This window comes from Diabrotica undecimpunctata, chromosome 6, assembly GCF_040954645.1.
Source record: "Diabrotica undecimpunctata isolate CICGRU chromosome 6, icDiaUnde3, whole genome shotgun sequence".
In the NCBI taxonomy this organism is placed as follows: Eukaryota; Metazoa; Arthropoda; class Insecta; order Coleoptera; family Chrysomelidae; genus Diabrotica; species Diabrotica undecimpunctata.
The window spans coordinates 24,108,049-24,180,137 of NC_092808.1; the positions used below are offsets into that span (position 1 = coordinate 24,108,049).

The 72,089-nt window shown below is 32.7% G+C and overlaps 1 protein-coding gene across 3 annotated transcripts; it reads left to right on the plus strand.

The window, feature by feature from the left end:
• The first annotated feature begins 13,898 nt into the window (after positions 1 to 13,898).
• On the plus strand, positions 13,899 to 48,854 carry LOC140443299 (uncharacterized). Of its 3 annotated transcripts, none has more exons than XM_072534481.1 (2): positions 13,899 to 26,804; positions 43,526 to 48,854. In XM_072534481.1, exon 2 carries the CDS (start codon positions 43,529 to 43,531, stop codon positions 47,984 to 47,986), a length of 4,458 nt encoding a protein of 1,485 aa, XP_072390582.1. In that variant the 5' UTR covers positions 13,899 to 26,804; positions 43,526 to 43,528; the 3' UTR covers positions 47,987 to 48,854. The 3 variants fall into 3 exon arrangements, with proteins under 3 accessions (XP_072390582.1, XP_072390583.1, XP_072390581.1); XM_072534482.1 differs by lacking the exon at positions 13,899 to 26,804 and adding an exon at positions 30,523 to 30,632; XM_072534480.1 differs by lacking the exon at positions 13,899 to 26,804 and adding an exon at positions 32,132 to 32,278.
• Positions 48,855 to 72,089: the final 23,235 nt, after the last annotated feature.

A 72,089-nucleotide genomic window follows, 5' to 3' on the forward strand; every position in this document is an offset into this window, starting at 1 on the left:
CTTCTGGTCACTTGGAATTTTGTCCAATAAGGCGTCAACCTCGTTTTGAAACATATTTTCCAATTGCTTAAAACTCCACTTTTGATTTTGCATATTGGCAGAATTTATATAGGAAGTGCCCTGTGGTCGTGCCAGAATACCACATAAAAGACAGTGATCTACAAAAAAAAATTGAAATGTGTTCATGCAAATAACAGTACTTAGTGTGACACAGACTTCAAGAATATCACTTACTCGTAATTTTTGTAATTAATAATAATTGAAAAAAACAAGAAAACAATTAAAATATTTTGCTCTGTCAACACCGAACGTCCGCTTCAAATGTGTGCTTCACTAATTATGTTATTCAGTCAATGTGATTTATTCAAATCGGTTCTAAACTGGTTAGACAATTATAAGATAATATAGGCAACCCATTTTACACACTGGTATGACTGTAAAACCGCTGGGAAGTTTAAAAGAAATGTTTGTTAAGGTAGTCATCTCAGCATACCGACAGTCGTCAAAGGATTAATCTAATCTGATTAATAACGCACTAATTTTAACATGCACCACGCGCACAAGCATCATGCTCTGCTTTTTCACTGTCACTTAAATTAATTCAAAGGGCTTTGTCCTCTTCAATTATCTAGTTGACCATGTGTTGTCAAGGAGCTTGATTGCTTCAACATTCACATGGCTATAGAGTTGTTTTTCATGATTTTCAGCCGTCCTCTTGATAATAAATTGTAGCCACAGTTTCCATATCCAGGTCCTTATGGATGTCGCTATTCCTCACGTACCAAACAGCATCCACAATGTTTCTTAATGCTTTATTTTGAAATTTCTGGGTTATTTCTATATAACTTTTCTTGGCACACCCCCAAAGTTAGCTATCATAAGTCCAAAAAGGTCGTAGTATTTGTTTATAAAGCAAAAGAGATAGAGAGGACTTCAAGTTTTTCCTTTTTTTTTTTCTTAACATTAACTTTCCAGCGTAGTTGTAGGTATTTTGCCGTATTTGCATATGAAGGGTACAGGGAAAAGGGAGGTATGTCAAATGACGGGCAAAAGTGAGATAATTAGACCATATAGTGGCACAAATGGGTACTATTTCCTGTGAAAAATTTACATTGATGAAAGAGGTTAGTCAGGATGTAACACATATTTTTATATTTGTTATACAGAGTAAAAAAGGAGGCATGTCCGAGCGCTACAGGGAAAAAAGGAGGGATGTCAATGTGACAGACGCGACTTCGAGAAGCGGTTAATACATTTAGTTTTGTACGTCAGAAGTGTTTAGACGTTATGTAGGTTTGTTTACTGAACCTGAAAGTGGAGTTATCAAGTTGAAAATATGTCTAGTAAGAGTAACGAATTTATGAAATGTGATGTTATGGACACAAAGTCCAAGTATGCAAAGAAACGTGGAAAATATGGACGAATTCATGAAGTAAATAGAAAATTAAATAGACAAAGCCGTGTAATAGGACCAGATTGTAAGTGCGTTAGGTTTAAGTGTTTTCTACAAATACCGGAACAAACAAGAATTCAAATTATTAGAAAGTTCAACTTCATGGAGTCGACAGATGCCCAAAATATATACTTATGCGAATTAATTATTGTACAAATTGTACAGCAACGAACACCACGAGTATCAGAGGATTTTGCACGTCTTCATGATGCCGACTTTAGTTAAAGAATCCGTTATAATGTAAATGATGAAACACAAGAAGTTCCAGTATGTCAGAAGACCTTTTTGCCATTCCATGGAATTGGGAAAAAAAGTTAGAAGTTCTGTTCTTAGGTTTATTCATAACATAGTTCATCATGAGAAAAGACTGGACTCCATCCAAATAACTTTTCCTCTTAGGGGACGTTCCTACCTGGAATGTGACAAAGATTTTGGACTTCAAAATCAAAAATTAAAAGCCGAACTTTTTCAAGACTGGACAGAAGTGTACAAAACTGGAAGACGGAAACCATCACCGTTTCATGTTGAAGAATATCCTCAAGAGTATTTTCAAAAGTGGACTCAATATTTACGCAAGCATTATAAACATAAATGCCCTTTTCTAACTCGACCCATCCGCTAGGTAAAAGCTGTTAGGGATCATCCTTGTCATTTGTACTATAGATAGAACAAGATTCAATGGAACTTGGGAGACTACAATAATAACACAACAGAGATTAACTACCCTCAAATTGCCAGAAATGGAATTTGAGCTACCTCCATATGCTTATACAGGTTACCCCAATTAATTAGTTTTATAAAGCTTACTTTTGTTATTGTTTTAGCACTTCTGTCGATCAGTCAAGCGAAATATGCAGACCTACAGCATCTAAAAAAAATTTGTGGTTCAGACGCTCAACGTTATTTTGATAAACTACCGCATCAATAATTTAGAGATCCATTATACCTAAATCTCGTGTAGACACTATAAAATTATTGGAAAAAAACTATTTTTAAGTTCTTTTCCATAAACATTATTTTTATACCTAATAATCGTTCTTTGTTTTCTGAAATAAAATGTATTTTTGTATCAACGTTGTTACTACTTTTCTTGACATACCTCCTTTTTTATGTTAATATTTTGAATTAATGTGTAAAATTTCTGAATGTTTGGTAAAATAAAAAAGTAGAATAATTTATGTTTGTGCAATTCAACTGAAACCTTATATTTAACTTCTGGTAATACCTTGATCAATGTAAATGACAAGATTATAATCTTTGTGCTGTGTTGAAGTATTAAAATCGCCTTATTTCAGAATGTGTTATTTCTGACATACCTCCTTTTGCATAATACTATTCGACTTTCAAATCGTGGTCCACTGGCCCAAATTTGGAGAAAGAAGAGGAAGATGTGAGATGTGCAGTGCATGTGGTATACAATCCAAGTTCGTTCTATATTCCCTATGTGTGTTCTTGTGTATTAATGAGAAAAAAACTGTTTTATTTCATATCACGAAGTTTAAAATTATAAACCAATCAAATACATATTATTTCGATAGCTAAATATGTTTTGTTACAACATTTTGTTGACATTTTGTGCCAAAGGTACTTAGGAGTATCGTCTCTGAAAAACGAAGAAGAAATAGAGAAATTTTAAAATAAAGGATGTTTTTATGTAACGGATGAAATAGAAATCAATTTCTATGAATTATTTTCATATTCTTTCAATAAATTAGGGGTTTGGCTTTCTAGGGGGTATGTATATGAACTTTAAAGTACCGATTGCTGTCAAAGGGTTAAAAGATACCAATTTACAATTCAATTTGCAATTCCTTAAGTGGCCAGTCACTGTACCTGTTACCCTATTTGAACATTATTTACCAACGCCCAAGATGATAATTGTTTAATGACTGCATAGGATATTTTGTTGTGTGAAATTCAAAACAAAAAAAATTACAGCGCGAATATTTCTAACCTCCAGTAGGGTAATTTAGTTCTTAAAATACTCGCTACTGTCCTACTGTCCACCAACTGGTTGAACCTCAATCGAATACCGTTACCGTACGCCGTACACACACAATACACAATATCAGAATATTATTAAATTATTATTGAGTTACGTTTTGTGGTGAAATCAACAAGCTACAACAAAGTGAATAGGGTTATGAACATTACCATTTTATAAGTAGGATGGAATTGTGTCTTTTATAAAAAGTGCATAAGAATTCTGTGATAAGTATTAGTACGAAAATAATCTAACAGCTGTAAATATTGGTAATTTTATGTAGGTCGCGAACAAATTAAAATATACCAGAAAATTCTGGATGTTATGAGTCGCCGAGACTTTCACTTTCAGATTCGTAGAAAAAACCTCCATCAAAATTCAAAATTGACTGTTCCGTGGCTTTATAAAAATCAAAGTAAGTATTTTTTTATTTATATATTTTTTGTTGTCTGCTTTTTACTCTTTTACACATATTTATTATACATAGTCTCAATAAATAATTCCTAAAGTTTCCTTTCTTAGAATATAAATAAATATAATTGCTACTCATTTTATCAATTTTTTTCAACATAATATTTCTGTTTGTAGTTGCTTTTCACATATACATATATATTTAAACTCAATTTATTGATAGTCTCATATATTTTCTTGCTCATTGTTCTTATCAAAAAAATATTACTCTGGTATTTTTAATTCTTTTTCATAAATAATTATTCGTCAAAGAATCAATTTTATTGCTTTTAAAAATAACGAATATCTATAACATTATAAGCTTGATGTATACTTTTTATTTAACTATGTAACTACTATATAATGTAATGTAAGAGTTTGTTACGTCATTCTCTTCGTCGAGCTTGTACTGTTTTCTTATTAGGCTTCTGACTTATTGTATATTAGTAAGGGAAGCTTGGAGCATGGATCACAGAAGATACTGATCAGACAAAAGAAATAAGACGCCGCATTGAAATTGCACGGTCAATTTTTAATAGAATGAGAAAACTTTTTTGTAATCGCGATATCAATATATCGCTCCGAATAAAAATTCTTCAATGTTATATTTTCTACACCCTTTTGTATGGGGTTGAAGCTTGGACACTTAAAAAATCCAACATTAAAAACCTAGAAGCATTCGAAATGTGGTGTTACCGACGTATTTTGAAAATATCATGGATGGATCGTAAAACAAACGAACAAGTTCTCGAACAACTAGGAAAACAATGCGAAGTTTTAAATTTCATAAAAATCAGGAAATTGGAATACTTGGGGCACATCATGAGAGGTGAAAAATACGAACTACTAAGGAATATAATGCAGGGTAAAATCAAAGGCAGAAGAAGCGTAGGAAGACGTAAAATCTCGTGGCTACGCAATCTCCGTGAATGGTTTGGATGCAGTTCAATTGAACTATTCAGGCGCGTAACCAACAAAATTATAATTTCCAGAATGATTGTTTCCAATCACTTCTTCACTGTTTCCACTGTTTCCAGTTCGAAGATGTTGGTTTGGCCCTTCTACTAGAACGTAATTGATAAACTTATATTGAAAACTTTAACTATTACGTTTTGCGTTGGTTTGCTGGTCATAGTATAGAATCAAAGAATATAGATAGATGTAGGTTTAGGACGCATATAAAAGGAAATTTCAAATGAGCAATTTGGTCACAGTTATTATACCTACTTAAAAACACTCCTGAAGTCCTGAAGAGGGGGACTGCATTATAAATGGTGTATTCTGTGCATAAACTTAAACTGTGGTCGTCAGCTTAAAACCATTAATGAAAGATATATTAGCAGTTAGGAGAAAGTGGGAACGGGGTACGAACGAAGCTATTATACCCTTAATAACATTTCGATGCCATTGATTTGCAAACTTGGTTTTTTACAATAAAATCTTTATTTTTAATATATTAATTGTCAAATTTTTACTTTTAAACCCTAAAAAGGTATAACTTTTTCAATATTAAAAGTATTTATTTTTTTTTTATTACATGTAAATAAAAATTTATAACTTTGAATTAAAAATAGGTTTGTTACAACACAGCCAAAACCCGTAACGTAACTTTTTATTATATTGTTTTCGTTTCCAAAAATATACGAAACTATTTAAAAACATTTCAAAATATATTTAACCAAAAATTTCACATTTCTCCAGACTTTTCGTGAAACTTTTTAGAGTATTTTCGAAATTATTTCATTCAACGATTGTCCTGTTCAAAAAGTATTCAGTGAAACTTTTTATTGAATTTTGAAATTTTCTACTTCGCCGAAACTTCTCTTTAGACGGGCCCTGAAGGTTTCTTCACCAACCACTTTCTCGGGGTTGAGTGGAGAACCATGGGAGCTTGGGCAAATTATTTGGATAAACTATATTTAACTTTGCTTTCTCCCACAGGCCCTCCATAGTCTTCCACCACTTTAGTCGTCCATTTTTTACCACACAGGGTCTCTTCGCTAAACGATATTTTATGGAACTGCAGAAATTCATTCTGACCTCCGATAGGAGCCTCATCAACTGCTTGTTCCAGTTTGTTAATAATCAAATCTGCTTGAGACCAATCTAGTTGAGTATCAGAATGCTGTCTGTGTGCTACCACCATTCTGAATACTCTTGTTATGGTGCTTTATGACAAAGTCTCCTCGTTAGAGCAGCGTGGTTTCTTAGCAACTCTGTTGCGAGGGAGGATGATGGTATTTTTCCGAGGTCTCTTTTTTCCTCGGGAGTTACCGATTTGGTTTTCTTGGGATTTGCTATGGTCCATGTCCCAGCAGCCATATTTGCCATTTTCCTTATCTTCCTTTAATGAGCTCTAGAGAGGCGTTTTTTAAGACTTACTTATTTTTTTTTTAAATTTAAAAATCCGAAATTTTACTTTACAATTTCGAATTTTTAAATTGTAAAAAACAATTCTTTGGTGTATGTGCTAAAAAACAATTATATCGTATTAACGAGATCAGGAATTGTTTTTTGATCGAAACACATTAGAATTTTTTGGGCTTTCTCTCCTAGTGATTTACTTTTAATTTATTTTATTGATCTTTTATAAGAAGAGATTTTTAATTATATTGTTTGTAGACTTGTACATATTCATTTAAAAAATTTTCACTAGCCACACCTTTAAATATTAGACGTAATAATGAAGTTAAAAGATATTAAGGCAACGTCACAATTTAAGTGAAAGTTAATGACCTAATTTCCGGAAATTTACAATAAAACCATTTTTGGGTATTTGCTTAATGACAATAATACAAAATTGTTTGTGATTTTATTGTTTAAATATATTTCTAACGTTTGTTATTGAATATAAGTAGTGAAAAATTAGTAGAAAGCAAAACTACAGAAAGTACATACAGGGTGAACCATTGAAAACTTGTCGCCGTTAATATTTTCGTTCCCCTAAATAACACTAAAAATCGGAAAGACAGGTCAATTTTTTTGTAGCGGGGGATTTTCAATGAATATTTTAAGTCCTGAAGGTTTCTTACTTCTTCTTCTTTTCTGTATATTCTACTGATCAAGTTTCACGCCAATGTCTCTTTAATTGTTACATTCATCCCTTCTGCCTTTTTTGTGTATAGTGAGATATGAATGATGTCTTCCTCTCCTCTGGGTTTGTCATTCCATTAATGCAGTTTTGGAACAGTTTGGCTACACTTATATATAGTTTGGCTGTACCGTGTTTAATTAACTCTGCAGGGATGTTACCTGGACCCGGTGCTTTGTTCTTTTTTAGAGATCTACATACATCTTCCACTTCTTTCGTTTTTATTCGTATGGGCGAAGTTAAAATATTTATATTTTGTGTTTTGTTGCTGTCTTTAAATTGTGGTCTTTCTTCCCTTAGGAGTTTCTCAAAATATTGGTCCCAGTCATCCATTGTTATTGTTGACACTATGAACCTCTTCTTATCTTGTCGTATAGATTTTAAGACTCCCCAACTTTCTGTGCTTCTTCGTCCTTCTACATGTGAATTTATCATGTTAGACTTTTGTTGCCATGCTTCATTTTTCTTCCGACATATCATTTTTCGTACTTTAGTTTGAGACTCCTTGTAGATTATTTTATCCGTTATATTCTTTTTATTTAAGAATTTTTCATATTGGTCTCTTTTCTTCTTTATTTCTTGTTCTATTTCTTCGTCAAATCAATATGAAAGTTTTCTTTGATTCTGGTTTTGGTATAAATTGGCTACTTTTGCTGCCTCCTCGCGACACCTTGTTATGTGAGTGTAATGTTCTTCATTATTATTAAATTGTTTATTTTTCAACTTTTGATTTATTCTATCTCTGTATAATTTTCCCACGCTTTCTTGTTCTAAGCTGATTAGGTTATACCTCTTCTGTATTTCTTTCTCCCTTTCATTTCCTTCGTTTTACGTCACTACAAATAATGGCGAATGCAGGCGAGAGTTTTTATGTAAAATTCAATTTTTGATTTTATACTTGCCATCCGAACATTTTTCAATTTTTGGAGGTTTTGAAAAATATATTTCATATGTTCAAATATATTTCAAGGGGTTCAATCATATTAAAGTAAAAAGTATTCGTATCCCTGTCAGATAGTTCACATAGTACTATCCAAAAAATGGAAAGCAATAATGCACGATGTCAGATCATATAGAGAAACAAACACGGACAGAGACCATTTTCTAGTAATGGGAGAAATGAAAATGAAGATAATTAAAGCAGAGAGAACAAGACAAAATAAAAGAAGATGGAATCTGGAGAAGTTAAAAGTACAGGAACTAAGAGAACAATATGAGACAACTCTAAAGGAAAATCTAATAGAAGCAAATAACACAGAGAACATATGGAAAAATATAAAAGAATCCATTTTGAATTCAGCTGAAGAGGTGCTGGGACAGAGGGAAATAAAAAGAAGGAAAGAGTGGTTTGATGTAGAATGCGAAATCAAAATCAAACAGAAAAACCAAGCATGAGATAAATGGATATCAACTAAACAAGAACATGATCGAAACGAATATAAAGAAAAAAAGAAAGCAGCAGATAATTGTTTGAAGAACAAAAATAACTGTGGATGGAAGAGCTGCTAAAGGACCTAGAAAAGAATAGTAAAGACAGCGCCAAACTATTTGGATACCTAAAAGCTCAACAAAAAAAAGGCAGACCAATAGTTAAAATTGACAATAAATCATGGGAAACGTACCTCACAGAACAATATAGATGCAAAGAAAGCCCGGAAGAGAAAGTAGACGCAATGGAAGACATTAGAGATAATGAAATAGGGATACCAATATTTGATGAATATTTAGACATCATTCAAAAAATGAAACAGAAAAGAACACCGGCCCAGATGAAATTCCCAATGAGCTGATTAAAAACGGAGGGGGAAAGTTATTAACAAGCATCTATAACCTAATAGGTAAAATATAGAAAGCAGAAGAAATGCCCGAGGATTGGAAAGATGGCAGAATTATACCAATATTTAAGAAAGGAGAAGCAACAAACTGTAACAACTATAGAGCATCTCTACTGAGCACAACATATAAAATTCTAACAGCCCTCATCAAGCAAAAACGCACTCAATTCACAGAGAAAAAAATTGTGGACTACTAGCAAGGATTCAGAGAAGGCAGATCCACTACAGATGCGATCCACATAGTTACACAAACAATCGAAAAATGCCACGAACACAACATAGAACTCCAGATCCTCTTCGTAGACTTCAGACAAGCCTTTGACTTTATTAGAACAAATAAATTATTTAATGAAATGAAAAATCAAGATATACCAGCAAAATTAATCAGATTAACAAAATGACCATGGATGGAGCTCGAGCTAACAACAGTAGCACAAAATCAATTGCAATAGAAACAGGAGTGCGGCAAGGCGATTCCCTGTCAACCACATTATTCAACATAACAGTAGAAGGAACAGTTAAGGCCAGCAAAATTAAAGGAACTACAGCCCACTCTTCAACACAAATAGTTGCATATGCAGATGATTTAGTTCTTATGGGAAGAGACAAGCAAAGATTAAAAGAAGCAGTAACAATCCTGGCAAAAGAAGCACGGAAAAGAGGTCTAGAAATTAACGAAGGAAAAACAAAATATCTACTCTACTCTAGAAGAGAAGATAACAGGACGAGAGAAATCAAAATAGATAACCACACTTTTAGAGTCCAACAAATTAAATATTTGGGAGTAATAGTGAATGCCCAAAACAAGAGAAGTGAAGAAGTAACGGAACGAATACTAGCAGACATACTGGAGGTATCATAGGCTCATGAAGAACTAGAACTTATCCAGAAATATAAATACTGAGTTGCAATCAGACCAGTAGTTACATACGCACCTGAGAGAATGTGCCTGACGGAAAAAAAAGAAGAAAAATTGAGAATTTTCGAAAGGAAAATCCTCAGACGGATTATGGGCCCGATAAGATTGAACAACGGAGAAATGAGAAGAAGAATGAACCATGAACTAAGAGACATAACAAAGGGAGAAGATACAGTTAGATTTATTAAAGCACAGAGGCTTAGATGGCTGGGACACATAGAGAGAAGGAAAAACGACCTACTGATTAAAAAGATATCACCAGATGGAAACCAGCAACTGACAGACCAAGGGAAAGACCCAGAGAGAGATGGGAGGATCAGGTCATGGGAGATATCAAAATCCTGGAAGTGAGAAACTGGAGGGAACTATGAATTATGAAAATTGTAAAGAAAGCCAAGTCATACAACAAACTTTGACAACATACAAGTGGAATGCGGAGTGATTCACCGTAATAAGCGAATCAGAGAGCTCTAAGTAAGAGCGACAAACATTCCACCCGGAATGAAAATCCCTGTTGATGATGATTAGTATCCCTAAAAAAGTATATCGAAAATCAATACGTCTTAAAAGAAATTTCATTGAACATCAAGTACGTCTTTTACAGGAAAAACGTATGACTTCTTTTGAGTTTGTAAAGAATATGTCAAAAAGGCATCAACCTGTATAATGTGTAAGTTGCAGTTTCTTTAATAAATAAATTTTTTACGACTACATTTTTAATTTCTGGTGTATATTATGTATACATCTTTTCCTCAAAATCCAAGTTTCAGAAAGACATTAATTTTCTGGAAATTTCGTAATTGATGGGCCGGAGCCAGTTCATGTATGGGTTTGTGAGCCAATTCGTGTAGGATTAAAGTGGTTAAATTAAAGAACTTTTTATGACCTACTAACTTTTATTTGAACCGTTTTTCTCTAAAATGTATAATAAACGTTTTATAAGCAAAATTGATTTTTGTTTTACTTTTTACGATTGTTTAATAAAAAAAAGCAAAATTAGCTGTATATCTTCACGGAAATTGTCATCAGCTAACTGTCATATACCTTTTAGATCCTTAGTATACCAGTATAAGATTTTTTTAGCTTTTTTTTAGTTGGTTGGGGTAAAATGTCTGCTTTTAAAACGTGTGAGGTTTACTTAACCACGTTTGAATTTATTTTTTTTTTTGTAAAATGTCAAATGGTATTTTTGCCTCGATACAATTTTTATTTCTATCAATCAAATATTATTTTCAATAATATATTTTTGTTTTTAGGTGATGGATCATCCGAAAAAAGCTAGAAGACCAGAAGAAGGCATAGCTTATCAGATGCTTTTACAGGCACTATTTGCTTTATCTGGAATCAAAAACTTCACCAACTGGACGATATCGAACGAAGTTACATCCGCGGGAAAATTCGATGATCTCGTATTTGAATCAGATGAAAAGTGTATGTTGTTACAAGCAAAAGTTAAAAGTGGTATGAGGTATACTAAAGATTTTATGACTGTAAGTCCAATTAAGAAAATATGTGAATTTAGTATAGCGATGTATTTATTATCGTATATAACTTTTAAGAAATCCTTTAAAATAACACGTAATTCCTTAATATTATGTACTGCTGCCACGCTGAAAGTTGCTGATATTATGGATGAATTACCTGCTAACGAATATTTGCAGCAAATATTTGGCAACAAGATATTGACGTATAAAATTAAAAATGAAGAAGAAATGGTTGAGAAGCTTTTAGACACAGTAGAACAGTTTAAGAATAACATTGATGATAAAGATAGCAACGAAGAAAAGAAACAATGGAAACGTTTGGTTATCGACAGGGAGGACATTAAATCATTCATGTCTTCTTTTGTTGTTGTTAACATTAAACTCAAGAAAATCAAATCGTTAATTAAAAGCAAATTAAGTGAGCTCAAGTATGAGTTTCCAGTATCATCATACGAATATGTTAAAGATCATGTAGAAGAATGGTCTAATTTATCACTTAACAACTTTGTGCCTATGACAAAAGACTATTTAATGTTTATTTTGTGTGGGGAACACAACCGAAATTTTCTTCAAAAGTTGGTCAATACTAAAATTTATTTTAAAGAAAGTTATCAGTTTAATTCAGATAATATTATATGTGTTCAAGTACACGATAATATTGCTATGCATCTAGTAAAAATTTTAAGAAGCATTCAAAAATCGGGAACGTCTTCCTTACCTCTAGAAGAAAACACATTATGTTTGATTCAAAAAATGGAAAATACATTTCATGAAATGAAATATACAATGGAATATAATGTTATATGTAATATGATAAACACATTTAGATGTGACAAAATTAAATACTTAATTGTTTCGTTTTTATCACTTAACGAAGATCAAACGTTAGAATTGTATAATAAGCTAGATGTGATTACTAAGGAAGACCCAAATAAAAAAGTATTTATAATCATTAAAGAACATTATTTGCAAAACAGTGAAATACTAGTCAAAACAATTAATGATAAAATATACTTTAATTCACTAGAAACTGATACACAACAATACATTTTAGGCAAAACAATTTCGTTTCAAGGAGAATTGGTAACATTCATGGATTTAATTAATAACACCAAAAGTATTAACTCTGAACTTAATGAAATTAAGATTGATGAATGTCTTAAAAAGATAATATTTAACGAAGAAAATTACTCGATAGGTTCTAATTTACAAACTCCATCAAAACCTGAGGAATTCTATGTTGAAAGAAGCCTAATAGCTAACTCGGAAATATTTCCGGAGACAAAGTTTTTCGAAAAAATAGACAAAAATATAGTTGTTGTTACAGGTCCACCTGGTGCAGGCAAAACAACTTTATTGAAACAAATTGTGTCACTCAAAAAACTTAAAGACAAATCAGATTCCAAATTGACGTGGATAATTAATATTGACTTAAAAAAGTCTAAAAAGTTTTTCCGAAATGCTATTGGGAAAACCTTGAGTGATCTATTGTGTTATAATGAAAATATAACTCCTAATAGCTCGCATTTAGCTCATTTCGAAAGAAAACTTATTGAGTCTATGAATAAAGTTTTGATTATAGACGGTCTTGACGAGAACTGCCCCGAAGATATCGAAAAAATACGAAACTTATTAGCAGATCATAATTCACTACAGGCTTTGAATATTTCTTTGGTTCTTATGGGTGCCAGAGATTACGATTTTATCTTAAAAAAACTAAGGAATTTGAATGATTGTGAATTAGTTAGACTATTACCATTTTCACCTAGAGATCAGTCTTCTTTTCTCAAAGGATATCTTAACAAACTAATACCTGCAAATAGTGAACATGATATATTTGAGAAGTTAACCAATTTTGCTCCTGCTTTTAAAGATATTTGTTCCACGCCACTATCGTTAAAAATGGTTTCTAAAATTATAAAAAATAAAATATCTAACGGTCGTTCTATCGGATCCTTATCAAAGGTTTTTTGTAATATTTCAAACGTATATGATTTCTATAATTGTTATTTAGAAGTAAGGAAAGACGAATTTGCACAAGATGACGATATATACCGTCAGGCGTTTGACAGGTATATATACTCGTTAAGAAAGTTAGCGGCCAACAATTTGTTTTCCCATAATCTTTTAAATTTACTTAATGTTGATGCTAGTTTTGAGATTGGTAAAGATGCTTTAAACGTTGGGGTATTAAGGGAATCACATGAAGGATATGAATTTGTGCATAAAACTTTTGAGGAATATTTTGCAGCAGAATTGCTATGGGATTGCCTTTATAAAAAGAAACTTAGTTCTGATGCATTGCTGGAAATTCTGAATACAGTATTTTTAAACTATCAGTATGTAGGTGTTTCTGATTTTTTTGAAAAAATTTTGGAAATTAATCAGAACAAAGATATTAAATCTCGGTTATCTGTGGAATACAACTTAGCACTTACTAAGGTAAAGTGGAGAAGAGATATATCACTGTTATGTGTTCGGAGATATCTCTGTATCGTTAAGTTAGTTTTTAGTAATTATACATTTTTTTCCGATGTTTTGAATATTGAAAGTATGTCTGAGGAAGCACCTTTACATATTTCGTGTCCTTTCCCATCTTTATACAACTACATCGTAAAAGAAGGGGTAGACGTTAATAAGGCTGACAAAAATAGTTTTACTTACATTACCTGTTTATAATATTGTAAGGTTTTATTGTATTCTTCACGTGCCGTATCATAATTATCCGGCGTTGGCGATCACCATTGTAAAGGCTTCTCGATCTTCTGCCACATGGAATAATTGTCCAGCATTTGATATCCGAGTCAATTCACGAATCTTTTTTAACCAATGAACCTATATTAGTCCTTCAACTCTACGGCCTTTTATTTTACCTTTAAGAATCAGTTGCAGTATTTTATATCGATTATCGCCCACTATATGTCCCAGATAAGACATTTTCCTGTGTTTAACAATCTTTAGCAATTCTCTATCTTTATTGACCCTCGCTAGTACTTTCTAATTAGTTTTTCTTGCTTTCCAAGGTATCTTCAGCATCCGTTTATGAATCCGTATTTGTGATGCTTCAATTCTGTTCATACTTAACACTTTTTCGTGTTCACACTTGTGTTGCATACAAAAGTACAGTCCAAATATAGCACTTAACCATTATTTGTCTTAGTTCTAAACTGAGATGATTATTGCAAAGAAATGTCTTCATTTTCATAAAAGTAGTTTTAGTTATAGTTGGTCGGTTGTTCCCAAATATGTAATTTTGTGAACGTTTTCAATTTAGACTCCATTTAATTGAAGCTCGGCATCTGGATGTGAGTTATGATTAAAAACTAAAAGTTTGGTTTTGTTTGCTGTTTATTTTAATGCCCATTTCCTCTCCTACTTCGTGAATACCATTAAGTAGAATTTGGATACCTTCAATAATTTCTGACAGAACTACTATATCGTCCGCTTATCTAATTACATTAAATAGTTCTCCGTTAATTTTGATTTATTTGACTGTCTCACAAGTGCATTCTTAAATAGCTGGTCCGAGTAAACATTGATCAATGTTGGGGACAAAATGCAACCTTGTTTGACACCTCGTTGTATGGATATTTATGGAGAAAATTACGTTTTTTTTACGTTTTAAAATTTTATTTTCATAACAAATGCAATCCTATGATCTAAAAACACCGACATAATAAATAAATAATCAAAACCGTTATCGACTTTATCGTGACAAATGAAAAGTATTCTTCATTTCGTATCGTATTATTTACATAGAAAGTATTGAAAAGTCGAAAAATTTTGCTAAAATAACAATTCAGCCAGTGACGTAGAATTTGGGAGGAGTCAACGATTCAAATGTCTTAGGCCTCTGGTAGTAGCCAGAAACGTTTCTTCTTCTTCAAGTGCCCTGTCCGTTGCGAACGTTGGCTATTAACATGGCAATTCTGATCTTATTTGCGGCGCTTCTGAATAGTTCGACCGATGTGAGCCCGAACCACTTCCTCAGATTTTGGAGCCACGAGTGTCTTCTCCTGCCTGGCCCTCGCTTACTGTCTATTTTTCCCTGGACAATCAATTGCAGTAGACGGTACTTATCGTGTCTCAATATGTGGCCTAGATATTCAAGCTTTCTTTGTTTAATTGTATTCACGATTTCTTTCTCCTTTCCGATTCTTTGGATTACCTCTGTGTTGGTGACATGTTCGGTCCAGGATATACGAAGAATGCGTCGGTACACCCACATTTCGAATGCTTCTAGTTTTCTCGTGAGCGTCTCCGTCAGCGTCCAGAACCAGCGTCCAGCGTCCAGCGTCCAAAACCGTTATCGACTTTATCGTGACAAATGAAAAGTATTCTTCATTTCGTATCGTATTATTTACATAGAAAGTATTGAAAAGTCGAAAAATTTTGCTAAAATAACAATTCAGCCAGTGACGTAGAATTTGGGAGGAGTCAACGATTCAAATGTCTTAGGCCTCTGGTAGTAGCCAGAAACGTTTGGTTAACATAATTTAGTAGGATGTACAGTATCTACACTTCCTGATAAGTATATATATATATATATATATATATATATATATATATATATATATATATATATATATATATATATATATATATATATATTGAAAGGAGTACGATCGTTTAAATTTAAATACACAATGTTAGTGAGTTCAAAATCTCACTGTAAATGAAAATATCGGTCAAGGAGAAAAAAACTATTTCAATCTTTTAATAAAAAACTATTCGTGCAGTAATTTCTGCACTTCTTCAGTTCTAATGATTGTAAAGTCATATAAAGATGTCAAACAATGTCAAATGCATAGGTTTTGGTGTTAAAAAATACATTTAGTAACTACAATAAAATTACAGTAAAAACACATTAAAATTTTTTATAGATTTTATACAAACTTAAAAAAGTGCCAAAAATGTCACAGTATGTTATATTATATTATATTATATTGTTTTCCTGTAACATACAGGAAGGTTATATGATAGATATGAAGGTTTTTTTTATTATACACCATATTTATAATTGATTGAAAAACTATTTAATATTTAAGTAGTTACAGTTTAGTTAACACACAAGTTAACAGAACAAAATTCATGCAGAGTGAAGTTTACCCCCCTTTGTCCCGTACAGGGGGTAACATACCATGCAGCGTTTACTATAGACCTTAACACTTTATACTGGAAGCGTTGGAGGATTGCAAGGTTAGAATTACTAATTGGTGCCCCATGCTGAATACGATATATCCATATGAGCTTGAGGATCGCCTTGTATATAAGCAGTTTGTTCATCATTTAATCTTCGCTTATCCACTGCTGGACATAGATCTCCCTCATAATTTTCCATCTATTTCGATCTTGTGCCTCTTGCATCCAATTCCTATGACAACGTTTTAGATCGTCAGTCCAACGTGTTGGTGGACGACCTCTGCTTCGGTAGGCATCATCTCTTGGTCTCCATTCCAGTATCCGTTTTGTCCATCTATTATCTGTCATTCGAGCCACGTGACCTGCCCAGTTCCATTTCAGTGTTGCTACTCTCTCTACTGCATCAGCCACTCCTGTTCTTTGTCGTAGCTGGCGATTTGGGATCTTGTCTCGTAGTGAAACGCCTAACATAGCACGCTCCATCGCCCTTTGACACACACGGATCTTTTGAACTGTTCTCCTTGTCATGGTCAACGTTTCCGCAACGTAAGTTAACACTGGCAAAACACACTGATTAAACGTTTTGCTTTTAAGGCATATTGGTATATCAGACGATTTGAAAATATGGTTCAGCTTGCCGAAGGCTGCCCAAGTCAGTCTTATACGACGGAGAAGCTCAACGGTTTGGTTATCTTTTCCTTTAGATATATTTATTTTCAATTCCCCTTCTAGCGAGGAAAGGTAGAGCTGATTTAAAAGTTCTTTGGCCTCATCTATCCTATCAGCTATTAGTACAATATCATCTGAAAACCTTAGATGGCTAAGCTTTTCTCCATTTATGTTTATGCCCTTGTCGGCCAGTTTTGCCCTTTTACATATATATTCCAAAAGCGTAGTGAACAGTTTCGGTGATATGGTGCCCCCCTGGCGTACTCCACGTTGTATCGGGAATTTCTGGGTTTGACGATCACCCACTCTAACACTGGCTGTTGCGTTTTGGTATATGTGTTTAATTATATTTATATAGCAGTTTGTTATCCAATGTTAATTTAGAGTTTCGGCCAATTAACCAGTATATATGTCTAAATTTAATGTCCAGTTTGTTTTCTTTTGGTGAAGATGTACTTCTGCCAGGTTAGTCGTTTGTCAAGATGGATATCTAAGTATTTTGGGTCGTTCGCCTTACTTAATTGCTTGCCATTGAGTGTGAACGGAGGGCATCCACCTCGTTTTATTGTGAAGGTTACATGGGTTGACTTGGTCTCATGTACTCCAATTCGCCATTTTTTTAGTTAAATTTCAATTTTATTTAGGTTTTCTTGTAAATTTTTTGATGCTTTTGTGCCCTGGCTTATAGTGTCGTCTGCAAAAGTAGCAATGTTTGTGTTACTGCTGGATGGGAGGTCTGCAGTAAACATCAGAAATAAAATAGGTCCCAGTATGCTTCCTTGTGGAACACCTGTTTTGATAGAGTGGAGCTGAGTGTATTCATCGTGCTGCTTTACCAGGAGGTATCTATCTAATAGGTAGGATTTTAGGAGTGGAAAGAAAGGATATGGTAATTGTTTATTTATCTTATAAAGTAGGCCTTCATGCTAAACCTTATCGAAGGTTTGACTGACGTCTAGGGAGGCTGCTGAGAGATATTTTCCAGCGCGTAGGAATTTTTTTTATGATTCTGTGCACCTGCTCGATTGTCCCATGCTTTAGCCTGAAGCCGAGTTGGTAGTCCGGAATAAGTTTAGTTTCTTCTAAATTTGGAATCAATCTTATTAATAGAAGGTTTTCGCATACCTTTGATAGAATCGGAAGCAAACTAATAGGTCTCTAGGATTTTAGGTCTTCCGGTTTTTTCCAAGTTTTGGTGTTTCATAGATTCATAGTTTCATAGATTATCCTAATCTATGAAATTTTCCATTAACTCGGAAAGTAGCCTGTTTTGATGATGGCGTTGAAAATGCGTTGCAGATATTTGTAATCTTTTGTTATACATTCTTGCAATAACTTGCCACTTTTTTGGTTTTATATTTTTCATAATCATATTTCTTATTTCTGCCAGCGTGAAGTCAAATGCACACAAGTAAGAGAGGGTGGTTTTAGTTGGTAGGCAGGATAAAAGATACCTGAATCTTTGGTACTGCTATCTTTAGTACTTTAAATAAAACTAAAACCCAAATTTTAGGGACTCAAAATGGAGGTAACATAAAAAAATTTCCCCTCAGACAAATTCTGGGTACGCCACTGGTTATGCAAGGAACACTAATGTTTATAAATACTAAAATAATTAACTAAAAACGCCTAAATAGGTTTTTAAAACTAAATAGGTTTTTTATAGATATATTACTTACTAGAGTGTAAATTTTATGATATCGTACTTTCAAAATAAAAGTTGCAGTATGTACTATTCTGTAACTCTATAAGTTTCAGCATGACCGGTTCAAAGTTCAAACCGATAACATTCCTATTAAATTTTGTTGTAATCTGCCAAAGTGTTGTACAAAGTAATTGATATGGCAACCCTGTTAGTATAACGTTTCGTTTGAAGCGTTTCGAAGCCGAACGTAAAGCTATCTATTGATGATAAATACTACCATTGCTTCAGATGGAGCCATCTCCCTACATTACAATTTGAAGGCGGCAGTTCAAGACATAATTCTTGTTTAACGAGATTTTTCATATGTTTAGGAAAAAATATTTAACGTTTTATTGCAAATATTTTCCACTTTTACAGTTTTATATATGTTGTTATTAAAAAAATTTTCGGTTTCTTACCGGTAACTTTATTATAAGCCGAAAAATATTATTTTTTCCTATTGGGGCAAAACTGTAAATTCAAAAATTTTCAAAAAATTCATAAGTATTTCTTATAATCATATCTTGATGCTGTAAAAAAAATTAACAAAATCCTATGTTTGGTTTTCCCGCTTTATACTTGGAAAAAAGTAGTTTTTTTGAGTTTTTTCAAAAACGAAAACATGAAGTCTGTTTAAAAGTTGTCAAAATACTTCTAGTCATCACAAATACCTTCTCAAATTTTTTCAAATTTTTTGAATTTGGGGTTTGTCTTTTGGGGGGTGCAGATCAACCTTAATAAGTAAGTCCAGTTGAAGCGGGGCTTCTAAGAAGTTATGAATCTTGCTAAAACTCGGGATCAGGTAGTTAAAGGAACGCATTAATGTTTCTGTTTTATTATTTGATTTAGTTTTTAGTTCTAAATATAAAACTGGAAGCACTGTTTTCGATTCACCATTGGATATATATTAGCTATGTTGGTTACTTCGTGTCCCATTTTTTTTAAGGTTTTCTTTTAAAGCATCTTTATTTGTTGACTGATTGATATTATGAAGCACAACTCGAAATGTTCTTTCTTTCTTTGTTGAGTAGTTATAGTAGTGAGTTTTTTCTCATTGAATGCGTTGGTTGTATTTTGGTAATTGTTAAAGGTTGTGGACTAGATTTTTGCTTGGTCATCATAAAGGTTAGGTGTCCCAATAGAGATACATTATCACAATGGGGCTATTGCTTCTAATAAATGTCTAAGAGGTTATACTAACTTTGAGTCAGTAGCCACTTAATTGTTTGTTTTAATTATTTAACGTCTTCAGAACAGTTTCCCATTTTTTCTCCTGATTTCTATGGCTTTTTTTGAAATAATTTTATATTAATATGACGCGTGTAAAAAAGAGATCATCATCATCATTGGCTTTTACAACTCTTCGTGAGTTTTTGCCGCGTTTACTATTGCCTTCCATTGATTCCGATCCTGTGCTATTATTTCCCATGGCCTTACTTCCATCTTCTCCAGGTCTTCCCTGACTGCGTCTTTCCACCTTTTTCTAGGCCTTCCTGTCGATATTCTACCATCTGGTCTTTCCCAAAACACATTGCTAATCAGTCTGTCGTCATCACTCCGTACCACGTGGCCTGCCCATCTTAATCTATTGGCTTTTATGTATCTTACGATGTTTCCTTTCCCGAAGAGAGTCTCTATTTTATTGTTGTATCTGCTCCTCCATTCATTTGTCACGCTGTCCCTGCAAGGACCATATATAATTCGCAGGATTTTGCGTTCCCATACTGATAGCTTATTGATTTCTTTCTTTCTCAATGTCCATGTTTCACTTCCATATGTCACTGCTGATCGTATTATGGTTTTGTACATTTGGATTTTGGCACGCCTTGAGAGAAGCTTTGACCTCATTAGATGTTGAATGGCAAAAAATGATTTATTCCCCGCCTGTATTTGTATTTCAACCTCCCGTTCTCCTGTGTTTTCACTGGTAATTGTTGCTCCTAGGTATTTGAATTCTTTGACCACCTCAAAATTATGATCGTTTATGGTAATGTTTTGTCTTATTCGCTGTCGTTCCTTTTTTGATACGACCATGTATTTAGTTTTTTCTTCGTTTATTTTCAGGCCTACGCTTAGTGTTGCTTCTTCAAAGTTCGATACTATATCCTTAACTTCCAGTGTTGTCTGTGCTACTGCATCTACATCATCTGCAAATGCGAGAATAATCTTTGCTCCTCTGGCAGTTATGTCTGGTTTGACTCTGGTATAGATTTTTCGCATTGCATATTCCAATGCTAGGTTAAATAGTAATGGGGACAGCGGGTCTCCCTGTCTGAGTCAGGTGCTTATGCCGAAAGCCTTTGAAGTTTTGCCTCCTATTCTAATTTGTGCAAAGGAATTGTTGACACACATTCGCGCAATCATGGTCAGCTTCTTTGGTACGCCTAACTCCATCATTGCACTCCACAGTTTTAAGCGATCTATGGAATCATATGCTTGTTTGAAATCTATGAAGATCTGGTGTACTTCTTTATTATATTCCCAATACTTTTCTAGCATTTGTCTGATAGTAAATATTTGGTCGATTGTTGATCTTCCAGGCCTAAAGCCGCATTGGTAATCGCCAATAATTTCCTCTGTATATGGCAGTAATCGTTTTAGTACAACTAAAGCTAATATCTTATATGTAGTACCGATTAGTGAGATTCCCCTGTAGTTGCCATATGTATCCTTTCTGCCTTTTTTATGTATTGGCACGATAATACAGCCACTCCATTCTTTTGGCATTATTTCTTGTTCCCAGGCTTCTTTCATTAATTGGTGTATTTTAGTTCTAAGTTCATGCCCTCCTTTTTTAATCAGTTCTGCATCAATATTGTCTAGTCCCGGGGATTTGTCATTTTTTAGGGTTTCTATCGCCGTGATAATTTCTTCCAGGCTTGGCGGGGGTACTTCTATCTCGGCCGTTTGGTAGGTACTCACAATTTGCTTTATTTTCATCCGCGTCTACCTGGACATTTAGAAGACTTTCAAAGTATTCAGCCCATCTTTCGATTATTTTATTTTCAGCTGTAATCATTTGTTCATTTTTATCTCTCACAAAGTTCGGTGTTCTTATATATGCACCTTTCTTATGTTGTCTTACTTCTTTGTAGAATTTTTTATTTTGCTTGCTTCTGTGTTCACGTTCTACTTTTTCAATTTGTTGTTGTAAATGTTGTCTCTTTTTTCTCCTTACTGTTCTTCTGGCTAAGGCTCTCTCTCTATTGTATTGTTTACGCTTTTCATCCGTCGGGTTTGCTAGGTAGTGGATTCTTCTTTTGTTTGCTTCTTTTAAGGTATCCTCGCATTCTTCATCAAACCAATTATTTTTTTTGCTTTTCTCTTCCGACCTATACACTTCTCTGCTGTTTCTGTAATGATCGTTTTAATGGAGTGCCATTTCTGGTCTATATTTTCTCTTTCATTTTCTTTCGTTTCCAACACCTGGAATCTGTTTCTCAATTCTAGTTGGTATTGTCTCTTTCCCTCTTCTTCTTCCAATTTAGACACATTCCATCTTTCGATCTTCATCTGTTTGTCTGTTGTTTGTGTTGAGATTCTAGTTCTGAGCTTGGCCTTTACTAGGAAATGGTCTGTATCACTATCTGGTCCCCGTCTAGTTCTTACGTCTATTATACTACTGGAATGCCTCCCATCAATTAATACGTGATCAATTTGGTTCCTCGCTCTTCCATCATTTGATCTCCATGTTACCTTATATATGTTTTTCCTGGCAAATTGGGTGCTTTTGATAATCATGTTGCACCCTGCTGCAAACTCAATTGGTAATGTCATGTAGACTCTGATTTCCAGCTACCGGCCTTATGTGTTCTTCTTTGCCTATTTTTGCGTTTAAGTCCCCTAATATTATTTTGATGTCATGTTTTGGGGCTTCCGTGTATAATCGGGTTAGGGAGTCATAGAATTCTTCCTTCTCTTCCTCTGCTGCTTCTTCGGTTGGTGCATACACTGAGAATATCGATAGATTGAACCATTTGCCTTTTATTCTTATGCTACAGACTCTATCATTAATTGCTTTGAAATCTAGTATAGCAGATTTAATCCTTTCGCTTATTACAAAACCACACCCTCTTTCATGACGTGTTTCATGTCCAGACCATAACACTATTGACTTCTCCATTTGGATTGTCCCAGACCCAGTCCATCTGACTTCTTGGATTGCAGTCACATCGTATTGTAGTTCTTCCAGCTGTTTTATTGCTCTTGTGGAAATTCCAGGTCGATACCAACTTAGTACGTTCCATGTCCCTAATAGAGTGTCCTTTATTCGTAGCTTACGTCGTTTGTCCTGATAATCTATCCTATTCCGAGGCAATAGTATTCGTTTCGTAGCAGTGTATTTTTCCGCGTATGGATCGCTGGTCCATAGCACAACCCCCAACTTGGAGGACCAGAACTTTCTGTCTGGGTTTATTCCCATAGCCGATATGTTCCAGTTTTAAGGCGACAGAAACTCGCCTTTCACCCTCTCTCGTCAGCTACATGACGCACACCCATTGTGCGCCATGTACCCAGTGGTTACGCGGCATATTGCCTTCGAGGACGTGAGAGTAGGATTTGTTGGCAGAGCTGAGTTCTATTCCTAGAACTTCCGACTTTTTCGTCAGAAAACAGTGGACGTTTCTCAGAGTTTTATTGCAGTGTGAGCATCGACAACTCGTACTGCCTCCGAGGTCCTTTACCAACCTTTAACCACCGTAAAAACGAGATGCATGACTAGAAATAAGAGATTTACCTTCGTGTTAATAATTGTCAGTTGACTCTGTCTCTTGAGGCAGTATAATGTTTATTTTAAAAGTTTTACTGTGTAGTAAATCGGTAGACTATGGTTTATTTCTTAATGGTTGTTGCATAGTACTTATTTTCAAGTTAACGGTATTTCTTTTCTAAAACTTTTGTTTTCGTCGGAGATCTGATCACTTTATTTGATGTTAGAAACGGATTGTCTATATCCTTCATGATTTGCATATTTTAGTTCGTCCCGTATTACAATACGTATCACAATTTTTTTGTTTTTTTTTAACCATTTTACGAAATATTTAAATTAACATTGTTTTTTATTCCTTGTGCTTTGTAAATCTGGGCTATTAGACCAGGGAAATAATCAAAAAAAGTACCCTGTTTGTGACACTCGTTCAACCAGGTAACCGACAGTTGTTTTGAGTAGTATGCACCTCTATATGCATAGCAATTTTTTTTTTAATAATTTGGGAGTTATTTCAAGACGAAAATGATTCTTATGATGTTTATGTAAAACGCTTATTTTAAACGTAAAGGGCAAATAAACTCTAAAATAACAGATCTAAACATCAGATGTAAAAAAAAATACAAGATGAAAGCTTAAGTCAATTCGTTTAAAAATTCTCAATTTCGTTTTGATGTTATATTACAGAAGTCAGTTTAAAATATACATAAACAACCTTTGCGTTTCAGAATATATAGACTTGATGAACGTCCAAACTTAACGTTTGAAACACATTGTTTATTTCTTACCACAATCTTAATCTTATTTTAATCGGAAGAATAATATCATGGTGCGAAATTACAGTAAAAGTATAATACGGGCACTTGCTTAATATATAAAAAAGAATAAATAGTTCCAACACAAATGAAATTTTTTATTTGTTGAAAAATTGTTATAAATAAACAGCTTCCCAGGTACACTGTGGGTAAACTTTTTACTGTAATTTATTAGTTACAAGTTAAAACCTTAAAATATGTTCTTTCAGATGACCCTAATTAATTTAATTTAAAGTACTAATTGGATTTCTTAATTGTTATAAACAAAGCTGCTATCAATTTATAAAAAAAAGGTACTTACTTCATCCCAAAGTGTCCTAGGACAATTTTTTTCCTTTTTAATTTGTAGAAAATTCAGGCTGTCAAAATATGAAAAAATCAGTTTTTGTAGTAAATGGTTAAAAAATTATTCTAATTGTTTATAAGCAAAAACTGACATGTTTTTCCGAAATTATTTTGCAATATTTAAAATTATTTTTTCTCATTTTTTTTTAAATAATAATAATAGAATAAATCTTCTTCTTTTAGAATCTATCCGTATATTCAATATACCTATTTAATTTTCTGACTTATTCGCTCCGTGCGTGACTGACGCAACACCTACCGCCTTCATCTGACTATTTTGGACCTACCAATTATCAGGTTAAACATATGACATATGTTTGACATTGTTAAATACAGGCGAAATTGACAATTATTAATAATTAACTTTTTAATTATATTTTTTCAGTTTATGTACAAAATAAATGTAGTTTTAAAAACTGGGTTTCTCAAAATTCATCATAATATATCTTTTTAACCCCAAACGGAAAAGAAAGGGAAAAATCTAGTACTGGCAAATCAAGTTTTTCACGTGAAAGAGCATATAATTAAAAACAGTAATAGTAAAAGGTATGATATAAAAGCTAAAGTCATCGGGCACTCTGCAGTTAGCTTGAAGCCTTATAAAATATCATTTAAGGTAAATTATTTAAATATTTTCTATTTCAATTGCATAAAAATGAGATTATGTGATATTTACTTTTTCATATTAATAGCACGGATCCATCTTTTTCTTTTCTCTAATTTATATGCAATCTTTGGGAACCTATAAAAACTACACTTCCTATTTTTGCTATTATTACAATTAAATACGCAACATGTATTTGCACACATTTTTGATAAAATTTATGCGTAAAAAGATTCCATGATTCCAATTTTGTCATATTTCGCCGCTACGCACGCTGGCATCGTTTCAAGGTACCCCTACCATGGTCACGCACGGAGCGAATATTGTTGCAAAAAAAATTAACTTTGGATAAACAAATTAAATAACTTTTAAATTCTTTAATCGATCAACTTAAAATTTTGATCTTATTTTAAAAACCACAGAACCCAATATTGTGTGTTATATAAAGGTTATAAGTTTATTTTAAAAAAAGTTATTAACATTTATAAAAAACCGAAATTTTTGACTTATTTTGCAACTTTCTAAGCAACAAATAAGGATAGGAACGTTTCGAAAACGCCATTTTTAAGGGTTTTATACGTCTTATAAGTTTATTTTCTTTTCAAATTTGTTTCAAACGCTTTATTTTTTGCAGATAGACAAAAAAAGCGAATATTTACGGTTTTTTGACCTTAATTTGTTAATAATTAATTAAGTCCAAATAATCAACTGCAGGAAACATATATGTCCTTGTTATAGAGGTCCATACTACTCAAAACATCTACCGTTTGCTTGGCCGGACGAGTGTCACGAAAAAAAGCTTATTTCCCTGGGCTATATCTCCTCTGGTTATCTTCATGCGGCATATTGAGATTGCGTGTATATCTATTGATTCGAAATAATAAAAAAATATGTAAGGGCTTTAAAATTTCTTTATAGATCTTTAAAAATATAAACATAATAAAATTAGCAATACATTTTATAATAATTATCTTATCTTCAACTTAAACTGAGGCGCAGTGTATTACAATCAAAATAAATATTACACCTATTCTTATTTAAGCTTTATTAGTGTATCTCAGTCTTTTTTTACTGTTGTATTTTTACTTTGTATATAAAATTATCTTAATATTATCAAATACTTCGAATAAAATTATTTATGTTAGGTTAAGGAATCACTTTTGGCGGTTTGTATTTTACCACCCAATCAAATAATTTTAGTGATAATCTTGTGATAATGAAAAATATAATGTTTCTGTATAATTTGAAGTTATTCGAACTAATATTAATAATTATCTCATATCCTCGTATTGTTTGATTTTAGAATAAAACTATGTTATCAAACGTTCTTGCGTTTTATTTATTTTGTTTTAGAAAAAAATGCAATCGAATAGTTCAGCGAATTATGAATAATATATATTAAATTCGACGAATTTTTATCATCGATCTTGGACTTCAAACTCATTCGTGTTTGGTGGCAACATTCTAGTTTGTTATGTGTTGTATTCAAGTCCGTATTTACATGCTTTAAATAATTGTTGAAACAACCGTTGAATTTAATTCGTGAGAGTTAATTTATCTATTATCGACGTACGTAGCTGCACTGGTTACTAGAAAATGTTGACGCCTTCTTTTTAATAGAGTAAGTAAATTGTGGATTAAAAATATACTTGTAGTAAGTCTAGAACTTAAGTAATCTGTATGGTCACTCCAATCTAAATTACCTTCTAGAAAGATTCCTAATAGTTTAACACTATTACTTGAGATATACTTTCAATCGGAACTAAAAATCAAATTCTGATTTTTCTCTTCATTTAGCTTCAACCCATTATGTACAAACCAGTTTTTTGCTTTCTAAGTATCACTATCTATTTTAATTTTTAAATTTTGTTGATGAATATCAGTAATAATGGGAGTTGTATCAATTGCGAAGCAAACACATTTTATAGCAAAAGTATAGTGAAATAAATCGTTCAAATAAATAAGAAACAAAGTGGGTCCTAATATCGAACCTTGAGATACCCCATATTCGACAGTGTTAAACTCAGAATAGCTGTTACTAAGAAAAACTTCCTGTTTTCTATTTGTTAGGTATGATTTATAGATTAAGAGCGTTTCCCCTAATACCGCATTTACGCATTTTTTCCAACAGCAATTTTTGCGAAACACAGTCAAAAGCTTGACACAAAATGACCTACCTTTAAGCCATCAACTAATCTCTCACAATTTTCTGTTTAGCTAGTGTAGTGCTACACTTTTTTCTAAAATCATATTGATTACAGTGAAGTATTTTGTGTTTTTCTAGATCTTCTATCAAACGAACATTTAGAATACTCTAAAAAAAATTTGCCGAAAATGGGAATGATTGAGATGGACGATAATTTGAAATTTCATCTAACGCTCCCTTTTTGAATACTGGTAGCACTTTTGTTACTTTTAATACATCTGGGAAAATCCCTTTAGTAAGGCAATTATTATAAAGTATAATTAATTTGTCAATAATTATAACGATTGTTTCCATAATAATTTTTTTGTTTAAGAAATAAAAATCCGTGCAATGTAAATTTTTCAATCTATGCAAAAAATTTCTGATTTCAGTATCACTAACAGGTAATAAAAATAAAGAGTCGCTAGGAGAGTGTACCTTTATCTTTCAAAAAATCTATGGCTACGCTTTCATTTGTAGAATTAAAAGAACTTCTAATATGTTTAGCTACTGAAGTAAAGTAATTATTGAAATCGTTTGATGTAATCACGCTTGGACAGACTTTTTTATTTTGAAATTTATTTCTGTGATAATTTATAACTCTCCAACTGTCACGAGATATATTTTTCGAATTGGACAAGAAATTCTCATAAGCCAGTTATTTATTTAATGATATTGTTGATTTATAGTGCTTCTTAAACTTTTTATACTCACTATATTCCTTTGTAACATCAGCAATTATCTTGTCCGTGAAAAAATTTTCTCGCATTACTCTTAGTTCATCATCAAACCAAGAAATTGGAGCTTTACTATGAGTTCGTGATTATTTTTTTGGAAAATTATTTTCAGTTAACTTTACATCCATTTCGGTAATAAATTGAGCTAATTCTGTTGCTGTTTTAAGAGAAACAACTGAAGCCCAGTCAACGTTATTTAACGACTGTTTTAACATCAGGATGCCATTACATGTTATATGTCTTCTGTATGTATTCGCACTATGACTTTTTTCAGATTTTATTTTTAAGTAGAGAAATTGAGCAAGATGATCAGAAATACATGGGTCCACAATTCCACAACCAACTATCTCACTAGATTCTCAACTAGACTAACCTCGTCAGAGTTTGCTAAAGATTTTTGTTTAATATTGTAGCATTTGCAAATCCCCTCATATATATTTAAAATATCAAAGAATAATCTTAGTGTATTTCTGTTTCCTTTCGTACAAGTTAAAACACCGAATCTTTCAATTTCCTTTTATTAGAGTTAATGTACTTAAACCATTTAATAGTTTGTTTATATTTCACAGATGTGTTTTTTCTCGGCATTTCTTTCAATCGAAACCGCCTTGGGATTTTTGTGCGTCAAGAAATAGAAATTTAACCGTATATGTTTTGTTTACACTAAGTTGGGAAGCGAATGATTTTTAAGAATCACTTTACTCTCGCTGAGGCGTTGTCATCGTTGACAGCTGCTTTCAGCGTTATATCCAAATTTTTTATGGAATTTGAAATATTTTGTTATTTTGTGTCCCTTTTGATGGAAAATAAGTAGCAGTAGAGTTAATAGAACCAGTTTAATCAGTTCAATAAGTAGTTGCAGTTAAAGTAAAATTTGAAATATTGCCATTGTGTCCAGCTGTACCTATTCCTGTTTTTTAAGAAGCCTAGTTTCCAAAGTTTGTGTTCGAGTGCCCCAACTTCCAACCTCAATAATTCGCAGTGTGATATGCAGTTTTTTTGTTCGTGTGTCGAGAGATTCCCAGTCCAGTTCTCCCAGAAATTTTCAAGTCCAGTATGCCCAGTTTTCGACCTCAGAAATGTAAAGTAGAGAAATTTAGTGAAAATCGAGGTAACTTATTGTTTTAAATTTCAAAGTAACGATAGACAGTTTTTTCTAACTATAATAATTGCTTTCATCATTTAAAAAAATGGTTCTTTACTTGTAATAATTTTTTATTTGCCACAGTTTATAGCCCAGTAACATTTGTAAGTTTTGGAGCAACAGAGTTTTTAAATGAATAGGACATTATGTAAGTTTTTTCTTCTTTATTATTTTGGTATAAATCTCTGTAACTATTAATATAGTATTTTTTTGTGCCATCTGTATTTTTGTAACTGTTTGTGGTGACACAACAATAAATGTTTGATTTATTTCTCTAAACCATTTTTAATTATTAAAAAAAAAGTTTATAACCCCTTTTTTGAGTTTCATTTAAAAAGATATATTTTTCATTTCGAATAATTATTTAAATAGTTACAAGTAGTTGTTGTAATCGTTATAATTTGACACTTCGAAGCGGCGTGGATTTTAAATTGCTAGAGGTCCTTCCTGTTGTTTGTTTTGTTTGTCCATTTGTTCCAGGAGATTCATGTCAGTACCCCTTTGTTTCTTTTTTGTAGTTGCCCCAATCCAACCCCATTGCCATTCAACTTATCCACGACCCAGCTCTCCAAACAAACCCTGAGTGCCGTTCGCACAAGTATCGTTTATTTTTCTTGCCCTATCTCTACCCCAGTAGTTTCTGTCCCCAATTTTCAACCCCCCATAATAATACCCTATGTGGTAGTAGGGTATTATTGGCAAAAAATATTACGTTACAATATAAAATGGTATCGACAGAATTGTTTTTTAAGAGGATCCTATTTACAAAAAACTTAGATACCACTGCGCTCTTTGGCCAAACATCCTTGTTCCAAGCTCTCTTTAGATCTTCTTGATCAATGGTGACCTTCATGGAATTATATGGACTTCAGGAAATGATACAGCTCACATTTTATGTAAGTCATCAGGGGTTGTTTGCGGTTTAAGACGAGTAACATGCAGGGACACAAATTTTGGAACGGACCCCACCCATTTTTCCATCTCATTTCCACCAATTAAATATTGACGGCTACGTTTCCGACGATTCTGAGTAAACCACTCATCTCTCTTAATTTAACCATCACCATATATAACCTGTGTCCCTCTTGTAAAAGGTTTCTGAGATGATCGCTAAGGATTTATGCTGAAGTTGTCATAAGAGCAGATTGGACATTCCACTAGTGGTATCATGTTTTAATGATTTTTTAAGCTCTTTGGATTTAGTAGTTTTAGTTTAATTCTTTCGTCCCCATTCTAATATCAATATTTTTATTGATTTCTTAAATTTTTTTTCCTCGAGTCGAAAAATCAGCAAAACTGAAATGGACCTTAGCGTATTCATATGGGAATTTACATAAGAAAATGTAACGTCCTACAGCACGTTTTCTAATAAACTTACACAAAGTAATTAAACTAAGTAGTTAATTAAGTTTCAATTTTTTCATTGTCTAGGCACTTTTGGAAATACATTTTCATTATGCAAAAAATGGAATTTTCATCACCCGGGCATTAATTTTTGATGCTCCAATAGGGACGTCCTGTTTTTGAAATGTCATAGCGGCCATTTTGAAAATGGTAGAATGGTCCCTTGTTGACGTTTGTATTTGATTTGGAAGTTATCCTAAAATTTTATGTTAATAATTGTTCTTTTGTGAATACCTATCGTGCATTACGTGAAAGTTATGGACCAAATCATCGTCCTGATGTGCGTGTAATTCGTCGAATCGTGGAAAAGTTTAAACGTGAATTTACTCTGCACAATACGGAACCACCAACTAGACGCCAAAATGCAAGAACTCAGGAAAATATTGCTGCTGTAAGAGCCAGTGTAGCGGAGAATGCAAATGTGTCCATAAATCGTCGTTCTCAAGAACTTGGACTCACCAGAATGACAACTTGGCGAATTCTGAGAAAAGATTTAGGCCTACACACTTACAAGATCGTTCTGACTCAAGAACTGAAGCCACTTGACAATCATAAGCGTCGTTTGTTCGCTGATTGGGCTCTAGACAAACTCGAAAATGATGGCGATTTTTTTTTTAAATAATCTTTTCCGATGAAGCTCATTTTTGGTTAAACGGCTTTGTGAACAAGCAAAATTTTCGTTTTTGGAGTAAAAATAATCTACATGAGATTCTTGAGAAGACTTTGGTACGGTTTATGGTATGATGGGATCATCGAACCTTATTTTTTCTAACATGGTGTAACAGTTAACGGTGAAAGGTATCGAACGATGATAACGGATTTTTTGTGGCCTCAGTTGGATGAAATGGATTTGGATGGCATGTTTTCCAAAAGGACGGTACCCAATGTCACACTACTGCCCCAACCATTGATTTATTAAAGGGAAAGTTCCCGGAAACATTGATTTGTCTTGATGCCAGAGATCCAAGAATTCAGCAACTTCGACCAGATGCTGCAACAAACCATAATCTATTGAAGACTTAAAGAGGAACATAGAGCACACCATTCGTGAGATTAATGTGGATATTTTGCATAAAGTGGCCGAAAGTTGGGTTCATCGGATTCGCTCCTGCAAACGTAGTCGCGGTGGACATTTGAATAATGTGTTATTCGGAACATAATTGTTATCTATTATATTTTGCAATATTTTTTTTTATTTACAGCAATTTTGACCGTTTTCGTTTAAAAAAAAAAACATCAGGACATTCTTATTGGGAGACCACTTATATTGATTCACCTGCAATTTGTATGTTCAGTGCTTTTTAGTGTTTCGTTGGCTCGAATGTTATAAATGTTTAATTGTCGAACGTGATAATGTTCGAGAATGTAGAACGTGTTTTGTAGAGGTAATGATTTGTAAGTATTTCAAAAATAAAGTTTATAAAGAATATCATTATTAATATGATACAATTTATTTATCAATTGATAACAATGTGATACTATTTTATCGGCACGTTATCATTACTTAAAACATTATCAATTTAATTTTTCTGACTTTCACACGTAACATGGTTTAGTTCTTACAAGCAATTATAGCTGAGTGTGCTAGAAAATGAAATAAAATTAGAAAAATTTACTATTAAACGGTAAGAAACAAACTTTTAAAAACACAGAGGGAGTATTTAACTTTTTTTTTATCACCAACGTCATGATCACTATATTTTTCTGAGTATACTCTATTCTAATTCTTATTTTGTTTATATTAGCAATAAATAGCTGTTTAGATTATCTAAAAAAAGTGATACTTTTAAAACAATGAATTATATTTCAGGAAAATTTTTCACACCTCAGTTCATGGTGCCTATGTACTTTACAGCCTTTTCTCAATAGTCTCAGATTGTTACGTTATTATATATATATATATATATATATATATATATATATATATATATATATATATATATATATTAGTTTCGAGTTTCTTGAACCGTACTATATTTAATATAAAATTATTATTTCTTGGGTTTAGGTTCAATAAAATATATATTACATGTGGAACTAGCTTTATTTTCCATAGCAATCAACGTTTCGGCAGGAAACCCTTGCCTTTGTCAACATTCTAAAATGTACATGTATAAGAACAAACAGTTATTGTAAAATATTTATATATTGACTTACCAAAACGTAAAACGGGACACAGACATTAATGAACTGACAAATAAAAGTTGATATCTGATATCTCATGGTTTACTGTCATTAGTATATAATTATTTTTATATGAGCGTATCATTGATGTTTTCGAAAAAGGTAAAGTGGAGATATGTTATGACTTTAAGAGTTTTTCTTCTTCTTCTTCAAGTGCCCTGTCCGTTGCGAACGTTGGCTATTAACATGGCAATTCTGATCTTGTTTGCGGCGCTTCTGAATAGTTCGACCGATGTGAGCCCGAACCACTTCCTCAGATTTTGGAGCCACAAGTGTCTTCTCCTGCCTGGCCCTCACTTACTGTCTATTTTTCCCTGGACAATCAATTGCAGTAGACGGTACTTATCGTGTCTCAATATGTGGCCTAGATATTCAAGCTTTCTTTGTTTAATTGTAATCACGATTTCTTTCTCCTTTCCGATTCTTTGGATTACCTCTATGTTGGTGACATGTTCGGTCCAGGATATACGAAGAAAGCGTCGGTACACCCACATTTCGAATGCTTCTAGTTTTCTCGTGAGCGTCTCCGTCAGCGTCCAGGCCTCCACACCTTACAGTAAGATCGGAAAAATGTAGCATTTAACTAGACGTAGTTTTAGGGGAAGAGACAAATCCCTGCTTATGAGGAGCTTTTTCATATTGCTAAATGCTGCTCTAGCTCATTCTATTCTCGCCTTAATTTCTGTGGCCTGTTTCCATTTTGCATTTACGTTGGTGCCAAGGTACACATAAGATTCTACATGGTCAATTAGTATGTTACTTATCCGTAACTGTCGAGCAGGCTGTTGCTTCCTGCTTATCAGCATCCACTTTGTCTTCTTGAAGTTGAGGCTCAGGCCGTATTCCTCACTAACTGAATAAACTCTTTCCATTACCTGCTGTAATTCGTCTATGGTACTGGCAAGGATCACCGTGTCGTCGGCATATCTTATATTGTTCGTTAACTCGCCGTTTATTTTTATGCCCTCATTTGCATTTTCCATACATTTATTAAATATTTCTTCGGAATAAATATTGAATAGGAGTGGGGATAATATACAACCCTGACGGACACCTCTTGTGATCTGCACACTTTTAGTGAGTTCGTTGCCAATTTTTGCTCTTGCTGTTTGACCCCAGTATAGGTTTGCCACAATTCGAATGTCCTTGTCGTCAATACCTGTCTTTCGCAGAATATCTATCAATTGTTCATGATTGACATTGTCAAATGTTTTTTCTAAAATCCACAAAGCACAAATACACGTCCTTATCAACGTCTCTACACCGCTGTATAAGCACCTGGAGAGCGAAAATTGCTTCTCTAGTTCCAAGTGCTTTCCGAAAGTCAAACTGCGATCTATCAATATTTGACTCACATTTATCATATATTCTTCTATGAATGATCTTAGTGAACGCTTTAGTGACATGATTAATCAAGCTTATAAGCCGGTAGTCATCACAGATCTGGGCATTTGGTTTCTTCGGGATTGTAATAAATGTTGACTGCAGCCAGTTCTCCGGGATTTTACCGCTATTATATATGTTGTTAAAAAGTTCAACTAGATTATCAAGGAACCGTTTGTCTGATTTACATAGGATCTTTAATATTTCGCAGAGTACATTGTCCGGACCTGCTGACTTATTGTTTTTTAGTGCTGCAATGGCATCTTCTATTTCCGATTTAAGGATTGAAGGTCCTGTTTCTCCTTCTCCATATAGGTGATCATCAGTCCTGTTAGATGCAAATAATTTTTCTATGTATGATTTCCATGTTTCTAAGATCGTTGATGGCTCCGAGATAAGATTTCCATCGCCATCTTTTATGCTGTTGGGTGACTTATTGAATTTCCTCTTAAGAGTTTTTATGGTGTTATATTTATTATTATTTAAATCAAATTGAAATATATTTTATTTAGGTTTTGTGTATCTTTTTTGTCATTTATTGCATTGGTATTTCTTTTTATTTCTATTGATTCGTATATCTCCCTCTTTTTCTTGTTTTGTTCTCTTTTTAAAATTTTGATGTTTTCAAAATCAAATTTATGCTTCTGTTCACTTTCATGTTTTGTGAGCGCAGTGACGTTGTTCTTGTCATATTAATTTGTGAGAACGAATTCTGGATTGAAGCAGTTGACTAGTTTGACCGATATAGACACCTTCACAGTTAATACATGGTATCTCGTAAACAACATGTGATTTTTTAAGTTTTGTGAAATATTTATTTAAAAGGTTGTTGCTTTTGTGGGCCACTGTTATATTATGTTTGGCTAACAAAATTTGTTAATTGTTCGGATAAACCTTATATATATATATATATATATATATATATATATATATATATATATATATATATATATATATATATATATATATATATATATATATATATGGAAGAGTTGTGTAATTAGTTTTGATACTGTTGGATTTGTTGTTATTTGTGTTGTTATAAAATGTATTAAGTCTTGATTTGAAAATAGTTTCGATTAGATGTTCGGGTTATGCATTCTTTAGAAGGGCATTTTTTGCTTTTCTTTATTGCAGTTGGTCTGTTGGGATTTTTTTCTATTTCTATTGATTCCCAGATTTCCTGTTTTCTTTTAATTTCAATGTTAGCTAGCATCATAGTTTGTTTCAGGTTTATTGTATGTCCTGTGTTTGAGACATGTTGGGCAAGGGACGACGTTTTTCTCTCCTTTAAATGGCATTTCGATGTTGTTCTCGTCTAACATTGATTCTTCGGTTGGTCTGTTTGATGTACGATTTGTCACAGTCTCCACATGGTATCTCGTATACTCTTTGATTTTCTAACGATATTTTTGTTTTGGCGGATGGTAAAATGGTTGTGATATTTCTGTCGGTATTAAATATCGTTTTTATTTTGTGTTTTCTTAGCACTTTCCCTATTTTCTCTGTTGTACCCTTTACATATAGAAAAGCCTATAATAATCTCATTGAGGGATAAAGATGGAAAAGAAATAAGAGAAAAGAACGAAATCCTAAAAGTTACTCAAACATTTTACCGTGACTTATATTCCTGAAACAAGAACCCAGATAACACTGCAAAGGAAGATCTTAAGAGAAAGATAACGAATGTCAAGTTAGAAATACTCCCTAACATAGAATCCTTCGAAATTAAACAAGCTATGGCACAAATAAAGAACAATAAGGCTCCGGGTCCAGATGGAATACTTGTGGAAATGTTGAAGGAGGGGAGTGAAATTATTCTCAAAGAATTGAAAACATTTTTCAACGAATGTCTTCACAGGGGAGAAGTCTTAGATGATTGGAATGAAAGTTTGAAAATACTTCTCTTCAAAAATGGAGACAGGGGATATCTGAATAACTATAGGCCAATCTCTTTGCTATCTCAAATGTACAAACTGTTTATGAGAGTAATAACTAACAGGTTAACGTCGAAACTCGATATCTATCAACCGGTAGAGCAGGCAGGATTCCGAAAGGGTTACAGTACAGCGGATCATCTTCTTATAGTCAGAACGCTAATAGAGAAAGCCAATGAATATCCCTTGAACTTATATATTGGCTTCGTTGATTATGAAAAGGCATTCGACTCCATAGAACTTTGGGCAATAAAGAGAGCTATGAACAACTGCAGGATAGACTCCCGATACAGAATACTCATACATAATATTTAAAAGAAAGCTACACTGAAAATACAAATAGATGCGAAAACCAAAGCTATACCAATCAACAAAGGAGTTCGCCAGGGAGATGTTATCTCACCAAAGCTATTTACACTTGGACTGGACGACGTGTTCAAAGACATTAACTGGGTAGATAAAGGAGTACATGTTAATGGAAGAAAACTTTGAGATACGCTGATGACATTGTAATATTTGCTACAAGTTTTAAAGAACTACAGACCATGATGACGCAACTATTTCAAGCTTCGGAAAAAGTAGGCTTTAAGATGAATTTGGAATATATATATATATATATATATATATATATATATATATATATATATATATACATATATGTGTGTGTGTGTGTGTGTGTGTGTGATAAAGACTTTTTTGGGAAAACAGCTGAAAGAGTGTAGGCTATGTGTACTTCTTATTATTTAATTCCAATATTTCGTTGGTGGACATCAATATCATCAGGGACTAAGAAATCACAGTCTTTTAATATGATATATATGAGGATAATGCCATATCGATAGCTGGTCATCATTTAAAAAAAAAATACAAATGTATAAAACATTGAAAAATGGTACAAAAGCAAACATAACTGTTTGGCATAATAACATAACATAAGGACTAACTGCAAAAAAAAATCAAAAAAATACTTACAGAGATGTTCTGGACAATACTACACAAGAATATTCCTAAACTATTTAAAATAGAACGTCGTTTTAAAAAAAATCCTCTTGTTGTTTGGAAAAAAGGGCTTTTCTTTTCTAAAAAATTTCAGGGGTGAATATTTTAAAAGAATTTTTAAAAGAAATAATTTTAAACTCCTGGTTTAAAGAGACACATTACATATTTATTTTAATTTCACATAAACAGTTATTACAAATAAAAATATCCAAATTTATTAACAAAGCTTACATTGAGTTTAACCTTCTAATAATTAATTTAAACTATGTTTATCAACAAATGTTACATTGGACCTTCTAACAAAACAAACTTTAAATTTTTTTATTTATGTACCAAATGACAGAAAAGAATATACTGGCTGTCATAAATGTCGAAATGAAATACCAAACTTTTCTGAAAGAATAATTAATTATCAAGGTTAACTTTATGTAAAAGAAAAACTAAAATATAACAATTAGCTTATCCATGCAACTTATATTTCTTTAAAAACTTTTAAACTGAAATGAGAGCAAAACTACTTTGCTTTACTTATTAAGAAAGTTTGTTACCTTAGATTTAAATAAAAACGTTGTCGCACACAAACTTCAAACGATCTAGATCCGACCCATGGGAGACACAAAATGGAAGCTGGACAAATTTTGGGAGAGGTCAAACATCAAACTAGGCTTCAGGTTATCCTGGATCAATATTATGTATTCTTCAAAACTCGGATTTCTTTTTAACTACGCTTTTGATTCGATAATGGACCTTGAAGTGCTGTTTCTGAAGCTGATCTATTATAATTTAGTGCCTTATATACCATCATTAATGGCTAAATTAATACAAATATAAAAGGTTATTGAGAATATAAAAGTAGCAGCAAAAGACAACAACACTATTTCATCTTTGTATTCAAAAACTAAATAACTAAACGTATATAAATTGGATAAAACAAATGATGTATATACCATAATTATTGTACTCAGTGTGAAGCTGTGTATGTTGGTGAAACCGGGAGAAATCTATCAAACCGTATTATTTCGCACGAGTGATTGTAGAATAAAAAAAAACCTTCTTGTGCTTTGGCAGATAGGCACATATAATTAACAAAGATCATACTATTGATTTTAATAACATTAAAAGTTTGTGTAATGAAGGTTATTTACTTATTTATCGTATGGCACTTGACACATTTACATTTAAATTTACATATATTTTGTGTAAAACAAAATACATATATATTTACAAACGAATATCTAACTTATTTATATAGTCTATCGACTCTGGAGTCGCCATTAGGAAATCCTCTGACCTAGCTTGATAGGATCTTGTGAGACACTGTTCTGCAATGTGACAGATGATTTGTGGTTACCCGCAGTCACAGAGTGGGGATGGTCGTTTACCCTATTTGTGCATCATGTAACCGCATCAGCCGTATTGGGTTCTGATTCGGTTCAGCATAGTCAAAACCTGGTGGTTTTTGTGTGATGCAGGGTAAGCTGCTATTTTGTTGTTCCATGTCGTTAAGTTGAACTCATTTTCCACAGCAATCTGTGCTGTTTTTATTGGCGGTCGTCTGGAGTGTAGACAGTTACCGTTGGCAGCATCTATATCTTGATGGCTTGGCAGGATCTCGTTAGTAATTATCTTTCTGTACTCACTATGGAGGGAGTGTATGCGCCGTAGTTTGGGTGGTGGAATGTGGCTCAGTACTGGGAGCCATTGCGTGGGGGTGGATTTGATAATCATTCTCATTGTATTGTTCAATTGGGCATCTACTTTGTGTACATGTGGGGTCAGTTCTAGAAGGACAGATCATCCTCGTTCCGACCTGCAACCGCTATATGGGCTACGTAAGATCTTGGGCAACACAGTGGGCTAGAGAGACGTTATGCGGAACACTAAAAAGATCCTGCTGAACTTCTGTGGTCACTCCGAATCTAACACTCTTTCTCTTTGCGTAATTTGACATAAATTCGTTAAAGTTTGGTCGCCGATCATCTTTGATCTCATGTTGAAGGGTTTGGGCTTCTTCTGTTTCATTTGAGCCAGCATAAGGTGCAAGACGATTTATGTGAACTACTTTTGGTTTACCTTTCGGCAACTTCTTAATTCGGTATATTACGTCATTTATTCTCTTTTTAATTTCATACGGACCCTCCCATTATCTTTGCAGTTTAGGGGACAAGCCACGATGACGTTGTGGATTATAAAGCCAAACAAGATCACCTTTACCTACTTCATAGCTTTCATTCTTGCATCGATAATCATATTGATCTTGCATTCTGTCACTGGCTAACTGGATGTGTTGTCGGGCAAGTTCATGAATGTTGTTCATTCTTAACTTCAGGCGGACGACATAATCTTCTCTTGCAACATGTTGTTCGGAAGAACTGGTTGCGCACAGTTCACCATTTTCTTACATCATTTCCGGCACCATCTTCTTACAGCATCTTTACAGTTTATCCAATAGAACCGTTCTCGAACCTTTTGCAAAGTCTTCGTAATACCAAATTGTCCATCTGATGCACCGTCATGCAACTGACGCAATACTTCTGACACTTTACTTTTAGGTACAATCAACTGAAGCTTAGTTTCTGTACCATCATCGTTCTCAAAAGTTCTATACAGAAGATCATCTTTTAGCACTACGCAATTCCATTGGCTCCAGTAACACTTGACTTCGGGACTACTTGCACTAATGTCTTGCCAAGAAGGTCTTTCACTTCGACGCATACAATTCAATATTCTTTTTATACATGGATCATCTGCTTGAACGTCTTGTACCTGTTGAGGCTGCCATTGATCATTAATGACGGTGGTTCGTTTCACGGGGCAAAGTCGTTCTTTTAATTCAAGACAATGATTACGATTTGCACTGTATGGCCGTCTTGACTGAGCATCAGCATTTGAATGAGTTTTTCCAGCCCAGTGTTCGATCTGTTTTAGTTTTCTTACTGTTGTATTATTTTCTTGAAATTTACGGCGAATGTGACCTACGTTGCCACCATTCTAACAACTGGTTTCGCGTCTCTTCGGCATCGTGTTACGAACTGCTTTCCGTACGATTTCCTCCAGACGTTTATATTTTGTTCGTTGCTCTCTTCAGAGGTTTGTACTCGATAGCTCCGTGAAGCTCGACTAGCTCGTGTTCCAAGGCAATGGCGAGTGCTTCATCTAAAACTTTTGGTCTTGCTAGTCGAAAAGCTTTCTGTAGTTCACTGTCTCTCAACCCATTGACGAATATATCTACAGCAGTTTCTTTCAAAATGTTGTCTAGTGCCTCTGGATAAGCCAACCGCACTATACGAGCAATATCTGCTTCAAACTCTTGCAAATTTTCACTTGCTCGTTGAATTCTACTTCTTAGTTGCGCCTTGTAGAGTTGTTGTTGATGGGCATCTCCATAACGTTTGTCTAGTCGGGTGAACAAGGTCTGGTAACATTTTTCTTGACCCTTAGGAATCAATCTTAGAATATCCACAGCATCAAGTCGTAAAGCTGCAGTCAAGGAAACAGCTTTTTCTTGGTCTTTTCAATGATTGGCTGTCGCAATAGCTTCAAATTGTCTAAGGTATATGGACCAAGAAGACTTTCCATCAAATGGTGGCAATTTGAATCTCATATGATGTGTCGTTTTATGTCTAAGTGATTCTTCTTTCACTACTGGATCTAAAGCTACTATATTAACTGATGGTAGCACTTTCATGTTAGTTATCATGGTCTCTAATTGTTTGATCTTCTCTTCTACTACTTCTATGTTGTCGTTTACATTTTCCTGTATGTTATTAAATGTTTTTGAAACTTTTTCAAATTTCTCATTGTTCTGAATACATACTTCGTCGAATCTTCTAGAAACATTTTCGAGTTTCTCGTCGTTTTGTGTAGCTACTTCTTTTCAAAAACAGCTAACAATACTTTTCAAAAGTTCAAAAGTCTTTTGCTGAATTTATTTTTTAAATAAATTAATCATCCTCACACCGGACACCAACTGTAGCGAGATTAAATAAAACGAGCGGTTCTAATTTATATAAATATATTTATTTATAAGTTTACAGCACGAAAATATCTTAACTAAACTTAACTCATATAGAAGGTATGCTTATATATAAAAGTTATTATATCCTAGAATATTCTGGCGTAGTCCACCTCTAATTCATTTGCTTGTAACTCTCCAACGGTCGACAGTTCCCGTCGCTTCTAGAAGGACAGATCATCCTCGCCCTGGCATGCAACCGTTATATGGGCTACGTAGAATGCATGTTCGTAACAGTATCGTGTTCGCCACATAATAAGAAATAGACCTAATAGTCGTCATCGTTTACGTCTATAATAACTTTAGAAAGTTTTAAAAAAATGTTATTTATTTATAAAATTTTAAAAAATTAATAATTTAAAAAATAAATGCTATTGTTAATTTTGAATAAAAATAGTCTCAAACAACAAACAAAAAGTCAGGTCAATCCCGAGAAAAAGTACAAAGAAATTAACAGCATCCACTCGGTCCATGACCCCTTTAGTGATTTTATAAAAATTATATATATATATATATATATATATATATATATATATATATATATATATATATATATTGTTATGGATCAGTTTATCGATCAGAAATAGAATAAAGAGTTTTTTTTATTATTTTAATATACCGCGGGCATATAAGTTAAAATACAACCCTGTACTTATTTGTAATCGTTAGAATAAGAAAAGACATTGTTTCCGTGACGGACTAGTTTTTCCTTGAAGGACTAAGTGAATAGTGAAAGGACAATGGAATTCGTGTAATTATATATTTAAGGAATAAACTTTGTAATTGTATTTTGCGGTGGACATTTTTCGAAAGTAAATAAGAATTAGATTTAGATATGAGATAACAAGAATTTGGAAGCTTATTTCGGTTGAAAAAGGCAAAATTGTTAATGGTTTCTGAAAAGTAATTTGAGTGAAATTAGTTTATTTGTTTTAAATATTATGTTGGAAATTTTCTGAATCGAAAATTAGTGGGAAAGATGAATGCTTATGATTGGTTAAAAAGGAATGATGGGGGATGAGAGAGTTTGAGAAGGTTGTCTGGGGAGATTGAAAAGATTATTATGTTACCGGCAGACCAGAAGAGAAGACGTGTTTTTTCGTGTAGTCAATCGGAGTAGGAGTGTTTTTCGTTTGTTAGTGAAAAAGGTGGAAGCTGAGAGCAGATCAAAAACGAGAAGATTAATACCTCTTTTGAGTCTGCATAGTCCACGAGATCTAATTGAGAAAGAAAGGAGAATTTGTGAATAAAGAGTACCGGTCAAAAGAGGCTTGGGCTTGTGTTTTCGGAGGAGTAGTTTGCTGTTATGCGGTTTTGGAGCGATGCTGAGAACGGGAAAGATTTGATGGTAGCCGGACATAATCAATCAAGGAAAGAACTGTGGTTTGATCGAGAGGAGACATCATTGGTGTAAAAAATAAAGGTCAGTCAAATAATTTGAATGAAAGAAAACTTTAAGACATTCTAAAGATAAAATCAACTATAAGCATACGAACTAAGATTCCAAGTTTTAAAGAGTTATTTTTTTGTGAATAAATTATATTTTATATGGTCAATTTTTTTGTAGATATTATTATAAAACAGATCAATAGATAGTTTGTTAATTAAAGTTAAATTTAGAGTATAGGAGTTTGTTGGGAAAGATAATTGCCCACAAAAATTTATTTATTAACATACACCGTATTGCTTATTGAAAATAAATAATAATTTGTGTGCATATTTATGTTGTTTTAATGTTAGTTCCGTTTCCTGTTCTATCCCGATTATGAGCAACTAGGAGATACTGAACCCACTAGAAGAGATATATAAAGTAAATTGATTAAAGTAAAATTAAAAAGGCACCCTGAGAATTTTTAATAGTAATTGAATTGTATGACTCTGCATAAATTAGTGAACTAATTAATTAAATAATTGGATTAATTAAATTAGTCTTAATCAATAATAAAACATCATAAAGCAGATCACAACAATATATATATATATATACATATATATATATATATATATATATATATATATATATATATATATATATATATATATATATATATATATATATTACTCTAGATTTAAATACAGCTACTGTACTGATGATCTTACTTACAGACGCCAAGCTGCAAGTCAGATGTTCAAACTTAATCTCAAGGTTCTTTTGTGAGTTTCGGACAGATCTGGTCCTCCGTACCTTAGGAATTTATTCGGTATTTTCTCCTTTCCTGGTGATTTTCTATTTTTTAATTTCCTAAATGCCTCTTCCTCCACAATATTTTTTTGTAAAATATTAAATGTCTTGTTTTGGAATTACACACTTCTTATTCATATCTCTACTTTTTGTAAAATAGTTATGTTTTCAGGTGATGGATTCGAGAAAAGCACAAGTTCCCAGCCAAGGCTTAACTTATGAGAGAGCTTTACATACAATATTTGCTTTATCCGCAATCAACAACTACACAAATTGGAAAATATTAAATGAAGATAAATACGCGGGAAAATTTGATGATCTCGTATTTCAATCAGACGAAAAGTGTATGTTGTTACAAGCAAAAAGTCACAAGGGTCAGAAGGGTACTAAGGATTTTATGACAGAAAGTTCTACTAAAAAAGCATGTGAATTTAGTATCGCAAATTATTTATTATCGTACATAACTTTTAAGGATTTCTTCAAAATAACACTTAATTCCTTAATACTATGTACTTCTGCTTATCTGAACGTTGCTGATATTATGGATGAATTACCTGCGGATGAAAACTTGGAGAAGATATTTGGTCCATTGACAAAAAAGTATAAAATTAAAAATGAAGAAAAAATGGTTAAGGAGCTTTTAAAAATAGTAGATCGATTTAAAGATAACATTGATGATAAAAATAACAACAAAGAACAAAAACAATGGAAGGATTTAATTATCGATAGAGAAGACATCAAATCATTTATGTCTTCTTTTGTTATTGTTAAAGTTAGTCCAGAGGAAATCAAACGGTTAATTAAAAGCAAATTAAGTGACCTTGAGTATGAGTTTTCAGTATCATCATACGAATATGTAAAAGATCGTGTAGAAGAGTGGTCTAATTTATCACGTAAGCACTTTGTGCCTATGACAAAAGACTATTTAATGTTTATTTTGTGTGGGGAACAAAATCGAATTTTTCTTCATAAGTTTCTTAATACTAAAATTTATTTCAAAGAAACAAATCTATGTCAGTTTGATTCAAATATTATTTGTATTCGAGCGCATGATAATATCGCTATACATTTATTAAACATTTTCCGAAGTATTCAAAATGCAGAAGGGTCATATTTACATTTAGAAGAAAACACATTATGTTTGATGCAAAAAATGGAAAATACATTTCATGAAATGAAATATACAATGAAATATAAAGTTATATGTGATATGATAAACACATTCAGATGTAAGCAAATTAAATATTTGGTTGTTTCGTTTTTATCACTTAACGAAGATCAAATGTTAGAATTGTATAATAAGCTAGATATGATTACTAAGGAAGACCCAAAGAAAAAAGTTTTTATAATCATTAAAGATAATCATTTGCAAAAGAGTAAAACATCAGTTAAGATAATTAAGGATAAAATATACTTTAATTCATTAAAAAAAGAAACACAAGATCACATATTTGGCAAAGAAATTCAGTTTCAAGGCGAAATTGTCACATTGAAGAATTTAATTAATAACACCAAAAATATTGGCCCTGAACTTGAAGACATTGACATAGATGAAAGTATTAAAGAAATAATATTTAACGAAGATAATTATTACTCGATAGGTTCTAATTTACAAGTCAAATCAAAGGAGGAGAAGGAATTCTATGTTGAAAGAAGCCTAATAGCTAACTCGGAACTATTTCCGGAAACTAAGTTTTTCGAAAAAATAGACAAAAGTATAGTTGTTCTAACAGGTCCACCTGGTGCAGGCAAAACAACTTTATTGAAACAAATAGTATCACTCAAGAAGACAAAAGATCAAGCAGATTCCAAATTAACATGGATAATTAATGTTGATTTAAAAAAGTCTAAAACATTTTTCCAGAATGCTACCGGGAAAACCTTGAGTGATTTATTGTGCCACAATGAAAATATTCCTGATTTAGCTCATTTCAAAAGAAAACTTATTAAATCTATGGATAAAATGTTGATTATAGATGGTCTTGACGAGAACTGTCCGGAAGATATCAAAAAACTACAAAACCTATTAGCAGATCCAAATTCCCTTCAGGCTTCGAATATTTCTTTGGTTATTATGGGTGCAAGAGATTACGATTTTATCTTAAAAAAATTAAGACTTTTACATAGTTGTGAGTTAGTTAGACTATCTCCGTTTTCACCTAGAAATCGGTCTTCTTTTCTCAAAAAAGAAATTAAACAAATAATACCTACTGCAAAGATTGAAAATGATGTATTTGACGAGGTAACAAATATTGCTCCTGCATTTAAAGATATTTGTTCAACACCATTATCGCTAAAAATGGTGTCTAAAATAATAGCAAATAAAATATCTACCAGTGGCTCTATCGGATCCTTATCGGAGGCTTTTAATAATGTTACAAACGTATATAATTTTTATAACTGCTATTTAAAAGTGAGGAAAGACGAATTTGTAGAAGGTGATAGTATAAAATGTGATGCGTTTGACGGATATATAGACTTGTTAAGAAAGTTTGCGGCTAAGAATTTGTTTTCTGATAATATTTTAAGTTTGCTTAATATTGATGCTAGTTTTAACGTTGAACATCTTAAACGTGCTTTAAACGTTGGGGTATTAGAGAAATCATATGAAGAGTATAAATTTGTTCATAAAACTTTTGAGGAATACTTTGCAGCAGAATTACTATGGACTTTCCTTTATGAAAAGAGACATAGTCATAATTTATTGCTTGAAGTTCTTAATGCAGTGTTTTTAAACGTTCAATATGCGGGTGTTTCGGATTTTTTTGAAAAAATTCTGGAAATTAGTCAAACTGAAAAAATATCTGAGTTATCTTTGGAGTACAGTTCGGCACTTACTAAGGTAAATTGGAAAAGACATATATCACTGTTATGTATTCGGGGATGCTTCTTTATTGTTAAATTAGTTTTTGATAATTATACCAATTTTTGCCATATTTTAAAAATTGAAGGTATGTCTGGAGAAACCGCTATACATTATTCGTGTGCTCACCCATCTTTAGTCAAATATATTGTAAAAAGGGGGGCAGAGGTCAATAAAGCAGACGAAAACGGTTTAACAATTTTAAATTACATGTTTATAATGTTATGGAGCTCTAATGAATATACAAATTATTTTAGAAGTTTATTAGATATGTTTAAACATCATAAAAGACCTAAAACGTTTGAATTTTTTAAAAAATATTATGAATTACTGCGTCAAAATCAAGAAAAAGATTATATAAATAGCGATAGAGCCAATAAATTTCTTGATTTATTAACATTCCTTAAAGAATATCAGTTAAATTTGAATATAAAGGATATTAACGATGACACGCCTGTACACTGGGCTGCTCAAGCCGGCTTGAAAATAATCCTTGAGAAATTTATTAATGAATATGGTTTAGATCCCAATCCTGTTAATAAAGATAAACAAACACCTCTTCATTACGCTTGTAGTTTTGGAAATTATGATATAGTCATGTACTATAAAGCAATTAATATATTTAATAAAAATGATGACTTAATTGTATTAAAATCCGCAGAATCAAAAACTATAAAAGTACTAAAATATTTGATTGAAGACTGTGGTATGAATCCAATGGTTCATGATTCTAAAGAACGTTCTGCTTTACATTATGCTGCTTTTCAAGATTCGTTAGAGGCAATCAAATATCTTCAAAGTAAAAACTTGGATTTTAATATGTTTAACGAAAATCATCGTACAAGCATAGTAGCAGCTGCTGCTGAAGGAAACGCTATACATGTATTGGAATATTTGGTAGATGATTGCAGTATGCTTAAACATGTGGAAGGAAATTTTATTTTAAACTACACCCTTCGTTACGACTCTTTGAAAGCCTTCAAATTTTTATTAAAAAGGGGATTGGACATACCTAGAAGTTTTTTAGATGAGGTTTTCGAAAATGATGCAATTGAGATTTTTAGAGAAATATATTCAAAAGATAAATTACAAGATAAAATTATTGAACTTCTTGTTACGGCAGCGCATTTAAATTCATACAAAATATTTATGTACCTGTTCGATATAAAATATCTAAAAAATGAACAAGGCCAATCGCTTATTCATGAAGCAGCTCGCGGAACTGAGGTGGATATACTTAAATTTTTAATTAGAGAATGCGCAGTAGATTTAGACTTATGTGATAAATGTGGAAACACACCTAGTCACTATGCAGCTGCTAGTAATGCACTTGGAGCTATAAAGTATCTTAAAGAGCAAGGGGCAAATCTAAATATTTCCAACACGAACAAATATACACTTGCTCACATAGCTGCTAAATCGGGCGCATTAGGGGTCCTGCGGTATTTAGTAGAAGATTGTAAAATGGATGTTACCGTTTCTGATTATAAAGGAAATTTACCGGCTCATATGGCAGCTGATGGTAATAAAGTTGAGATTTTAAGATATCTTAGATCAATTGGAATTGAGATAAATCAGTGTAATGATGCAGGAGAGACTTTAATTCACATAGCAGCTGCAGCTGATGCAGTTGATGTTCTAAATTTTCTTATAAATGAATGTAAATTTCCTTTAAATTCCTTAAGTAATGATGGATTTTCACCACTTAACTATGCAAGTCTAAATAATGCACTAAAAGCAAAACAGTTTCTAGAAAATAAAATGACCTAAAAAAGTGTATTTTCTAGAAACTGGTTAGACAATAACAAGCCATACAATAACATCAGAATCGGTAGATACAGCGGTATTAGTAACAAAAGTCTATTTTCTCGTGTCAAAGATAAGACATTAGTAATCTATACTACCAATACAATCTATAAAATACCGTGTTTAGGCTGCGAAGGTTGCTATATTGGACAGACAAACCAATGGTTAAAACAACGTATTACCCAGCACAATGACTGCCATAAAGGTAAAAACACATGCGCTGTTGTCGAACACTCCATCAACACAGGTCACAAATTTGACTATACCAATGTTGAAATCCTACAAACAGCAACAAATTATAAAAACAGGCTGTTTCTCATTGGTGGTACAAACAAAGATTTTAAAATTGGAGATTATGTTTAAGAAAAGTACCGACACAAGGCTAGTACGCAATAAATCTATGTATTTTTTCTTTTTTCAAGCATTTCTTAAACTCCTTGGTCGCTAATTTTTTTTTTCTAACAATAGCATAGTTTGCTTTAATTTTGTTAAAACAAAAACATATCATATATTGGACTAAATAATTAAGTGCTTTTAATTCATGCTCACAGTATTTTTTTTAATGTAAACAGAAAAGACCAAGAGCCTCTTGTAAATATTTGGGGGTTCTTCCTTCTTGCACAGTCATTTCTTGAAATTTTCAAGATTACTACACCGAGTTTTATTTGATTTAATTTAAATATTTTAATTGTTATGCAAACACGGTTTATTTTTAGTTTATTTCTACAATCTTAGATTTTAAAAATGGATACAACTATAGAATATTTATATTTTTTTAGATTTCATCTGAAAAAAAATTTCAAATAGATTAGTAGAACCGCGAAACATTTAGCTAAAAAAGTAAAAACCACATCCGGTGAAAAATATCAACCTTTAGTGTCCAAGTGCTTTCAGTCAAGTTCCAAAAAACAAACCGAACAAGAAACTTTTAACGAAGACTTGTGTCGTGCATTAGTATCTTCTAATATACCGCTTTCAAAATTATCTAATGAAAACTTTAGTTCTTTTTTAAAAAAATATTGCAAACAAAAAATTCCCAGTGAACGAACTCTAAGGAGAAATAATGTCAATTTTTTATACTCCTCAGTTATCCACAATATAAAAGCCGAAATAGGTAATAATTACTTTTACATATGTGTGGACGAGACCACTGACTCGTCAGGAAGATACATTGTGCACTTATTGATTGGTGTACTTAGCGATGAAGCCTTTCCAAAATCGTATTTAATTTCCTGTAAGCAAGTGGAAAAAACCAACGCTCTAACAACATCACGGTTTCTACAAGAAGCATTAGAAAACTTTTTTCTTCCTGCTGCTGTGCCTAATAATAAATAATTGATTATTTTATCTGATGCCGCACCATATATGGTGAAAGCAGAACAAAATTTAAAAATAATTTATCCAAACTTAATACGTCACTTGTTTATAGTGTATTTTTATGTATGAGAGAGTAATAAAACAATAAATTATGTATGCAAATCCCTACACTGTTGATACGGGTGACTCAATGAAAAACAGATATTTGTAAACAAATTTACAGAAGTATATAGGAAAACAATTTTAAATTGAGTATGACCACTAGGTATAAAGGTTGGAGCAGAATAGAATACAATAGTTGTGAGGGTTACTAATCCCTAAATAAGGTTGCCAGTGTCGGAGTGATGGAGGTTAACAGGTACTAATGAATTTGCAAAAAATGTAAGATGTTTATTTTATTGGTTATATATAACCAATAAAAGTTTAATAAGTACCTACCTATTTGCAAAATAAAGTTTAATTCTTTGCCTATTTGCAAAATAAAGTTTAATTCTTTAGATAAAATAAAACGTTTTATTTTATCTGAAATGAGTACATTCCACGAAGTAAGGGTTTCAACAATCAAACATTTAATTCTTTAATTCCAGGAATCTACGACAGTAATTGACTAGATAATTACCTTCTAAACTTATTCCACAGAAAATGTGATAGTGGGTTTTTCCATTTTGTATATAGGAAGGTCCAAGTGGCGTTTTCAAAATTCTTAACAGTTCCCTAAAAGTAGGTACTTCAGTTGCAAGGTGCAGTTTATTGTGTATACTAGTGTTATGGAAAATTTGGAAGTGCCGTGTAAACGCCGAAAAATTGGTCCTCTAACAGTTAATGAAAAAACATTCATATTTAATTGTTTTAAATCATTTACAGACAAACGTTTATGTGAAAGTGTTGATGAGACCGTTGAGTTAGTTAGCAGTACACTTGGTGTTGGGAAATCTACGATTATTACAGAGTTATTAAAGAAGAGAAATGTGGTAGTTTTCAAATGCCACGTAATGCTCCAGGGAAACCAAAATTTCAAATAGAATATCATTTTAAAGAAGGACTTCGACGGAAAGTGCATGAATTCTTCTTTAGACAAGAATTTCCAACATTGGATAAAGTTCTTGTTTCAGTTCGAGATGATAAGGATTACCCAGAAATGAGTCGAAGTACGTTATGGAAACTTTTAAAAGAAATAGGCTTCCGCTGGAAAAAGAATCCCAGAAAGTCTATTTTATTAGAAAGAAGCGATATTGTCATATGGAGAAGACATTTTCTAAGAACCATAAAGGAAATGAGAAACCAAAAAAGAAAAATATTTTATCTTGATGAAACATGGATCAACGAGGGTCATACACCAAATAAATTTTGGCAGGATGAAACTGTTACAAGTCAAAGGCACGCTTTTGTAAATAACTTATCTACTGGTTTAAACCCACCATCAGGAAAGGGACGCAGGCTGATAATAGTACACATTGGCAGTTCAGACGGTTTTGTTGAAGGTGGTTTATTAACTTTTGAATCAACTCGTACCGGTGACTATCATGAAGACATGAACGCTGATGTCTTTCAAGAATGGTTCGAACAAATGATAGATCTTCTTCCTAAGAACTGTGTAATAGTAATGGATAATGCAAGTTATCACTCCAGACTTATAGAAGGACTGCCCACAACCAAGTGGTTAAAAAAAGACTTGCAGAATTGGCTGAGTTCAAAAAATATTCTTTATTTACTTAATTCTTTATAACTTTATTCGTTGTGTGCCCTTCATAAAGAAAAATTTAAAAAATACGAAATTGATGAAATTGCCAAAAATCGTGGAATGACAGTACTTAGATCCCCACCATATCATTGTGAATTAAACCCGATTGAACTAGTATGGGCACAGATAAAGAGTGAAGTTTCAAGAAAAAATACCACTTTTAAAATTCATGATGTTAAACAGTTGTTTTTGGAGGCCGTAAATAATGTAAAACCTGAAAACTGGGAAAAGGCAGTAAATCACACTATTAAAGAAGAGGAAAAAATGTGGAAGCTGGACAATATTACTGATAAAATGATAAGCCAGTTATTATAAATCTTGGTTCTGAAAGTTCATCTTCTGAATCTGATTTGGATTTGTAACAAGTAACTGTAAGTTTTATATTAATATTTTTATTCATCTATTTAACATACCTTAGACGGTTTTAAAAACTCTTTTTCTCTTTTGTAATTTTTAAAAATTAAAAAAAATGTGAATTTTTTAAAACCCTTTTTAATGTAGGTCAGTCAGTTCTAATATAGTGTGTGATAAAAGAGGTCACTTTTGTTTACATACACATAACACTTTATAACACTGAAATAATTCATTTATTTTTTACAATTATTCAAAGTAATTTTTCAATTAATCTTGAGCACGCCCATGGAGTGGTCGGAGCTACCAGTTAAAATTATGCTAATTACTCTCTCGTTCATAAAAATAAACTATAGCGCATGGAATAAACAGAGTTGCGGAGGAAGTAAGAAGAAAATGTCCACTAGTTAAGAGTTTAATGGCGAGCGTCAAAAAGGTATTCCTTAAATCACCTGTAAGAATACAATGTTACAGAGATATGCTTTCTGCTGTTCCACTGCAACCCATTTTAACACGTTGGGTAACATGGTTGGAAGCAGCTAATTTCTATGCTGATCATTTTGTTGATTTAAAAAAAAATAATTAACCTTTTAACGGATGATAGTTGCCAATCTTTATTGGAAGCTAAGCAAGCATTCCAAAATAACATCCTCCAACAGCAACTGTCATTCATAAAATCAAGTTATAGTTTTGTCCAGAAAACTAGAACTCAATTAGAATCCGCCAAATTATCATTGTTAGAGAGTACAGTTTTAATAAAAAATTTAAGTCATTGTGTCAAAACGTTAAGTACTATTGGAAAGGAAATTTTTCAAAGATTTAAAGTAACCGTGGAAAAAAATAGTGGTTACCAGGTTCTTTCTGAAGTGGTTCAAGTACTAACTAGGACATTTTCCGAACCACTTAATTTAGAAGCATCTATTATAGTAAATTTGAAAAATGCCCCAGTTACATCAGTTGATCTCGGAAAGAAGTTTTTCTATTTACAAATATATGTATTCAAATAGAAGTAAACATCATTTGATAATCTATTGTTACAACAATTCAAAATAATATTTATAATATGTTAAAATAATTGTATATGTTATGTATTTATAATATTGTAAGTATTTTTGTAAATAAAAAAATATTATAAATATTTTTTATTATATGCATATTCTCTAGATAAATATGCATATTTTGCATAAAATACTGCATACTTTTGCATAAAATACTGCATATTTATGAGCATATTTCATACTTTTTTTGCATATTTGTCTGTCTAGTAATTTACATTTGTACAATGATATACTTTAACTTAATGTAATGCACAGTTTCTCCGAAGAAAAGGGTTCGGAAGCGTTTGATAAATTGAATTACTTCATACATTGCACACAATATTCGTTTCAGAAACGGATCCGTTCTTTTAAATGTTCCGTTTTGTAAACTGTAAACGGATTCTTAAAATGCATAGCTTAAGCTGCGTTGGAGGTAGTATTCATTATTCACAGCTATGAAGATATCATCATCTGGATAGCAGAGATATGCATCTTAAATTCATTAATTTCGTTAACACTTTTAACTTATTTCTCTATTATTATGATAAAAAACCTTACTAAGTTTTTATAGTACTTATGACAACAGTTAATTCTAATCATAACCAGACATTCTAAAGCCTAAATTACTATCTATAGGTATATACCAAAGAAAATAACAGGTGTTTCTTCTTTATTATTCATCAAGAAAGCCTAACATTATTTAGACAATTTAATTTGTTTACAAGAGCGCTTAGGACAACCTCGAATACTTTTCTTTAGGTTTCTGACTATTATCTTAAGTACGGCGAAACTTTTAAAGTTAATTGCGTTTTTCTCGAAAAGTATATGTCTGCAGATATTGTGTTTTGCATTCAGGTAGCCGAGTAGGCGCCAGTTACGAAGATCCAGCGCAAATACTTATTTTTCTACTGATTCGATCTGAGCGCCTTGTTTACATAAGGTACCTGAATACAATATGCCCATGTTGGTAATATGCCCATTTCCATGTTTTGCTTTAATATTTGATATTCGGGGAAGGAGGCGCTGGACACACTGAACGCCTAATATAACCAGAGAACAACCGAACACGTGTGTTCGGTTTTTCTATGATATAACTAAGCCCGTGACCGACCTCAAGGTTAGTTGTGAGCTTGCCGTGGTGCAGTCAAGTTGTACGTGGTTTTTAAGAGCGTGTTTATAAAAATTGACGTCAGTTTTCACCTCTGTTTTGCACTTAAACGTTTTAATTTGTCTACGACATTAAGTGATTTTAGTCTGCCATAGAGTACTTAAAATGTAAGTAAAAATAAAATATATTATTATTCAAAATGTTTTTATAATTTAAGAAAATGTATTAATCATCATGTGTCAACAATATGCCCATAGTGTATGCTGACAATTTGCTCAATTGGGCATATTGCCAGCTAATTATAACAGATAATTTATTGATTTTTTTTGTTTTAGATAACATGCCTCGTGTCAGAAATAAGGAAATACGGTGGCAATGGAGCAATCAACAGCTAGAATCCGCAATTGCAGCAGTAATGAATGGAATGTCATACAATGCGGCAAGTCAAAGGTATAATATTTCTAGACGCACTTTGAAACGCTATGTAGAAAAAAATAGTACCAAAAAGGCAAAAATGGGGAGAAAGACTATTTTGAATATAGATCAAGAAAACGAATTGTCTCGACGAATTGTTAGATTGGCAGAAGTTGGGTATCCCCTCAGCAATAAAACTTAAAAAAAAATGTGTGTTTACTTATTGTGAACAAAACAATTTGCCACACTTTTTTTCACAAGGAACCAAAATGGCTGGACGTTATTGGTTAAAAGGATTTTTGCAAAGACACCCTGAAATATCGATAAAGACAGCACAAAACATGAATCCTGCTCGGGCTCAAAAATTGAACAAGTTCATAGTAAAAGACTATTTTGACAAATTAAGGGGTGTACTTCAAGAATTATATTTAATCGACAAACCTGAAAGAATTTACAATGTGGACGAGAAAGGCTGCAGACTCAGTCTGCATCATCAACAGACCGTTCTAGCAAAGAAAGGCGCGAAACGCGTACATTTGGTTGCTCCGGAACATGGGGAAAATGTAACTATTGTTAGCTGTGCTAACGCCAATGGTACCGCTATTCCTCCTGCCGTTTTGTTTAAAGGACGGCGCATGAAGCCCGAATGGAAAGATAATTTGCCTCATGGCACGTTGGCGTTGATGACCCCTAAAGGCAGTATGAATGTGGAAACCTTCATTATTTGGTTGGAGCATTTAGCAAAATATAAATTGAAGGGAAAGTGTCTTTTAATATTTGATGGAGCCTCATGTCACTTAGACATTTCAATTGTCGAAGCTGCCGAGAAATATCAAATAACCCTTCTGTGTTTGCCTAGCAACACAACTCATGAACTCCAGCCGATGGACAAAGCTGTGTTTCGTTCCTTTGAACACCACTGGGACGAACAAGTGTTGTTGTATTGGACCAAATACAAAGAACGTGCTTTAACAAAGCAGCGATTTGGGGAAATATTTTCGATAGTGTGGGACAAGGCATTGACACCTTCTAACATTAAATCAGGCTTTGCTGCAACAGGAATATTTCCTTATAACCCCGATGCTATACCTGAAGTTGCTTTTGCCCCAAGTATTTTATCAGAAGTTGAGAACATTGATCCCACTCCCATTAATGTACGCCAGAAAACACCATCTCCTACTCCAGGCTGTTCATATAACTCCTCTTAACAAAAAAGGGTACCAAACTATCAAAAGACCCAAGATTACAAAAAAAAGAAATCTAGAACTGAAACATCATCAAGTGATAGTGATAGCTGACCCATTAATGTACGCCAGAAAACACCATCTCCTACTCAAGGCTGTTCATATAATTCCTCTCAACAAAAAGTGTACCAAAATATCAAAAGACCCAAGATTACAAAAAAAAAGAAACCTAGAACTGAATCATCATCAAGTGATAGTGATAGCGGACCCATTAATCTGCGCCAGAAAACTCCACCACCAACTGCAGGCTATTCAAAAAGCTCTTCCCAACAAAACTGTTTGCCACAATACCAAAAGACGCCAATTCACATGAAAAAGAAGTCTAAAATACAAACTTCATCAAGTGAGAGTTCTGGCAGTTATACTTCGGAATCAGAAGACAGCGGCGAAGAAGTTGAATTGGCAATAAATCAGTTTCATAAAAAAAAGGAAACTTTCCTTATGAATTCTGAAAAAAATGATTTGGAGGTTTATAACAAAGAGAATAACAATCTTCGAGAAGAAAAAAGTAATACTGAAGAAATAAAAACTTGCCAGGGCAAAACTTTGGACACATCGTTTACGGAAATGCTTGAGACTCCGGCAAAAATTGAGAAAAAAAAATACACAAAATAGAAAGAAGGCAATAAATAGCAGAGCTATAGTGGTAAAAAAAATGTATTTTCTACCACTAGCACAGGTCCACGAACAGATATAAATAAAGGCACGAAACAAACTCTACCAGGTTGTTTGGTAAAGAAAAACAAAAAATCAGAAGACGTAGCAAAATGGTTTTGCAAAATTTGCGACAAAGCTGAAATAAAAGACATGCGACTATGCTTTATATGTGTACAGTACGTTCATGAAGAAGCTGACAAAATTCGATAAGGAATCCTTTACCTGTCCTGATTGTACCCCACAATAATGTTCCTTAATTTTAAGTTATTTCAGTTAAAAATTCTTTATTTTGACATTTTAGATTTTACAAAAAGGATTGTTTAATATCTTTGTTTGGTTAAATGTTTTTTATAGTGTCAATAAATATAAGATTTTGTAAGTATATGATGTTTTTTAATATTTATTTTCACATCATTTAGTGTTTTAGGTAAGCGCATATTACCTTCACTCTACTGGGCATATTACCTTCAGGGGTTGGCAATATGCCCAGATTGAGGGGTTTTAAAAAAAAAAATTCGATATGAAAAAAAAAATTGCCAAACAATAAAAAAACTAGCGATGTTTAAACACCTAAACATTGGTATAGTGTTAAAAAATATATGAAAAATATATTTTTGTAGCAATAAATTCAAAGTTCCCTTAACATGGGCATATTGTATTCAGTTACCTTAATTTATCCACGCTGTCAGTAGCGCAGCGGTAACTATTCTGTGCCAATAATTATATAAACATCATAATCACGCCACTGTCCACCTCTTCGGATACATTCAGAATACTCCACATTTGGAGCGCGAGGTTTGGATCTTTCTATGTGGCGTTTGCAGCCAGTATAATTTGATAATAGTATTAGTATTAGCCAGTATAGTAGTATAATAGTATTTGTTATACAAAACAGCTAAAATCTAACAACTACTTATAGTCTGGCAGCTGAGTACCTTTCTTCTATGCATGGAATGGTACATATTTGAAAACGTTTATGTAACAATAAAACACTGAAAACTTTGTTTTCAAACGTTTATAGTTAAAAAAAAATTAAAAGAATTGAAAAATGGGTGAAATTTTCTTTTTTATTGAGTTTATAAGCAATATTTAGAATTTAGATACGGCAACATCGAAGAAATATACGAGCATACAAAGGCGAGTATAAAGCAAGCAGCATTCGAAGCCCTTGGGGAAAAAGAACATATAACAAGTAAACAGCACTATTATGAAATAAATGAACCAACAAAAAGAATAATTGAAGAAAAAAAGCAACTACATATACACAAAATGGCTGACTACAAACAACGATGAAGTTTATAAAGAATATAGAGAAAAAGATAGAGAAGTGAAAAAACAAATAACACAGCAAAAGAATGAAGAATGGGAAAGAATCTGCTTAAATATTGAAACATATATAGGAGGTACAAGAACTTCGGAATCACGGAAAGTACTGAGAGGATTGAAACAAAACTCAAAAGAAAAAATTAAATTGGGAAATATACAGGACAAAGAATGGAAGGACTACTACAAGGAACTATTAACAGAACAAAGACCACAATTCATTGGAAAAGAAAACAGGCGAAGACGAAGCAGATTCCCACAACACGAAATAGAAATAACAGATAGGGAAATGAGAATAAAAGCAATCAAAAATAAGAAAGTACCGGGACCTGGAGGCATCTCACCTGAGCTTATAAAATACGGATCAAAAAAATTACACCGGATGATACAATGGATATTTCAGAAAGCCATAAATGGAGAACAGCTCCCAAAGGAATGGACGGAGGCATATATGACATCTATATTTAAGAAAGGAGATAGAACGATGCGAAAACTACAGAGGAATAAGCGTAATATCATCAATAGGAAGATTATATGGGAAGATACTGCGAGAAAAGATAGAGCAAGCGATAAAAGGCAAAATCGGGGAGGATCAGGCAGGCTTCACGGCAGGAAGATCATGCATAGACCACATATACACACTGGAACAACTGTTGGAAAAGAAAAAAGCAAAAAATAGAGATATACACTTGGCATTTGTGGACCTGAGAAAGGCGTATGACTCTGTACCAAGTTCAGAACTATGGGAGGCAATGTACAAATTAGAAATACAGACGGAGCTCATAGAAGCTACAAAAGCTCTGTATAAAGAAAATAAAGTGTCCATTAAAATGGGAACAAGAATCATAGGAGACTTCACCACAACAAAAGGGCTCCTGCAGGGAGTTCCACATCTCCAACGCTATTCAAAATATACTTAGAAAAAGCCTTGACTACATGGAAAAGAAAATGCGAAGGCATGGGAGTACCGGTACGGAACGAATACCTATATACGTTAAGCTTTGCAGACGATCAGATAGTGATTGCACAAGACCAAGACGACCTCAGCTACATGATTAAGAAACTACTACCTCAGTTACATGATAATGAAACTACAAGAAGAATATACCAAGGCTGGCCTAGATATTAACCTCGCGAAAACAGAGTACCTATCTACAAGTGAAGAAGACATAGAAGATCTACAGATTGATGACAACGTAACAATCAAAGGAAAGGATAAATTCAAATACCTGGGGTTTATAATCACGAAAAAGGAAGAAATTACACAAAGATTAGGACAAACAAGAACAGCAATCCGACAACTTAACTCAGTATGGTGGGATAGACACCTAAATATGAAGACAAAAACGCAGATTTATAAAACATTAGTGCGAAGTATTATGACATATGGGGCTGAAAATTGGATCATAAACAAGAAAAACAGCAGTAAGATAGTAGCAACAGAGATGGAATGCCTGCGAAGATGCTGCAGAGTAACAAGAATGGATAGGAGAAGTAATGACGAAATAAAGCAAAGAACATCAATAGAAACAGACATACTAACATATATAGAACAAAAAAGATTAAAGTGGTATGGACATGTAAGAAGAACTAGCGACAGCAGATGGATAAAGAGAATAACCGAATGGAGCCCCATAGGAAGGAGGAAAAGAGGACGACCCCGAAAATCCTGGAGGAACGAAGTAGACGACGCCATGAGTAAGAGAGGCCTAAACGATGGAGAATGGAACAACAGAGAGAGATGAAAACGGTTGAGCGAGGGAAGGCAGTGAATACTGTAGAATCCCTAGATATATATTATAAGCAATATACAAATAACTTTTCGGCCTTGCAGCATGCTTCAAGCGGTTGAAATTTTAAAATTGCTACTTAGCACGCTTAATAATGTCATCAAGTACTAGCCCGCCTTGTGCTTGTTGATTTGGCAAGGGCGAAAAGTTATTTGTTTATGGCTTGTTAACTCAATGAAAAAGAAAGTTTCTTCCATTTTTTTTATAAGTAAATTGTCAAAATATGTTCAAACTTTCTATTTATATGCAGCTTTTAGAGAAATATGCACAATGTAAAAAATTATGAGGACTAAAAGTTATATTTTCGATTTCTCGACTTGAAATTTTTAATAACTTTTAAATTATAAACGTTTTCAACTATCGACATTTCCATGAATTGCGCCCAGAAATGTACCCAGCTGACGGATTATTAAACCTACAATAGTTTCTAGCTAAGATTAAGACTAATAATGTACGAATATGAAAATAGTATTATCACAATTACATACATCAAAGAAAATAACAACTAAAAATTCTTCTTTACGAATCATGTTAAAAGAAAATAACAAAAGACTAATTACATAGTTTAACTTGTTCGCATAAGTCGTTGGGTGAATCTCGAACCTTTTTCTTTAGGTTTCTGTGTATTGTATTAACTATTCTTGGACAAGATAATCGCACATACCAGGGTACTTGTTTACATACCTTCTTCTTCCAGTTAGCCACATGACTCTGAAAAAACATCAAATAAATTATTTACTCTCATATAGACTTTAACCTTTACATTACTGTAAGGACATATATGTCCCAAAGAATTACAAAAAATCTGCGTATATCTATTTGTTCCAAAAGACTATGTTATTTACACGCATCCGTTACTTTTGGTTATTCATTATCTAGTATTGTGAGGGACAAGATCTATGCGAAATTTTAAAGACCAACCTGCTAATAATCCCCTATTGATACCTATTGTAACACAGACCCTTAGAGAGACACTACATACAAAGTTGTACTAACCTTTATCCAACAATAATCTCGCAATATACTATTAAAAAATACTTGGTTTCATCTTTTTTCTAAACTTAAGACTGGCAAAATAAAATATTTTTTAGTTACGAAAATAAGTAGACATTTTGTTTTGTGGGTTCGTCAATGAACACTAATTACTGATATACACAAAAAGAAGTAAAACTTATTCCAAATCATCGTCATTAAATATTTTTGTGAAATGTTATCAAAAATATGATGTCTTTGTTTATAACATTTAAAAATAATTAAGAGAAATACCTGCGGTTGACCTAAATACAAATTTACAAACAATTTTATATTTCCGGTAATGGCTAAGTCAAGATAGAGCAAATCTGACACCGGATTCGTGAGCAGCATGCAAAATTAACTGCTAAATGATATATCCATGTCGACATTTGATGAACTAAAAATTGCATTCCGGTTTTGAGGTCGACTTCCGGTTTCGTTTTTATTAGTCAAATCAATAGAGAATTCAACGTAGAGTTCAAAAATGTAAGTTCACGAAATTATCATTTATAGTTTTTGAGTTATTGATAAAAATATTTTTACTTAATTTTTCTCGCAAAATAAAAATTTTATTTAAAAAACTCGATGTCGAGTTGGTCCGCTAGTATTTAACTAACGAAATTGGTCATTCTTAAGCAGTATATTTTGTGGTTCTTTCAGCCAAAGTTTGTCGAAAAAAGTGTGACAAAATATGAATGTGTTAAGCAGACAGTGTATCCTTTAATAAAGGCAGGTTCGAAAATTAAAACAAGAAGAAAGGATTTGGGAAGCTGTAAAAAAATTCAACCTCACCTCTTGGAACCTATTAGTGACACAATATATAATATGTATGCAGCTAAAGATATGCCTAACCTAAACAATATCATGGCAAAATTAAAACAAAATCCTATCGTTGATGATTGTTCCACAAAGACTTTGGGAAGATTTTTGACCAAAAATGGTTTTAAATATAAAACTATCTATAAGAGACAAACCATAATGGAAAGTAGCCGCCTAATAAAACGGAGGAATAAATATATCGAAAAAATTTCACAATACCGCAGTGAGTGTCGAGAAATTTATTATCTGGACGAGACTTGGTTTGATTCTCACGAAACGATAGATAAAGCCTGGACAAATGGTACAAGAAAATGCCAAATAGATATACCCCATTCTAGAGGCAAGAGAATTTGCATATTACATTGCGGTGGATAACATGTATGGGTGAACGATGTGTTGTTGTTGAGTTCCAAAAGTATTAAAGACAGTTCTCTAGACTACCACCAAAACATCGAAGGGGCGCTTTTTGAATCGTGGTTTGAGAATACATTACTTCCAAATTTAAAAGAAAATAGAGTGATTGTTATTGACAATGCATCATATCACTCTAAATGCATTAAAAAAATTCCAAACAAACAGAGTAGGAAGGATGAAATTTAAGACTTTTATATAGCTGAGAACCTATATTTTAAGGATCATTACACCAAAGATCAACTAATCCAGGTTCTTCATACACTACCCACCACCATTAGTCACCATATAATTTAATTTTGGAAAGATGTAAACCTATATATGGATGTCATAGCCACAAATTCATTGTTAGCTTCAACTACATAAGGCACTGAAGATGATCTGATTAGATCGAAAACGTTATGCTACTGTATAAATTTTGACGACACTTGTAAAAGTTTTAACTATATGTTTTTATATACCTAAATACAATGGCGAAGTATTTTAACTTCTGTATGTTTTTCTATTGATAGACTACCGACTATCAGAAAACTAATTAGCTTACCAGAAACGAAGCATTAGACTAAGATTGTAGAACTCTCTGTGTAGAACTCATTCAGAGGGCACTCAAGGTAATTTTAGGTTAAAAAAAGATTATTGTAATCTCTAAGATAAGGCATCTTTGTTTTTATCACATTATGTTCACTACCTTGTGTATACCAACCGGTTATACCGACCCATAAGCGTATTTAGTGTCCCTATCGATCCCAACAGATGTTAATATAATAAAAAAATTTAATTATTAAAAAAAAACAAAACAAAAATTAACTAAAAAATAAACAAAACAAAAAAAAAATTAAAATATAAACATAAACGAATAAGAAAAACAATATATATAATATATTTAGTATTAAAAATTTAGTAATACAATGACCAATGTAATTATGACGCCGCATTATCGCCACAGACATATTAAGATCAACAATAAGTAGTTTGGCAAATGGGTTCAGTTCCAGTATGCAGTCATCACAAAAAAGGAAAAAGAAGAGTTTGTCACAAAAGGTGATTACCCTGTATTTTAATTAAAATGCTCTAATCTTACAAAAAAATATATAATCACTGTGCATTCAAAAAAATATACATTTCTTACCTCTATTCCGTCTTCTACCAATCGTCTTAATGCTTTTGCTACTTCAACGCAATAATCACAATTAGTTTTAGCTTTTTCAGTAGTAGATAACGAAATCAATGCTAAAATAAAACAATGTCTACTTATTTTTTAATTTATGGCATTTATTTTTCAATTGTAGTGTTAATTAATTTCTAGGCTAATGTAACATTGCAGGTAAGAACTCGATAGACTTGCGGAGGAAAAGGGCTAAATTGTCTCAGAAAACAAGCAGAAATTAGGTAAATATTCATAATATGTATTAGGCAGAGACTGTTTCATAAAAACTTAAGGGTAGAATAATGAACAAGAAATAACAAAGAATTGTATTTGTAAAATACCTTGTGAATGCAATCATTTTTATTTAGGTGCAACTTCAAGACCATTAAGTGTTAGAATAAGTGAACATCAATCTTATATTAAAAATAGAAAATTTGATAGATCTTAAATATGTAAACTTGGGATAATGAACATAGCGTTCAATGGAACGACGTAAGTATAGTCCTGAAAAAACAAACGGTTCTTATTATGCTAAATGAGACCAATTGCGTCGCAAATTCCTCAAATTCAAAAACCGAATACTTACCATGTCCGGGATAATATTATGAGGTTTTTTTTCTGGTTTCTTCCTCATGATTTACTATGGAGTCACTAACAGGAGAATTTTACCGTTATAATTGCATTTGGTTGCCTTTTTAAAGACCAATCACATGCTATGATTTTTTTTTTGACGGATAATCTTAAGTTAAAGTTGATTTTATGTAATCGAATGAACTATCTTACAATAAAGTCATCCCAGGAATGCAACTCAGCAATATTGGTATTATCATTTTAAAGTCATATATAATATAATATAAAAGTCATATCATAAGTCAGATAAAATTAAATTATTAGAAGACTTTTTCACCAAGTAACAAGAAACAAAATGTGTTTAATTTATCAATGTTTTGTGTTTTCAGAACGACTTCCGAAGTGGAAATCAGAAGTCAAAAATATACTTATTTTAAAGTTAAATTGTAGCTTATTCCCATTATAAGTAGTAATTTGTTCCAGAAAACCTTAAACGGACAACTATTATTTGTATAATTGCGGAACACTGGATTGGAACGCTGGTCAATAGCAACCGTTATTTGGAAACTGCTAATAAGTGACTCGAGTGGGACAAGGTTGCGTCTTATCACCGCTAGTATTTAATCTGTATTCGAAATCTATATGCAGAAAAGCATTAGACGAGGTTCAAGGTAGATTGATATCAACATCAGGTACGCTGATGATACTGTCCTAATAGCAATCAACGCACAAGAACGACAAAATATAATAAATGCGGAAGTTCGTCATAGCGAAACGTTCGGTTTACATCGAAACGTTTTTAAAACTAAAAATTCTAGTATTTTCAAAGATACCAACACACGTACACATGTATGCCAAGGGACAAATAATAGAATAGGTAACTTCCATAAAATGTTTGGGAGCAAATATCAACAGCCATTGTAACCCAAAAAAGAATCCTACCAAGAATCGAACAAGCGAGGAAAACACTCATGAGCATGAAAACATTTTTTACAAGATTAGACCTTAGTCTAGAGCTCAGAATTCGAATGATCAGATGTTACGTTTTTTATGTTTTGCTGCATGACTGTGAAAGTTGGACAATGGACTCTGAAACAGAAAAAATAAGCCTTTGAAATGTATATATGCAGACGGATGCTGAGAATTCCATGGGTACAAAAAGTTACCAGCGGTGAGGTACTTTGGTGCATGAGTAAACAAAAAGAATTACTCAGCATAATCAAAGAGAGAAAAATACAACATTGGATCATGTGTTGAGAGGTGATAGATATGAATTACTCTAACTCATACTGAAAGGTAAAGTCCAGGGCAAAAGATCAGTTGGAAGACGCCAGAACTCGTGGCTGAAAGAGCTGAGAAGATGGTTCGACCACTCATTAACAGAAATCTTTCGTGCATCATTTTTTAAAGCTACAATTGCCATTTGGATCGCAAACTTTTGATAGACGACAGCGCAATAAGAGGAAAAAGTGACTCCAAAAACATATGATACCTATCCACTAGTGGTGATCCAGGGTTCCAGAATTTTGAAATGTGTATCATGGGTATCATAATCCTAAACTGACTGCAGTTTAGGATTAGTTTAAGAGTGAGAGTAGTTAATAAGAAAGTATATGATAGATTTCCTTGAGAGATTCCCTAGTGTGCTCAATAAGAAAGGAGTTTCTGGTGAATAAGTAAAGATTGTGAGATACGTGTATTAGGGAGTAACAATTATTCTTAGTACAGATGTGAGAGAAACTAATAAATTTCATGTGAAAGTAGGGTTGAACCAACACTCGGTGATTAGTACTTATTTATTCTCATTATATTGGATCAGATAACAACAAAACTACAATGTAATATTCCCTGGAGCTTAATGTATGCTGATAATGAGTATAAGCAGAAAACATTTCAGGCAATTTAGAAGAAAAACTGGAGCAGGGAGACAAGCTCTTGGTAAAAATGATTTAAAACTTAGGACAAGAATATAGTATTTAAAATGTTTATTTAAAGATGGAGTTATTACAAATAAAATTATAACTTTTAATGGTGAAGTGATCGTTCTAAAGTACTAGTTTTAAGTGTCTAGGATCGGTATTCTAGGATCGGTCTAGGAGTAATGGGGAAATCGATGTAGTAGACTTAGGGATAGATGAATCAAATGAAAGGAAGCGAGTGGTGTGTTGTATGACAAAAAATTCCAATGAAACTAAAAGAAATATTCTATAAAACTGCCATTAGACCAGCTATGATGTACGGACCTAAAGGGAAAGTACCCAGACAATACCTATTATTCTCTCTACTACTGGAGTCACTCCAAAGAACCTCCTAAAACCGTTTGGGTTTGAATGAATATCCTTATACGACCATGCAGAAAGTTGTACTACTCTCGACGCCTAATGTGTTCGAAAATTTTAGGGAGACACCCCAAAAGACCAAATCACCTAGGGCTCGATAACATGAAGAACTACACCATAACTAAATCTTTTGGATACCCTATGTATCTGGGATAATAAAAAATAATTATTTTAATTGAAACGTACAGAATGTCGTCGATCAAGCTCGCCAGTAAATCAAAACCTTATCAAGTAATATTGTGAAACCAGGCTTTACCAGGAAATTTAGGAGAAATGCAGTTTTGATTTTTATAGATATTAATTTGACCAATGTTGAATCTAGTTCGTCTATAACTGTAGTAATGTAACTGTACCTATATTCTAAAAAGGTACTTCTAATGTTATAAAATTTAGTTAGTGGCCTAGATTGCGAGACACGTAAATTTGAATAAAGAAAACTCTAAAACCTCGAAAACAATCAACTCAAAGTTAATTATAATCTTTTTAAATTCAGAACGAAAAAAAAACTGATTTTTTAATTGCTTAAACAAAGCATGACTACTTTTGTGTTGGCAATATCTTGATCATTATTCTCAGTCATTTCACTACATCTTGATACTTATTCTGAAAAGTCATACAAAAAAAACTCATGAGATATATTTTTTTAACAAAATCCGTAGTTTTCGCCTCGTCTACAATCAAACCACGTGGTAAAACGTTTTGATAGACAAATATTGGTACATGAGTGTTGGGATGTTTTATAATTAAAAAAGTTACGTACCAAATACTAATAATAAGATCAAAGCTGGAATATTCATTCTAATACTTTTTAACCTAAAAATTCGAACTCAAAAATAACTTACCTAGCAAACTGTCAGGAAACATTAATATAGTTTCCTAAAACAATGAGCGATTAAATCTTAGCGAGATGACTTAATCATATTTTTTAATTTATAAAATTTTATAGGATCGTAAATTGCTGGTTCGCGCGTACAGGGTCATACAAGCGTGAGGTAAAGTAACGTCAAGTGTAAGATACATCCACAAATGAGGAGCGTTTATTCAAAACCGGACAAATCCATGTTTTTCATAAGATTCTTTTACTATCGTTTTTGAATCTTCGTCGTGGTTTCTGTCGATTGCTTACCTCAAAATCGTTCTAAACCGCATATATCCCGTACCAATCCGAACTTAAACTTCGCCCACCGGACAAATCCTCTGTCGATTATGACTTTTTGAGGATCATTCAAAACCAGACATATCCCATTACATTTAATATAGTCAAATCTAAAAGTAGGACAAACATAGACATCTCCTTGCTTATACAAACACTAACGGCGGTCGGCCCACATACACATGGTTCGCTTTGCTCCTGAATGAGGATCGTATTACTGTGTAGTGAATCATACCGAGTAGGTATTTGCAATATTATTTTTATTCGCTGTCAATAATGGATACTACAGTAGCAGATATAAATTTGGGTACCAGAAAGAAAAAGCCTAAACGACAAGAACGAGATGCATTGAAACAGCTAAGGTAAGACTATGTACTAAACTGCTATTGAATTTTATGTAAGATTTTTTTGTAATTTGTATGGGGTTATGGGCTTATATTGGATATTGTTTACAGTGGCGCTCATATACAGGGGTTTTAACCTAGCATCATGGGCGTTTTTTTCTTATTTTGGTAAAGGTTTTTACTAGATTCTATCGCGAATAACACATATAATTTTTTAAACAGTCTTTCTGCATCGAATACAGAGATATGAATATAGCATTTTTGTTCTAGATATATTGATGCAGATTCCGATCTTCTTCATTTCCAACGCCCATGTAACCACAATAGCAAAGCCTATAAATTCATGTTGGTAAAAAATATTGATATTAAAAAGACAAAGAAAAGTTGTATGAAGAGCCTGTAAAGAATATACAAGACCAAAAACCCTGTCATCTTATATCAGTTATTGAACCCAAAAGAAGAAGGCCTAAGTTTAATATTGTAGACCGAAGGATAAAACCAAAAACAATGCGTGCGACTTATTTTTTTCGAATCGGTGGAAAAAAAAACAATTGTTCCTATTTGTCGCGGAAAAAATCTAGGCTAGCTACAATTTTAAAGAATTTACACGAAGGAAATGTTCCAAAAGATGGACGAGGTGAGGATAGATATACTGCACGATCCGAGCAAGTCAAAACTTAAATAAGAGTATTTTTGCAAAATTTACCAGCGACCGAAAGTCATTACAACAGGAAAAAGTCGTGCAGGGTATATCTTTCAAGTGATCTACATATAGCAAGTCTATATAATTTATACAACTTAAAAAATATTGGTCTTAAGGCTTCTTTAAGTATGTTTAAAAGAGTTTTTTATAGAGAATTTAATATTGGATTTTCATCCCCAGCATGTGATGTTAAAAAATGCCATTAAACAAAAAGAAGAAAGTGAAAAAGCTTGGCTAATAACCTAGCTTAGAATGCATAAAATTCGGGCAAATGCTTTTTACCATCATTTAAAGACAACTCCTCCAAAAAGACAATTCATTTTGCTTTGATTTGCAACAAGTACACCCGTTGCCAAAGACGCCCATTCAAAATGCCTTCTATTTGCGCCAGATTAGTTTTTATACATTCTATTGCGTTGATGTTAAATTAAAAAATCCAATTTTCTATACATGGACCGAAAATCAAGAAGGGCGTGGCTCAACAAAGATTGGCTCGGCTTTGTTAATGTACCTAAGATCCACCAATTTGGAAGATATAGAGACTATCAGGTTATTTTGCGATGGCTGCAGTGGGCAGAACAAGAATGCACATATTATACATGTTTTGACACTTTGGCTTAAAAATGAAGCTCCTCCTTCAGCGAAAGATATGGTATTACATTTTCCCGTACTAGGACACTCCTATCTGCCTCCAGACCGTATTTTGGCCTTGTGGAGGAAATTTTAAAGAAACATACTGTTATTCTTAACCCTGAAGAATATCAAAGGTATTATGAAAAACTTGGCCGTGTTCTTGTTCTCGGGAAACATTGGCAGTTGTACAATATTAAAAAGTTATGTGGAACATACAACATGATTAATGGGATTAAAGATCTAAAGAAGATTTATCTGAAAAAATATATTTCACTGGAAGGAGTTTCAATAAAAATGAATGGAAGTGCATTTTTTAACTTTGAGGAAAACAGACCATACACTTCACTGGTTAAAAGAGGTCGAAGTGATCAAAATATAAATTTCAATGTTATGCTTCTTAAAAATTCCATTTCTGTCAAAAAAAAAAGAAAAACTTAAATTCACTGTCGGAAAAGCAGTTTAACCATGAGAAGTTACAGTGGCAAGAACTCCCAGAACTCGATTTTTATAAAGACATATTGTCCGGTAATGTTGACGTTAAAGCAGAAAGGGTTGAGGAAGAAATTAACTCAAACTGCGACTGTATAGAAGAAGACCATGAGATGCATGTATAAACAAAAAAGTCATGCTAATATAGTTCTTCATTTCCTGTTACCGATAAAAATATTTGAACCCTTATTTAAGTTTTTGTTTTAATGCAACAAATTTCTGGTGTTATTATTATTATTCGATAAAAATATCATTTCTATGCTTCTGTTTTGTATAAATATTGATGTTTATTAGGATGCTTTAAAATATCCAGTCGACAATCAAACCAAAATGGACAGATCCAACATGCGTTCACACAAAACAAGACATATCCATTTGATATTTTGAATTTTTTGCTTTAATATAACTGTTTTTTAAAAAGTGGTATGTAAGTTCAAAGTGTCATTTCAACCTACGCAAAATGACAGAAATTGCAAAAGAAAAATATAAATATTCAATGAATAATCAGTTTATTGCGTATTTCTCGAAATTGTGTTAGAAGGATCTGTCCGCTTTTGAATGAACGCTCCTCAAATATGGTGCCTTTACTGATGCATAATTTTTGTAAATAAGTAATAAACCCAGCAATAAACACAAAGACCGTACTAATTTTATACGAGGTATAGCGATTTACATAGAAAAATATAATTATAAAATCATTAGCAATTTTGAAGTGAATACTTCTTATCGCTCAATATGATGTTTTTGCACGGGGCCCGAAATAATATTTAGCATGACGCGAAATATCGAGACGCTTGTAGTAACCTAGCGGCATACAGTTATATACTTAATATATAGAGGAGAGTCACCAATTATGGAATACCATTTTGTTTTGAGGATTTAAAAAAATAACTTTGTAGAAATAAAAATAGTTTAATGTTATTATAAATCAGTCATACATTTTTATGTAGTAATTAACAGTCTTCTATCAAATATTTTAATTAAAAATATTAAATCAAACACAAAAAACAAAATCACAAATTAGTAACCAAATATGGAGTAGGTACCCATATATGGAATATAAGCATAAACCAACATATCAATAATTAGGACATACACAAACATCTTTGAGATCAAATAAATGTAAATAACAAAATTGTGAAAAATGAAAGAAGTTGCTTAAAACACTTGCAGAAGTCACAGATCCATGTATCAAACTCTGGACCAGGACAATCACAATGAGCCCAGAGCCCACACAATATGCAGTTCAATCAGTTTTCTACACCGCTATCTGTGGAAAAAAGTCTTTGGCGAAACATACATTCAGCATTAGCAGAGTCAGAAGATTCTTGGCCCAAAAACTAATCAGCCTCACTGTCTGCATCAAACTGGATAACGTCCTGTTCCTCAGAGTCTTCTTCTTCAGAATCAGTCTTATTTTTCTTTGTTCGTTTGTTTCTTTTCGCAGTTTTCTTTTTATTCTTGGCTAATTTATTTTCTTTTTCTTGTCTTTTCAAATTTTGATTTACTAAATCATTTTTGTAGGGTGAAGATGTTATGACAGCTGCTACGGTAGCTTTTCCTCCTGTGTTAGATACTTTTTTTCGTTTCTCTTGCATTGGACTAATAGCATACGGAGACACCAGACCTAGAGTGCTCCAATTAATTCCTGAAGTCGAAGGTACAGGTTCAGGTTGTACATTAGCACTTGTTTCTGGTACGGGGATTTCGACACTTCCAATCACTACACAGAGTAACTACATTGTTAACCAACATACTTTTATTCCTTTCACGAAGTTCACAACACACGTTGTATATAATAGTTATTTCTCCCATCGAAAAATTTGAGCATCATTTACTTTGACTGCTCTCGCCCAATACAAGTAGCTTTGTCGTAACTTCTTATGAAATTTTTCGTACGCCATTAGAAGACCTACAATAGCGCCGAAACGTCACTATTACTTCTATTTGCTGCCTACAATTTTGATTCTTGAGTTTTTTTATAATGTACCTAACCCAATTTGATCGTATTAAGACAAACATTTGAAGATTTTCTAATAGATATTGTTGTAAAAAGTGACGTACATCTTCACCAATAAAATGGCACTTTTTATATCGACAGAAGAGCAAGATACACAAATTCATAAAGAACATCGATGATTAACTGACATACATTTTCTTGTCTGGATGTCAATTACAAGTCCATAGTTTTTGAAGTTTTCCTTAGCTGTCAAAATCCTTCTTTAAATTCAGATATTGCAGGGGCACAAAAATACACAAATAACAGAAGGATTTTGACAAAAATCTATGATGTGCTAAGAGACTACGCCTACATATAAATTACAGTAAACATTTTTGAGTCCCTGTTCAAAGCAAATAATTCTATGTCACTCGGGAGCGAAAGAAGAGCCGATGGAAGTAACAGAATTATAATAATCCAGATTATGGTAGACAAAGTTTCCACTAAAATTATATTTATTAAATATGTTAAAAAAAATCAAAAGCCAATAAATATATACAAATCCCTTTATTCAGTTACATCACCAAATTGATTCATCCTGTAAAACTTACCATTGCACTATATTGAATTTAATCACTACGTTTGTTTTAGAATTTGACACGTAGTGTTAAAATATTATTTGTTATTAAAAATTTGTAATGAAATTTATGATATTGTTTTTTAATCTATAAAAGATTATTTCAGGGCGGTCAAATTATAGTCACGATCAAAAACAGAGGACACAGAGGCAAAGAGACTGGACTATATATTGTAGACATAAATATTGAAAAAACGAAAAGCTAACAGACGCAAGAGCTAGGGGAAACAGACCCACAGTTGAATTAGAAGGCGATATAAAAAACTTTCTTGATATAGAAAGTTTCACATATTTTTAAGTTGAATTAAACACGGAAGGAACAAAAAAAATCAGAAATTCAAAAAATAATAGTAAAAGGAAACAAAACTAACTTTTCACTCGTCCATGTGTTCCGCTCCAAAACCACACACTGGAGATTAAAAATCAGGGTCTACAAAATTATTATCAGACCAATAGTATATTATAGATGCGAGGCATGAGTCATCATAAGACTTAAGCAGATATGCACAGAGCATATTCATATTTGCATTTTATATGAATCGTAGTAAAATGCATAAAACCACTAATAGTTGTAATGGACGTGTTTGGATGTAATCCATTTAAATGTTGGTAGTTTTTTAAAATAGATAAAAATCCCTTTATTAACAGGGAGGAATACCCATTATTCGTAATTTGAATGGAAATAAATGGTGCTGTTAAATCTTCTTTGTATTTCACACTATACCAACAACCATTTAATCCCTTAAATGACTTTAATTTGGGGAAATACGCATTTGTTGTTACAAATTTTAGAATATATAGATAATATTTATGATAACATCGAGATAATCGAGATAACATCGAGAAACGCTAGAGAAGAATCAGTTCCACCTCCATCGGTGAACTGG

What these genes read in the sequence shown, in the direction of transcription:
- LOC140443299 (XM_072534481.1), top strand. Translation starts at nt 43,529, where the DNA reads ATGGATTCGAGAAAAGCACAAGTTCCCAGCCAAGGCTTAACTTATGAG.